The following is a 72,089-nucleotide window of genomic DNA, read 5'->3' on the forward strand; positions in this document are numbered from 1 at the left end:
CAAAGAAAGCCTGGTCAAGATCTTCACATAAACCCCGTTTTGTATGCCAATCCTAATTCGGGTGATACTTGATCTGCTACGCCGTCAAACCTTGATTGATCTCCTTCTCCAGAACAAGCTTGAGCATCCAAAAATGTCAACGCTTGGACCTAAGTTTCTCCCCTTTTCCTATCGGTGACCTGGTGTCAAGGGAGAGCCAAAAGGCAAAAATCGCAACGGAAGGGGAAGGTCTATTAAGAATTAGGGTTTTCCACTCAAACCAATGGCCGAGATTAATGTTTGAGGTTTCTAGAGCTCTGATGGAAAATCTAACAGTACAGATACAAATATCACGTTAAAACGAGTGGGCCATCAAAATTTTAGCCCAATCCGACGATTAGATCGCAAGATATTAGCATTTCAATCTGGTGTATTTCTGGCCATCGATCTGGTGGTCTTGGGCATTAATGGGTGGATTTTTCTCTTTCCTGGCCGCCCGCCAGATCACGCCACATCACTCTCTGGCATGCTCCAGATTTTTGCCACGTCACCTGGGTTGATAAATCACATACAAGGTAAGTTATAGGGTAATCTGCGGCGAATTAATGCGTCGCTTATAGGGTAATCTGCGGCGATATGTCTTGCGATCTGGTAACCCCTGCGCCAAAACCTTTAAGAATACTAATAGTGCACATGCCCTTATTGCGATAGACAAATAAACGCGTGCCATGTTGCATGTGTTGCTAGAAAACCTCACAAGATAATTAATTTTAAATGCCCGTGCAAATTTAAGATACGGAAAATTGCATTTTACCCCCTAGTAATAATAAAAACCTTAGAAACTTTAGAAAAATAGGAAATTATGCCCAAAGTTCACTCAAATAATGTCAAGTATTTATATTTATGTCCCTGGTGCAAATTTATATCTTGAAAATTCTTAAAATAATTGGAAAAATCCCTTTAGATCCTCTAAAACTCATTTAAATATTTTGCCTTAATAATTTTATTTCCTTCACATTTTTGGATCAAAATAATATGTAAAAATCACCTAAAAATAGAAAATATCATGAAATCCTAACAAAGGCAAAATTAGTCAATGTAAAACATTATAACATGCAAATGCAATCATTTGGAGCCAATTATATATGTAAAATGCATGATTTTATATCATAAATTTGCATGTTATCAGTACGTTCCATGTCCCTTGTCAAGCACCCCTTGAGTGGGAGGTATTTAGATTCTATTCTTGATATCCAAGTGATCCCTTTATGATGAGTCTCATCATAATAAAGGGATCACTTGGTATGAGTACAATCCTTTATCATGCAAGCTTTGTTACATTAATCTTCTTAAAATGAACCAATTAAACCTTATGCACAACTTCCTCAAAGAAAGATAGTTCTCTCTGACCTTAAGCTCCAATTCTTTAATCCTTTGCAATCTTCCTCACTAGAAATCTTTTTATCATGAATTTGGTTCCCAATCTCAATCAACCATCCTTGAAATTTTTCCAAAATTGAATAATAATCCTGGTTTTTATTTTCCCATGGACACAAATTCCTCTTCTTCCATAATTCCCACAACAAAAATATACAAGAGGCTCTTTTCAACATCTCTGCTTTACTTTCTTTGTCCTTAGTTGTCAAGGTGTTATTGCACCATCCTTGGAATGGACCATTATAATGGTTTAGTATATTCCATTTTTTCAACAACTCTCCCTCAGAATTTATTGCCCAATCACTTTCAAAGAATAGGTGATCTGTATCCTCTACTTGTGGTTTACTCAAACAACATACACATTTTGAAGCTAAACTTATTCCTACCTTTTGGCAATTAGTATCTAATGGTAAAATATCATTCATGAAGCGCCATAAAAAGAATATCATTTGTGTAGGAACACAAGAACTCCATATAGCTTTCACATGATTATTTTTCATTCTTTTTTCCCTAATATGTTCCCAAGCTAATTTTGTACTAAATTCACCGTTAGAAGATAATCCCCACAAAGTTTATCTTCTTCATCCGATAATACAAAATTCTTTTTTCTAATCTTCTCAACAACTTCTTGTTCTACCCCACAATTTAGGAGTTTTTCTTGCCAATTACTAATAAGTAATTGGTTGACTTTCATATTTTGGTTTATATTACGCAGATTAGGAAGTTTATCTAGTCTTCCTAATCCGGTCCAATTAGTCTGCCATGCCCCTATATCTCCTCTACCTAATTTCCACTCTATGTGATTTTCCATTTCCTTCCAGCGTTCCTCAACTTTCTGAATTCTAGTAGGAAGCCTTCTATTCGAAACCCTCACATCTGAGTTTCCAAACTTTACTCGAACTAGTTTGGCCCAAAGTGATGAATTTTTATGAAATCCCCATGCTCTTTTCATTCTCAATGCTTTCATGAATTCATCCAAGTATCTAATCCCTAAACCATATTCATCTTTGGGAAAGCATATGTTTCTCCAATATTTCCAATGTCTTTTCTTTCCCCCCCTCTATGCCTGACCACAGAAAATTGGCCATGACTGCATTTATTCTCATCAAAACTTTACATGGTAAGTCATAAACAGATAACGTATGAGTGGGGATACTATTCAACACATGATTAATAAGAATGACCTTACCACCAGGGTTCAATAGTTTCCTTTTCCACCCTTCTATTTTGTCATGTATTTTGTTAATAAGATCACCAAAATAGAAGGATTTAGTTTCACCAGTATATATCAGGGCTCCTAGATAAGTGAATGGGCAAGATGATGTTTCCCAATTCACGCGATTCACATTTGAAATCACATAGACATAACCAAGGTAAAAGTTCTTTAAGTTTGGAAAAACTAGGATGTCCCAATTGGCAATGCCACAAAAATGTTGTCTACGGAGAACATGAAGGTGCAGAGAGTGAGAAGAGAGCGCGGATTCAAGCAGAAGGAGAGCTTGCCACAAGCTCATAGATGTCGCGTCCATTCTCACGGCCCAGTCCAATCCTATGTGCCATTTTGAGATCCTGGAATATGCAGTGATAAGGATAGATGAATACTCCGTAATTAAGGGCTTTGGTTATAGCACTAAAGGAACGTGTGAGAAATGAGGAAATATGAATGTATTTCATTTAGGAAAGAGCTCCAATTATCTCTCATTGTCTCTTTGCATATGACACTATTGCCTTTATTAATGGTTCTAAGAAATCTGTTGGAAACATGATGCGATTTTTAGAACAGTATGAAAATGCATCTGGAAAAAGAATAAATAAAATTAAAAGTGCCTTATATTTACCAAAAAACATGAATAAGGAGAGAAAAGAGGATGTTAGGAGAATAACAGGATTCGATATTGGATCTTTTCCATTTACTTATCTAGGAGCCCTGATATATACTGGTGAAACTAAATCCTTCTATTTTGATGATCTTATTAACAAAATACATGACAAAATAGAAGGGTGGAAAAGGAAACTATTGAACCCTGGTGGTAAGGTCATTCTTATTAGTCATGTGGATGACTATACCAGAGTAAGCTGGACCTATATCATCAAGAGCTGAAAGGAAGTTCTTGCATGCATCCAATAGTTTGTTACGGAGGTTGCCACACAATATGATACTACTCTGAAGGTACTGCACACGGACAATGCTCTTGAGTTCACCCAAAACATTATAAAAGGACTTTGTGCATAAAAAGGGATTCTCCACCAGACCACATGTCCTTACAGCTCCCAACAGAATGGGGTCGCTGAACGGAAACATCGACATTCGTTAGATATGGTTCACACTCTATTGGTTGGGATGAATGTCCCCATATACTTGTGGTCCGATGTTGTCCTCACTGGCACTTTTCTTGTGAACTGTCTACCCTCAGTTGTGCTTAGTGGTGCCATTCCAATTCAGAGGCTCGCTCCCAATGCCGAATTATTTTCTCTACCTCCAAGAGTGTTTTGGTGCACGATCTTTGTCCAAGATCACATGCCAGGCCTGTCCAAGCTTGCCCCTCGAGCACTCCAGGGGGTATCTGTGGGCTACTCTCGGACTCAAAAAGGACACCACATCTATTTTCCCGCCATTACATCTGCAGACATCACCTTTCACGAGGATGTTCCCTTCTTCTCGCCATCTTCCCCAGTTCCTTCCCCTCATCCATCCACAGATTCCTCTACTTTCGAACCTCCCACCCTTGTTCCATCACCTCCACCTGAGTCGCTTCAACTGCTCTCATCATCTCCCACTACGACCGCCTCTCCATCCACTCAGCCTGAGTCCTCTCCACCTGAGATCCCTCTTCCCTCCATTCTTGAACCATCATCGACTGCTCCATCTCTCGTACCTGCATCTCCTACTCTAGCTCCGCCTCCTCCTCCCGCTGACCTCGACCTCCCCATTGCTCTTAGCAAGGGTACTCGCCAGTGCACACAACACCCGATCGGCAATCATGTATCATCTGCCCATCTCTCCTCACCCTATAGTGCCTTTGCCCTCTCCGTCTTATCTGGGTCAATCCCCAAGACATATCTTGAAGCTTTGTAGGTACCATAGTGGAAGGCTGCTATGGATGTTGAATATGCCGCATTCTTCAACGAGAGACGTGGGCATTGGTTCCTCGCCCCTTGGATGTTAATGTTGTCTCGTGTAAGTGGGTGTACTCCCTCAAGTACAATTCTGATGGATCCATAGCTCAGCCACGCCGCAGTAGCTCCCACCTAAGACTGCTTTACGCTCTGCTGACAAGCCCGCGCCGGCTACAGTTGCTGCACCAGACCGACCTCCTACCTTGCTCCCACTTTTTTCTTTGAGAAGGAATTCCACTTCTAGGAATACCACCCTCTTGGCAACAAACACAGTGTGCTCATGAGATCGGTAGAAATAATATTCGTAGGTTTCCCTCAAAATATCCCACAAGCATGCACTTTTTCAATGGGTGACTCTAGCTTAATTGGATCATGTTTCTTAACATGAGCCATGCATCCCCAAATCTTGATGTAATCAAAACTTTGTTTCTCTCCATAACATATCTCATATGGGGTTCAAGAGATGGATTTTCTAGATAACATGTTGACATATAATGCTATTGTCTATAACGCGTATCCCCGAAGAGACGTTGGTGCATAAAAAGTGCTCATCATGGATCAAACCATGTCCAACAAAGTTAAATTCTGATGTTCTAACTCTCCATTCATTTGTGGGTCATATGGAGGTGCAACTTAAGATATGATGTCATTTTCCTTGAGCAATTGAGTGAACTCTGTACTCAAGTATTCACCACTTCGATCAGATGAACATGTTTTGAGACTCTTTCCAGCTTGTTACTCTACTTCAAGTTTAAAATCTTTAAACTTCTCGAGTGCCTTGGATTTATCTTTCAACAAGAACACATATTCGTATCTCGAGAAATCGCTCATAAAGTTTATGAAGTTAGAGAGTCCACCTCAAGCTGGGGTGGATGTTGGAGCACATATATCAGTATGTATGAGTTCCAAAACCTCATTAGCACGTGTTCCCTGCCCTAAAAAGGCAGCCTTGGGTAATTTGCCCATGAGATGAGATTTAAGGTGCTATATGATTCAAAAGCAAAGCCACACAACTTGTTCTCTCGGTGCTACTTTTGCACTCTCTTTGCGCAAACATGTCCAAACCTACAATGTCATAGATAGGACTTGTCAACTTCCTATTTTCTCGTCTTGTGAGAAACATTAAAGACCAAATCCCAAAGATGCAATCCATTGACAAAAGGTGCAGTAGAGACTTATTCATTTCAAAATAAATAAAACAACATTTGTTCACAAAAGTCAACATAAAACTAGCTTGGTACAAAGGTGAAATTGGAATAATATTTTGTACGATGTCAGGGGATAAATAACAACTATCTAAAGAAAATGATTCACATGAGGGGAGATTGAGGTCAAATTCTCCCATGGACACAACAACAACTTTTGCACCATTCTCAAGTGTCAATGTCACCCTCTCGTTCCTCAAATCTTGTCCACTTTGCAGGACTTGCACATCATTACAAATGTGTGAGGTACATCCAGTCTCTTTCCAAGACGTGCAATTATGTGATGTGAGATAGAAATCTATCATATAGATACCTCCAGAAGAGTCTTACGTCTTTTTCTTGGTCTGGGCTCATTCCTCTGTTCTTTGGCACCGTAGGGGAAACACTCGCCCTTTGCATTTACCTCCTCCTTTTTCTTCGTTGAACCATTTCTCTTCTTGGAACTAGTCGTTGCCTTCCTCTTCTTCCCAGTCTTACCGATCAAAAGGACATGGGGCTTCTTCTCTTTGGTAGTACCCTCGGCAGTCTTGAGCATGGTGTGTCGCTCAGCTATAGAACATTCAATGTTATTTATGTCGTAGTTCACAACATAGTGTAATTAAAATTCTAGAAGTGATTGCAGGACTAGATCAATATGCATTCTTGTCGAAAGTTTAAATCCTAGTGTAGCCAAATTGTCTATCCTTTTGATCATATTCATATAGCTCAATCAAATGAGCTATCAAAGTGCAAGGGTCCATGTCCATATGTTGCTTCTACAACTCGTGTGACGTGCCTCGAATGTTGGCATCCTCCTTGTACTTCTTGAATTGTCCAATGCCTCATCCCTTGCACTTGATGCATGAAGTTTAGGTTCTTCCTTCTGAATGACATATTCAAGCCAATGAAATTTAAGGACAATCCTTGGGTTCCAAACCCCGACAGTAAAGTTTGGACCTATAATTATATTGGTATCCATTGACATTATATTTATTGGTGGATTCTTTTAGCACCGACAACGGAGAAGAGGGACCTAGATCTCCACTAGAAGAGAACTGAGAGAAGGGAGAGATTTTATTCACAAGAGGGAAAGGGAAAAGACTAGTGAATTTACTTGTTGCTTATAAAAAAAGCGGGACACATCGATCCCTATCTATAGACAAGAAAGCTAGTCTAGAGGTACCCCTTCTTGATAGGGAAAACAACATTAAAGGGGTTTTGTTTTGCGAGAAACATCCCGCTCTCTCTTAAAAGTTGTTTCTGAGAACTTGTGCGTAATAAATGGTAGGGGAGTAACGGCCAAGGTGGCGAAAACCTTTCCTAACTAACACCAACCTATATATCCCCAAATTGACATTCATCAAGAAGTTGACTATACTATTATCAAATATATCATTGTTGGTGTATTAAATTTTTGTATATTTTCCCGTACTAGACGGGTCAATAGTTAAGGTAACGACAACTGTGAGCATAAACAGGATTATCAAAACTACCAAATTTGGAACTCCTTCGAACTTCGCCACCAAAGCTGTCACCACGAGCAAATCATGCAAAGATAACACTAGCTAAAAGTGATCGAAAACAATCAAAGGCTTAGACTGATATAATTTGAATAAGGGTAGTATTATTTGTGTTCAAGTATAATCAAGTTGACAACTTGATTGAAGTTTAACACAAATAGCGATGACATTATTTCCTTTTTATTTATGCAAATCTTTGGTTGTTTTAGATCACTTTTGGCTAGCATTTTCTATGAGGAATTCGTTCATAGCGTGGACATTGGTGGACATGTTCGAGAAATCAACGAATTTGGTAGTGTTGATGAGGGTGTTTGTGTTTGAATTTATTGCAATTCTATCTCTCAACCAGTCTAGAGAGGGAAAGCAACTTCTAGACCCCAAGGAGCAATTTCTGCCCGCAATTCATTCATGGATAGTAGTTGATGTAGCATTGTAACTGTTAGTGTTTGTGCAAGCTATCTTTGTTTAACTATTCACTATCCTCGAGAAGAAACAAATAAAAAAAGTTTAAGACACCATGTATTCTCAGTCCCACCACACTACTGGCATAATTTTAGGCCATGTTGATTGGAAGGTTTGTAGTTTGTTCTCCCTCTATCTCATTTCCCCTTTTCTGTCACTATCTAGCAACAAGCCAATCTGACTATTCATGGATGCCTATCTATCTATCTATATCATCTATTTATCTACCTATCTATTGATCTATCTATCTGTCTGTCTATCTATCTATCTATCTATCTATCTATCTATCTATCTATCTATCTATCTATCTATCTATCTATCTATCTATCTATCTATCTATCTATCTATCTATCTATCTATCTATCTATCTATCTATTGATCTATCTATCTATCTATCTATCTATCTATCTATCTATCTATCTATCTATCTATCTATCTATCTATCTATCTATCTATCTATCTATCTATCTATCTATCTATCTATCTATCTATCTATCTATCTATCTATCTATCTATCTATCTATCTATCTATCTATCTATCTATCTATCTATCTATCTATCTATCTATCTATCTATCTATCTATCTATCTATCTATCTATCTATCTATCTATCTATCTATCTATCTATCTATCTATCTATCTATCTATCTATCTATCTATCTATCCATCTATCTATCTATCCATCTATCTATCTATCTATTCATCTATCTATCTATCTATCTATCTATCTATCTATCTATCTATCTATCTATCTATCTATCTATCTATCTATCTATCTATCTATCTATCTATCTATCTATCTATCTATCTATCTATCTATCTATCTATCTATCTATCTATCTATCTATCTATCTATCTATCTATCTATCTATCTATCTATCTATCTATCTATCTATCTATCTATCTATCTATCTATCTATCTATCTATCTATCTATCTATCTATCTATCTATCTATCTATCTATCTATCTATCTATCTATCTATCTATCTATCTATCTATCTATTTATATATGTATACATTAGAAAATATGCCTATCTGTCGTATCAGTTGCAGACACATAGTTCTAGCAATTACTCTATCTCTCATCATTTTCTTGTTCTACTGTACTCCATGTTCTTACTAATTTAGGGTTCAACAAATTATGCTATTCGATTATATCTCATATCCATAGGGTAGCAAAGCATTGAAGCTTGATCTATATAAATATAGAGAGAGAAAGATATGATTTTTCTCTTCGGGTTTCAAACACGATGATCAAAGTTTTAACGGAGGGTTAAGGACAAATACAGGCATTTGTTTTTAACTACGGTTCGCCAATGACAGTAAAAGTAGTGCCTTCCCATTCCCATATGTCATGTTAACCAGGGCAACGTCTCTTATTTATTAGCCTTTGTTCCACATTCATAAATTCCTCCAACCTTTGTTCTGATAATGCCCCATCAAAAGTCAGATTCCATGTGCCATGCCAACACTCCCTCATTGAGGCGATTGGGCTCCTTGCTGGTGCAAACAGGCATGGAAGTTCATTTCATAGAGTACTTTTTCCCAACCATTCATCCAGCCAAATTTTAAAGTTGTTGCCATCCCCAAGCTTGGTGACAAGGAAATTGCGAACAATTGGGAAAATCAATCTTATGCCTTGCCAAAATGGCGACGCCCTCTAACATGAGTCCCTCTGCTCTCTCCGATCATCTCCCTCCCATACCTGCTCTGTAGTATTTGGGTAGCTAAGTCTTCTAAGTGCCTCGTCATCCTGGCCACCCACTTTGTCAGTAAGGCCCTATTCATCGTTTGTAAGTCCAGCACACCTAGGCCCCCTGATTTTGATGGTCTGTAAATAATATCCCATGACACCCTCACCATCCCTCGGCTTTGTACCTTTCAAAAAGAATCGTCTCATCAAACTTTCTATTTTCTTCCTTACAACCACTAAGTAATTTGAAAACAACAAGATGGAAGATCAGGATTGCTATGAGTACTGAACTCAACAACACCAATCTGCTCCATTTTGAGAGTACCCTAGCTTGCCGCCCCTCAAGCCTTCTCTAAGTCCTCTCTATAACTGGTTGCCAGGTTGTATTTGACCTTCAACCCTAGTCAAGTGGAGATCCCAATATTTCATGGGGAGAGGCCACCAGTGTTCCCAGAGCCTCAGAACATTCTCTTTCCGTGTGTGAACCCAAATGTCACTAGCGCTCATTTGGCTCCATTAAGTTGAAATCTGATGGATAGTTATGCAAGAACAAATGATCTGCTCTTTCACAAATCTTCTTTAACTTCTACGATAAAATATATATCTTCATAAGAATTGAACTCTTATTAATGATGTATCTTTTGTGAACCAAACTTAACTTATATAGTTAGTACAGCTTCAAGACTCAGTACCCATTAATCATGTCATGGAAATTTCTAGAAATCGTACACATGATGAGGTGAAAAGACATGAATATACTCAAAACTATGAGTTAGTTGGTAGGGATGGCACTGATAATTTTTTTTTGACCTGGAAAGAAGATCACCCAGATTGGTGATCCTCTGTAAATAGGGGAAGGAGGATAAAGAGAGCAATAAAATGGCTCATAGTGTCCTCCATACCCTCCAACTCAGCCAGGACCAAACCAACAAATACAAATCTCACCACTTCATTTGTAGCTCCATCCACCGACACTGCATTCCCCTTGAATACAAACTCGTTGCAATGTGATCATATTGCCCATAACACCGCAAATCTCCTCCCCTGATCCTTCTCACACCCCCGTTGACGCCACCGCATTGTACTCGAAAAAATATCTGATAGTCCCCAGCTAGCCCAGATCGCACGGGCAATCCAACACTCGAAAAGAAGATGCGCGCAGTCCTCCTCCATACATAGAAGGCATAGTGATGATTTCACCGAGAAAAATCTTTGACGTCTCATGCGGGTCATTGAATACCTTCCTCAGCCCTCTCCAACAGATCAAGGCTTGGGTCATCGGATCCATACGACTCTCCCAGTCCAAATTAGTGTCGTATCTACCCCTCAAAACAGACTTAATCAGGACATCCTCTGGTACCACAATTGGTGTTACCCATTTTGTTAGTACAACCACATTCAGCATATACAGATGAGGTACTCTCAGTTTGCCCTGTCTTGTTGGTGCGCAAACGGCTTCCAATGAAACAAGTGTCATGCCACGTCCCTCTCTTGCATTGGATCCCTTCCAAAAAAATCCCCGCGTGAGCCTGCTTATGTGTTTTTCAATACCCACTGGAAGTTTAAACACTCATTGATAGAAGGTTGGCATCACTGATAGTATCGACCGAAATAGGACTCTTTCTTTCACCCTCCAATCATTGCTCCACCTTCTCCACCACGGGTTGCCAGTATGCATTTTAGAGTTTATTGGTGGATAGGGGTGATTCCAAGTATCACATAGGCAAGGATCCCAATGGTGGTGTTCCAATTGCAATAGAGCAGTGGGTCTCCTGCTGCGATAGACCCAAGCCCACAAATTTTGGTTTATCTCTATTGATGTGTATCCCCAAACAATCTACAAACACCCGTATGAGTGACGGCAAATTCTTGGCCTCTCCATTGATCCTTCGATGAAGGACAGTATATCATCGACATACTGTAACAATAGGATGCCCAAAGGTTGGCTCGGGGTCTGGAACCCTTTAAAACATCCTATCACACACACTAAGGATGTAATGAATAATACATCAGCTGCAAGAACAAAAAGCATCGGTGCTTAAGGACACTCTTGTCTGATCCCTCTTTGTGGTCCAATCCATCCCCCTTCCGGGGGTCCATTCACCAACACTGCAAGGGAATGAGAGGTAACGCATCCCTTCACCCATTTGATCCATTCCTCCGGGAAACCCCTCCTTTGTAAAGATGCCCATAGAAATCGCCAATCAAAGATAGCTCGCTAACTTAAAAGTCTATAGCTCGCTAACTTAAAAAATTAAGCATGCAAAAATAGGTCATGTTAAAATAGAGCATTACCTTTTCAATAAAGATGTTTTCTCTCAGGGCGCTTAGTGTTGTCACACCATAGGAAATAAGACCACCGACACAAGTAGGATCTACTTCTGCCATGATACGCAATGTCATGGAGGCCTCCACACATACCTAACAGAGATTTCCAAGCATGAAACAGAATTGTTCAATACATAAACTAAGTATCAAAAATTCAAAATTTGTCAGCAGCATTTTAAAAGGAGAACCCTCGAGTACGTCTAGAACCCAACAATCATGCATGAGAAAACACATAAGAACAACGAACTAGTGTTACCAAATACTAGGACGTAGCAAAGACAGGACTTCTGGTAAATGTCCTAATATGTTAAAATGACTAACAAAGGGACCTCTTTGGCTATTACCAAGATTTCCATTTCAAGGTTCATGGACTGGACAAATCCATTACCCACTAAGAAGTCGAGGCTCCAGCAGCTTATTCATTGATCAGACAACTAAAGACAAGCATAGTCTGCTATCATACAGCAAATAGGCCTCTTTGACAACTATAATATGAAATAAAAAGATAGGATAACTAATTCATAGAAAGTGTCACATTACACTCCATGTGAATATGGCTAAATTAAAATATTAAAATTAAATATCCTGATCATACAGCAGATTATTTTCTCCCAGCTTATTTTTTTAATTTAAAGATATTTCCTTGAAAGAATCCATCGCCACTTGTCCGATTGGGTTTGAAACAGGTTAGTGGATGAACCTCATGCTTAAATAGAAAATAGTCAGAAAAATGTCTAATGATTCTTGAAAAATCTAAAAGAGAGAAGTGACAATGGAATAATATTCTCACACTGCTTGTTAAAGAAAATATTCCGCAAATGAGCAATAATATTAATTCATAAATACTCATCAAAATACTCACATGGATTTAAGAATGGGATAAAGCAGCAACAACTGTGTCATCAAGGATTTCTTTGAATTCTTGAGGGACCTAGAAAAATATAATGCAAAAATAAAAGAAATGCTAAAATATCAAACAGGAAATTAAAATTGACTTTGCATAAGAAATCATAAATCAATCCATAAGAATTATGTATATCTTATTATCAGTTTCCATCATATATATCTTATTATCACGCCCTGATCATATGGCAGACTCATAAGGGTCATGGTCGTACCGCATATTTTAAAATGGACAAGTCTTAGGTGCGAGAAGGAGGGTTCAACGTTCTTAAAACTGGCCAAATAGCCTTGAAATTAACATGTTCTATAGCATTGTCAAAGGAATGCAAGGATTTGGGTGTCACAGGCCTAAAGTATCTCAATCCGAAGGCATAAACACTTGAGATAAGATTACAACGAGATTTTCAGAGATTAAAATGAAATCAAATCATTCTTTCCAATCGAATTGTATATGAAAACATATTGGATTTATTGAATAACTTTATTCTTTGCTGGAGAAATCCTTCCATTGATCGATTGATTGATGGAGTCATCCCTGTGTCTGACGTCTAGCAGTATGCACGCAGCTCTCTCGTTGGAGTAATCCCTCTCCCAACATCAAAGGGGTTTTGATCCTTTTAGGTCTCTGCAACCTTTTCCTACAAGCTCTCTCTCTCTCTCTCCATGGGTGGGAGGAAGAAGAATGAAAGGTGGGTCAAATGGGAGATGAGAGGAGGAAGTGTGGCATGTGTCCATGTACCCAAACCCTTTGGATAACTTTTATAGATTAAGGGTTTTACAGTAAAACCTTCCTTTTTACAAATATATTTTTCCTCCCCAAGAGTCATGTGTGTTACCCTCTAGCCCCACATTTCTCCACATGTAATGTCTTTAGTGACTGATAACACCTTGGTCAATCTAACCAACTAATTAAACCCATATCATATGCGACTTAATTAATCAGGGACAATTTAACTTAATTTAATAGTTAAGGCATCAACATGTTTTCATGCCAAGCTACACGACATAAACCAATGGATGAATGAGTTCATCCAAACTCAATCAATGGTACTTGTGTGTCAAATAATCCACATGGATATAGTCCTTTATTCACTCGATCAATTGTTAAGTTGTGTTTAGGGTAAGTTCTAAATGCCAATCCCTAAATATTCTAAATCAATTCGAGATTGATGCTAAGGAGATCACCTGAGAACTTCTTCTCTAATATCTCAATGGTACCATGACCATGGATTTTATACATCATCTCTAGAGTCAATCTCTTCCATACTGCACTGAGGGTGAATGATCTCCTATTAGCCATGCAATCGCCTTCATGGTTGTCACGAGATAAACAATACTTGTCATCATAAATTCCAATGGCGAAACTCATTTGACACAATCAAAGTAAAACAACCCAGCCATTAGATATCATTAGCGCTTTAGGTCAAATGAGCACCAACAATAAAATGACATCAATCTACCTAGTTGACATGGGTACTTTAACATCCATGGATTCATATGGATCTCCTCACCAAACTTCTGGGTCCTCCAAGTATTGCACCATACTCGTAACGTCAATCCCATCCCTACTATCCCATACTTATTACGAGTATGATACTACTCCTTGCCAAATTCAAAATGTTGGAAAGAATATTGTATACGCTTATCTTTGATAGTGGTGTTAGTTGCTGGGATTGCTGCCTAGAAGCCCATCGTTGCAAGAGACCTTGTTTAGTTTAATCCAAAATTATTTATTTCATTATTTCAACATATGAGAATGTGGAATTAGTGAAGTCCCAGATTGTATTCAATTGAACAAGTGCATTATGATGAGATTAATAATATAAGGATCACTTTGATATCATGAACACAATCTAAATATCTCCCACTCAATGGATGTTCGATACGGGACATCGAGCATACCATATTTGAGTGGTGACACTTGCTCATACTCACATGGTGATGAGCGTAGTTGATCCCATGGCTATTGGTGCATGTACACCAATGAGAAGTGTCAGGTGCTCCTTTAGAGAAAGGAGTTCACTGAGGTGATCTGTATGATTACCTGGATGGTTGAATTATCTAAGTCAGCTAGGTAGAATCGTGTCATCATAGTTTCAATGGTCCTTAGACCCGAGCACTAAGGACATCTTATGATGGGAGTGATATGCTTTGACTATGTCAAAAGGATCTTGATAGTGGATTCAATCGTGGAACATGTTGGGTATGTCATGAAGATTATGAAGATGATTGAGTGACCAATAAAGGATTATTCACTCTCTATAATTGAGGTGTTGTGGCTCAAGAGAAGAGATGCGAGAAATCCTTGGCCAGCGAATGTTAGAGTCATCAGAGAAAGAGTTCTCTGATGAACTCTTGTGCATCATCTTCAAAGAATTAAGTTGGATTTATTTAGGTTTTGACAATAACACTGAATCCTGAATACAACTTAAGAGTCACTATGTGAATGAGAGACTATATCAATATGGTATTGATGGACACACAGGTACCATGAAGAACACAGAGTTTGGATGAAACTCATGTGTCCTTTGGAACATGTGAGTGAAGTTTGGCACAAAAGCATATTGGCAACCTAACCTACCAATTGGGTTAAATTGGTCTAGATTGATTAAATCATATATTGATATGGATTTAATTAATTGGTATAATTGTTTAAAAAGTTTATCAATTATTTGATTATTAACTAAGGGGACTATATGGGCCTAGAAGGGTAACACGCATAAGACTCTTGAGGGAGAAGGGTGTTAACATAAATGTGCAAGCGTAAAAGGGTTAAAATAAAAGGGGAGCTAATTTTGTGGAAGAGGTGACTTAAGCTAATGTCACCAAGACACACACACACACGTGTTGAAGTCTTTTGGATCCATATGCCCAAGAGACTTCAATGAGAGATTAATCACTAACATGAGTGGAGTCCATGTGATGGGGACCATCGCGACAAGAACTAGTCAAAACGGCTTCAAGACGATTGACTTCATTTCCCTTTCTTTATACATTTTAATTTTTTTAGCGGCCTAGTGTTAGGAGGCCTAAAAGAATGTGTTAGGATGAGTTTTTCTTTATGAGGGACCATTAGGGCCCTCCTTAGTTTTTCTCTTTTTGGTTATTGGGCTTTGTCCAAGGTCATGTTTTGTAATAGGCCCACTTGGCCCACTTAGTCCTAATTCTACCTATAAAAAGGATAGGATGGGGGGCCATGTTCTTTAGACGATTTTGCAAAGATGTAACCTTGAAGGCTTGGTGCCTCCAAACCCTATCTATCCTCCTCCTTCAATCTCTTCCTTTCATGGCTTGTCTTGGAGCCCTCACTCATCTCCTTCCTCACCTCGACCTCCTCTTCTCATGGCCATCATACCTAGAGAAGCTTCATCTATGTCGCCTCTTCCTGCCGATAGATTGTTAACCTTCTCCCCTTCCATGGCCTCCCACTGGTCACCTATCCTACCATGGAGCCTCTAGCATGCTTTCTCTTCCATGGTCCCTCTCTTCTATGTATGTTTCCAAGCCTTCTTGAATACCACCAAGAGTGCGACTGCAGCCGCTGCCACCAAGACTACCTATGCCACCGTTAGCACCCTCTAGAGGAAACCTTAGGGTGACGTCACCACCTTTTGGCCCCAAGGAGAGCATTGATTCATCCAGTGCCTGCCAACTGCTTAACGGATGGCCACCGACGCCCACAGCCATCACCAGCCCCATCGACGCCCCCAAGAAGCCTACTAGCTGCCCTGCGCGCCAAGCTTGGCCTGCCGGAATGGCCCCTACATCAGCCGAACGCAGCCATCAACCGTCGGGTCGACTGCCACCTCACCCGTGTGCGGCATCCTTCATCGCTTGACCCATGCGCACGTGAGCTACCCTAGATGTCCCATCGACTTCCCAAATGCCTCCGGCAACCAGCAAGCATCCTGCATTGCCTAAGGGTAGGCCCAAGGTCTTCCGACCAACCCCAAGTCATTTCCCACCAGCTTCCATCACTGCTCCCCTATGCACGCCAACCTGCCCACTATTGTAATCACCCACCGCTTCTGCCCCTCTTCTTGCCATCTCGTCACCATTTGGAGCCACGCCTAGGGGCTAACCCTGCTCTAGACCCCCGCCAGCCTGTTGCCGCTCCATGTGCGCACAACCCTCTAATCCACTCTAGATGCGCACGCGTGCGCGACCCAAGCAACCTGAAGGTGCCCCCTAGGCTGGACACTTCTCTGAACCCACTTCAAGATTGTTCCATGCACCAATGCCCCGGCGCCATGTGCATGCGCACCAACAGAGCTGCTACCAGCGCGCCCACCCAACGCGCCAAGCATTCCCGCCAACTGATCAACCTTGATTCGTGCAATCCCCTCGTAATTCCTTACCTGGTCCTCACCCATGAGACCCATAGTCAATGCCCCTTTTCGCCACGTGCGAACCCACAGCCCGAGCCTCACCGATACAAGCCGTCGCCAGTCCTATCGATACAGACCAGCATCTTCACCTCCGGTTACCATCATCTGATGTCATGGGCTGAGCTGCGCTTCTTCTTGAGCCTCTCAGAACCCAGACTCGGAAGGAAGGACTAGCTCCTCCCGACTCCCTAGACCTTCAAATGGTCCCAACCGTGGCGCTCCAATCACTTTTGCTCGCCTAGGCTGAGCAATGCTCCCCTTCCTATCATTGCACGAGACCACCATAGAGTGCTATACAGTACTCACACTGGTAACGGACGTCAAGACCCTCCTCTCTGAACCGACTTGACATGGCTCAACAAGGCTTCTTCCCATTGGTCCAGAATGGTCACCGATCCCGACCCATTGTTCCAGATAGATCTAGGGTTTCCTGCTCCCGGATCCGGCCTCAAAAGGATCTTGGAACCTTCCCCTGCACCAACTCCATCTCCGGTCAGGACGTCACCCACAAAATGTTTGATGAAATGCCCACAAAGGGACCACTTTGGTCTATGTTTTCCTAGCTCGACCTGAAGCTCCCTCGGCCCTAGAGAAGGCATCAATTGCAGCCCAAACGTGCCAGCCTATGCACCAAGAGCTCGAAACCCGCTGGGTTGCCCCGCCGCTACCCCCGCGCACATCTCTTTGGCTCGGCCTGCCCGCACACGTATCCGCGGCCCAAACCCTCCGAGCATCTACCCGGCTGCTAAGAACTGTTCACCAGCCTCCACTAGTTGGCGTGCTTGCGCCGACAATAGTTGCTGCTCCAGACCGACATCCACAGGCCAACCCTACCCCGACTTGATATGATGATGCACGAGATGCCATACGAGAAGAGCATAGAGCCAGAATCCAAAAGAATGCCAAGATGGGTGCGAAGGTCTTCCACGGGTCTAGAAACCATGCAGAGTTCACAGAGTGGTTATCACAGTTAGAGTCTTTCTTCAAGTTGCAGAAGATGGATGATGATATGTGCATCGAGTTTGCCGAGACGATGTTGGGAGGATGAGTGAAGATTTTTTAGGGAAACAGCCTTGAGGCAGCAGAGCAAAAAGATGACCCACCCTATACTTGGGGTGAGATGCAAGAGACCCTATGGAAGAAGTATGTTCCGCGCCTTTACACCACACATATCACTATGGATTGGTTGGATGCCAAATAGGGCAAATGGACCGTTAGCAAGTACATCGAGGAGTTTGAAGACTACCGCATGTGATGCGAGAAGGTAGAAGACTGACAGATGCTCATTGCTATGTTTGCGAGCGGAAGTGCTCAAATCAAGGCTTCCATGGAGAATTAGGGTTCCAAACCTTTCCAAACTTTTGGGGCAAGTTTGGATTTCGACTTGGCATGATGAAATCTCTTGATTCAATCATTTCCAACCAAGAAAACTCTAGGTTTACATACCTTGGCCATTGAAGTGGAAAAAAGAGGTTGATCCTTGACCTTGGAGAAGAAGAATGGACTTTAGAGCCTCCCTTGTGACCAGCCTCTAGATGTATCCATGCAGTCCTATCACTGAGGTGATTCTTCTCCATTGTAGAAGATCTCTACTCCATGAATTCTCCAAGAATTCCCTCAAGAATTCGCCCACACCAAAGGAGAGAAGAGAAGAGAGGGGAGAGAGAATTTCTAACTTCTAGGAAGGACAAGAGTTAGGATTGCTTGTGCTCCTGCACCCAAATCTTTATTTGGACGTCTTAGGCCATTAGAATATTACTAATATATCCCCAAATGACATTTAGAATGCACTTCTAAAGAACTATATGCATGTGACCCTCTAGGCCCATTTATCCCACTAGTTAATGACTTGAATAGTTGATTCACATCTAATCAATCTTTACTCATCAATTGAATTCATTTCGAAAATTGTAATTCAATTGATCTTGACCAATTTAACCTAATTGGTAAGTTAAGTCGCCATCACGATTTTAGGACAAGCTACACTTGCGTTGATCAAAAGGATAAAGGAGTTTCATCCAGACCACCTTCTTCATGGAACCTTTCTGCTACCACTACCAAACTTATAGTCCTTCATCCACTAATGTTCTCATGAGTTCACATCTAGGGTATGGTGTTGATGTCAAACTCTAATTATGTGATTCATTTGAATATAGATGCTTGAGAGATTTCTAGTGAGTCACATCACTAAAATCTCATCACTTGCTTTGGCCAAAGACTCCTACATCTGTATTCTTGAGATCGTAACCTCAAATGCATCGAAGGGTAGATGATTCCATATTGGCCACCCAATTACCTCCATGGTCTTCATGATGCACCCAACCATGCCTATACCAGGTCTCTCTTAGACCGTCATCAACATGATCAAAGTGCACCAATCTTGCCACAAGATATCCTTGGTGCCTCAGGTCAAAGGACCACCAATTCTATGGTGACTTGAATCTTCCTGATTGACATAGATGTTCAACCATTCAGGAGATTCACTCGGATCACTTTAGTGAACTTCTTTCTCTAAACAAGCACCAGACCCTTTCTCATTAGTATCTCATACAGATGGCCATGGGGAACAACCATCATCATCATCCCAATGATCATGAGAAAGGTCGCCACTCTATCCGGAATATCTGATGTCCCTTATCAAATTTCCTATGAGTGGGAATATTTAGGACTTGTCCTATCAAGTCAAGTGATCCCTAAATTATGAACTCGTTATAATCCACTTGACATTGGACAAAGTCATGGGACTTCATCAATCACACATTCGCCGATGTCGATAATGAAATTATAACTTCAATAAAACTAACACAAACAAAGTTTGTTACTAGGATTGGCTCTTTAGGCCACCAACTCCTACACTACCTACATAAGGGATAGGAGGGGTGCCCCTTTCATTAGTGAAGATGATTTTCATGAAGTCATTCAAGGAGAGAGCCTCCAAGAACCTAACCCCCCTAACCTTTCTTTACTGCTTTAAGCATCACTTGCAGGTTAAGAGTTGCTCCATCGCCACCTCTATCTTGAAGGAAGGCCATAGGTTGCTTCTCTCCATAGGTGGCCGGTAGGTTGACCCCTTGTGGTCCTTGCTACCCCTCGAGCCCACAAGACATATCTAGGGTTTCCTGCCCCAGGATCTGTCCTCAACTCCATCTCCGGTAAATACATCGCCCACCAAATGTTTGATGAAATGCCCACAAAGGGACTGCTTTGGTATATGTTTTCCTAGCTTGACTTGACGCTCCTTTGGGCCCTAAAGAAGGCGTCGGTTGTAGCCCAGATGCGCCAGACCATAGAGCAAGAGCTTGGGACCCCCCAGGTTTCCCCGCCGCTAACCACGCACGAGAATCTTCTGTTCGGCTTGCCCGTGCGTGCGCCGGCGGCCCAAGCCCTTCGAGCACCTACCTGACTGCCCAAAACCATTTTCCAGCATCCACCAGTCTAGCTCCCAGCAAGATCCAGCATCCCCAGCGCCTGCGCATCGAACAGCCCGACACCCAACCGTTGTTGCATGTGCACGCGGCCCCTAATCTCCATCGCGCCGTGCGCGTACGAATGACCTGGCCACCCCATCTCTTCCTGGATGATCCCATCTTCAGCCTAAAACCTCCACCAGTGTCCTGCATCGGGAACGCCTCCATCAGAGTGCCCCCTCCCCTACATTCTAGTCGTGAGAGCCGCCCTCTAACCGCTGCTCGCCTACTGCCGCTCCACGCGTGTGCGGCCACTCGGCACGTTTGACTTGTGTGCGCGCGCAAGACCCGAGCTACCTAGAATGATCTCTCTGCGCCCCACCAAACGTGCCCACCCGTGTGCACCTAAGCATGGTCACCCCAGGCCTCCGCTATCTTTAGGGCCCCTTGGACTTCCGGTGCCCTATGGCCCTGTAGATTCATGCCCCTTTTTTTCCAGTTTCATTTAGGTCCCTCAGTGCTTCCCCAAAGTGTTTCATCCGCCTGAGCTAGTATAGCCAATGTCACTCTGGGATTGGGTAGGGTAGATAGGTTTCTTTTCAATATTGGTGCAAGGTCGGATGGGTTGAAGGTGGACGCACGGAACCAAGGAAACCCCAACGTTACAGTATCCGTTCCTCTGAGCCCCGGGTTATCGTGTGATCTAGCTTATTCCCGAGTCCCCCTCGCTGCGTTTGTCGGGCGTTCACGTCCGCCGTCGTGGTGTTTATTATTTCTCGTTGATTTTCTAAACTCCATTTCACACATTTCATACCCTAGTTAGGAATCCATCCCCTGTGATCCAGAATGATTGTCGATCCTGACCCATCATTTCGCATCACCATGGGGGCCCCGCGCCCAAAGGACTCACACGAGGATTCTCTTGGTCTTCCATAATCCAGGGGTAATGGTTCAATGACTTTAGGTATCCCCTCAATCTAAAGGCCATGATGGAAAGTCCTCTTGTCTTCCCCATTCAAGGGCTGAGATGTGATCTTCATATATGTGGATCTCCCCTTCGACCACTATATAAACCCCCCAAGGGTTGCACGGAAGGCATCCGAGCTAGCCTCCTTCTCTAGCTCTCCATAGGAAAAGTTTTTCCTCCGTCCTTGCCATACCTCTTCTTGTGAAGAAGATCAAGGGAATGATAAGGAGATCGAGGAGGCTTCAAGGTGAGTGACCTTCCCAAAGAGAGAGTCGCGTGGACATGACTAGAGATGAGGCGTTTGACTGATTAGTTCATCCTCAAGATCAAGAAGTCCTTGCTCAAGAACACCAAGAAAACCATGATCAAAGAGGAGGATCAAAGATTGAAATCACCTAGTCCAAGAAAGTAATCTCAAGCATGAGATCCAAGGTATGACCTAAACGGTATAGAAGAGTTGAAACTCGTTTATGAATCATGTTCTTTAATTAGAACTGATTTCGTAACTGATTCGGACCTCATTTGTCAATTAGGGTTTGATTTAAGTATTATGCTTTTATCTCAATTTTTTAGTGCTTAGAACATAGTAAATCCGGGCATTAGTGTCAATGCCACATCAAGAAATATTGCCACAGTCTCTGTATCATCGTGCTAGTTCATCCTCAACCATACAAAGTCATGCGGGTAAATGACGATTTTGTGCCAGTCACTCATCAAACTGATTCTTCTTATGTTTGGTGTCGTATGATGTAAATCTCTATCTTGATAACATTCCTGATGATGTCAGAGATATCATCATAGGAAGACCCTATCAGTATAACAGTGCGATGTTTGTCATACACGTGCCAGGGAGTTCATCTATCTTGTAGCATGATTTAATACACATCACAGAGACAATACTAGGCCAAAAGAACCTCTTAGAAAGATCATGCACATAGAGCAAGATCCAATTGTTGTAGAGAGGAAGGTATCATAGATAGATAGAGAATCATTACCAAGGTCAAGGCACACTACACAAAATCTATCGAATGAAATATCTATGGTCAATGGCGATGCCTAGACGAGCGAACCCTAATGCCAAATGTCATCAACACTTAAATATTCATGTCATTTCTTGCATAACTCTGCCACAAGGAAGATTAACCTCGATTGATGACCTGGCACCTAGGTAGCTGCTTGCCATAGGTCACCCATCAATGGATTATCGAAGCCATGTACGCTTAACTATGGAGTTCTTTTGAACTCAAGTATCCCTGAGGATATGAGGGATACTCTTTCCAAATGTCATCTAATTGAGAGTTTGAGATTTACACTTTTACCTATTTATATTTTTCATTGCTTCTTAAATAATAAAGAGTCTACATTTTTTACTTTTTCCTCAACAGAGTGAACATTTACAAAATTATGTTACCATCCTTTTTTCTTTATATAAAGACATTGAGAAGCTTCAATCCTTTAATTTAGAGCTCCAACCGTCTCAGAGTGTCTGCCTCAGAAGAAGACCAGGAATGAGAGCTATCCGCTCAGCTCTCAAATCTTGCCGACCTTCTCCATTGCTCTACAGAGGCAGATCTAGGGTTCTTCTACGCCCTCTGATGGTCGTCGCTCTCCCGCCGGTAAATCAAAACTACGACGCTCTGTTACTGGATGCTGGTGGCACCCTCCTTCAGCTCGCAACGCCCATCGAAGACACCTATGCATCAATCGGTCGCAAATATGGTCAGTGCCGGAGTATCTCTCTCTTCCGGATCGAATTTCTGTTGAAATTTTGTCTCCGATCTTATCTAGGGATCACCGTGACTCCTTGCAAAATTAAGCAAGGGTTTCAGAGAGCTTTTGCCCCGCCCTGGCCCAAGAGACTCTGGTATCAGGCATCTACTTCGATTCCCATAATCGGAAAAAGGATAAAAATTAAAAATAATTTTTTTCGTTAAAATATTCTTTTTTAATAGTTAATTATTGAAGAATTTCTCTTCCTCTCCTGATTAGGGTGACGGCAGGGATTTCTGGAAAGCTGTAGTTTCTGAAGCAACCGGTTGCCCTAGCATCGATTACTTTGAAGAAGTTTATCAGGTAATTTGGATAATTGGTGTGATTGGTGCAGGTTCGCCTATCAGCATTTGGTACGACATTCGTTATCAGTATAGTGATAGCGGACACCCTATATTCGGTTGTTGATATTCTCTATTGAGACCTATAAGGAATATCGAATACTGTAGTGAAGGCCAAATATTGATATCTATCCGAATATCGATTTTCGGGATCCAATGGTGATAAGGAACATTGCTATCGGTATAGAAATATTGATATAAATATAAAAAATTGAACATCGGATCCATTTAGATCCAATACTGATCATGATTTGATTGCAAAATAGCTGCTGGTATGACTTTTTATCATCAGTATACCGATAGTCAATACCCAATATTCGGATTTCAATATTCTTTACTGACATCTATGATGAATATTGGATGCCGAATGGGCTAAATACGGCTATCGATCTGAATATTGAGTTTTGGGATTCGATAGTATTAATGAATAGTATTATTGGTATTTGGTATTGAAATATTGATATAAATATCAATTATCGACTATCGGATCCATTACTGATCGTTATCCGATTTCGACATCCATAGCGAAACTCGACGTTTGGATCGATGTGGAGACCGAAACTAAAAAATCAACTACCAATTCTTATCTGTATTCGAAACTGGCATCACACCCAATATCGAGATCTGATATCAATTCCTGAACAAGCGAACCCTAGATTGGTGCCAGAATTTCACCTTGATCATTATTTTCTCTTCAGCATTTTGCAAAAGGGGATGCATGGAGGTTACCTCCTGGGGCCCATGAATCATTCCACCGATTGAGAGACGTTCAAGGTAGTGGTGACGAATAAATTCATTACCCAATAGATCTTCCATAAAGGGTAAATGAACATGGGAAAAAGGAAATGGGTAAGAGTAACGAATAATGAACTACCGGTGCATTACCGTTACCTGCTATCAGACGATCATATACAGATTAATATTGATATGTTATTCGATACCTGATAGCCAAGCAGATATCTCTGACATCTATACCAAAGCGGTCTGTTATCGCTATCGTCACCTGTGAGATAACGATATTCGACAATTGTTACCTACAAACGATTTTGATTATTGGATATTGAACACGGGGTAACAGTTAACATCAGGCAACCCTAGCCAAAGTTATTTAATCGATATCCTCATGATCTTGCATTAAAGACAATGATTACTGAATATCGACCATGGGGGGACCTATGACGATGTACCGGTAACAGGCAACGGCGTAAAAACCGTAGCTGAAGGTATTTAATCAATGTACCATGCAGTCAAGCTTGTTGTCCTTTGGTGAGACAACTCATACCATTGAAACTGATCACACAATATTACATTATTGTGTTAGTAGTGTTATGCTTCGGTGCATAAATAAATGATACATACCTGTCACAATATGTAGGGAAAATGCCAAAAATAACTCTCAAAACTTCCAAATCTTCAAGTACCACTCCCTACCATGAAAGAACGTGAGCAAGGAATATTGCCGAATCAGATTATGGAAGTATTTTTGCCATCTCAAAAAATATGATATCAAACCTAGATTTTTTTAGATGAATCTAAACAAGCGACTAAGGAAGCACTCCTGGTCCTTTATATGTTTAAGTAAAAAAATATTTAAAAAGCTAACTTTTATCTGACATGTGTGAACATCGGGGCTATGTTACAAACCGTCAGAAATAATCTAGATCTAAATAAACAATCTCAATCAAGATAAAATTAATAGAATTACTTTCAAGAGTCTTACAGTTACACAACCTCTCTTTATCTAAAGAGAGAATTATCCAGTCAGAATAACTAACTGTCCCTCCCCTAGGACCCTTCCCAGTGGCCTTATCCTTCCCTTGCGTCTATTTCTCACGTGAAGAAGAATGCCTTTTCAGTGAACAGAAGACCCCAATTTATACAGTTTTATAAACGGTTAACTGCTGTAACTGTCATGGAAGAAACACTCTTTCGTTAACTACATCAATTGTCATGTTTTGTCTCTTCTCGTGGCTTCCTATATACAACAATAACTTCTACTCATGCTGCCTTTCTTGAACAGAAGCGTCCCTTCAAGAGCTGCATCTTGAAGTATTTTCTCCGGAACCTTCAGAGGCTACTTCTTCTTGATCTTCTAAGGAGGAATCATCAAAGATGCTTTCCATCGTTACATCTCCAAGAGTTGCTTCCACTAGATTAGTTATAATTATATGACCGCCTCCTTATTATTGAATAATGAAGTTTTATCTATACCTTGGGTTGGATTAAGTAGTCAAGCATTAACCCTTCTTTTGTATGTTTTAGGTATACTTGCGTCAGGCTACTGCCCACCTTTTGTGGTGGCAAAAATATCATCTGCTGAAATGCCAAAGTGGTCATTAATAGGAAGTCAACAGGTTGATCTGACTGTCTGTTCAACCCAAACCATACAGCAATCTTCTCTTCTCCGTCCCTGAAATCTAACCTTATCAACATCCTTTACAGAAAAATAAAGAAAATTTCCAGCTTTCCATGCTGGAACACGTGATGGCTAGAGAGTCGCATAGAGTTTGCCCGTCCAGATATCGGCATCGAATATCGATATCAAATGCAATACCTATATCAGCTATCAAGGATCGGTTGTCAAACTTTCTGTTTTTTATCTGATATCAAGCCGAATATTTGATGCTGAAACATGGGTCCAGATATCAAGTATCGAAACAGACATTCGGATAAAGGAAATATCAGATCTGAATAGAGATGATATTCGTTATCCGATATCTTTATTGATATTTCAAATATCCATAGATATCTGTTATCGTTATGGGACTTAGATACTTCTGATATGGATATGGATATCGTCCTACGTTGAAAGTCGATATTCTACATCGGATGTCGACATCGAAGATCAAATATTGATATAATGGTGTCATCTGTCAATATGCCGATAACAGATATCTTACCGGATATTGATACGTGAACCCTAGAGTCACAACTGAACAAAGTGGTGGGTAGATGAAAATTTCTATCAGTTTAGCACAGTGTCACCATCAATATTTGTACAGACCTTTTTTGCCATAAGTTGTCATCTTAATCAAATAAACATTGAAACTAGAGATATTGAAAATATTAGATAACAAATTTGAGGACCAGTGACCTGCTAATATGCGTAGTGGATGGGTTCATTACTGTTGGGAAAGTGTGTGCCCAGGTAGGAGAGAGGCATCATAAAAGAAGAAAACATAGGGACTTGAACACATCAAGCATCAGGGAGATTCTAAAGTTTAGAAGTCTGAAAATTGATGAATCCTGACAGAGTTTCACATATACTATTTTAGTTATTTACCAATAAAAGCAAAGAAAATTGGCTAGAATCAGGTTTCTTTCAACACAACCACATGTTGAAAGTGGCCAGCGAGATCATTAAGGTTGATGGTGGATGCTTGGACAAGGACATCGACTGAGGATAGAAGGATAGATAGATAGATAGATAGATAGATAGATAGATAGATAGATAGATAGATAGATAGATAGATAGATAGATAGATAGATCGATAGATAGATAGATAGATAGATAGATAGATAGATAGATAGATAGATAGATAGATAGATAGATAGATAGATAGATAGATAGATAGGGATTGAGGTCGTGGGGGTTGAGGAGAGACGAGAGAGTGTGCTGGGGAGGACGTGGGAGGTTTAGGATGTCGGGGAGGGGTGGGGAGGGCGAGGGAGGTTGTGGGGGTTGAGGAGAGACGGGAGATGGTGCTGGGGAGGGCGTGGGAGGTTTAGGACGTCGGGGAGGGCTGGGGAGAGCGAGGGAGAGCGAGGAGGTCAACGAAGGGCAAGAGGGTGAGAGAGGTCGAGTGGACTGGGGAGAGGTTGGAAGAGGGTGCTGGAAATGTCAACCTATGGGTAGGGCAAGGGAGGGCGAGATCGAGGTCTGAGGGAGATCCAGGGCATAGATGGGAGAGGAAAGGGCGAGGGCAAGGTTTGAGGAAGGTCCAGGAAGAAATTGGGATAGGGAAGGGCAAGGGAAGGTGAGGGGAAGGGTAAGGTAGGGTCAGGTTGGAAGAAGGTTAGGGGTGAGGAAGAGAGGCCTAGTGTGAGGAGGCCACGGGGTAAGGGTGGGGGAGAAGGCAAGAGAAAGGGCAAGAGAGGTTGAGTGGGAGGAAAGGCCGGGATGAAGGGAGGGTTGTGATAAGCAAGGGTGAGGGGAGGGAGGTTGAAGGCAGGGAAGGGAGGGAGAGGACAAAGGTGAAGATCGAGCAGAGGGAAGTACGAATCAGTGGAGTTCGGCTAGGAGGACAGAGATCCGGAAAGGACGACAACAGTCAGACATAGTTCTAGTCTCCAATTTCAGGTACTCTCCCAGGTATGACCAAACTTAACAAGATTAAGTTATCAAGGTTCTTTTAAGAAAACATAATTAGTAATTATCATATTTACACCGAATCTAAATGGTTGTTAGATTAAGATTACATAGAATATCTGTCTTGTTTTGAAGTTCTCTTGGAATTTATTTGATTGTTTTTGGGTTTGCTAATTGTTCTTCTTAAGTCTAAACTAGACAAGACCAAACAACACATAGCACTCTTTATAGAAAATAAACCAGACACAAAATCTATACAGGAATTTATCTAGTTAAATACCTTTATGTAACACCAAAGGGAGAGAGTGAATTACTACGAAGGAATAATCTGACTTTTAGGATTTAAGGATGAATTAAATCAAAACACAAAAGTGTTTTTCTCCGTGCATTATGATGACTCTCAATATGTCATCAAATATTAAGAGTTTCTTGAGCACGAAAGCATCAATTGCATCCGCTTAATCCATATTGGTTAATAAGTTCAGATATGGATTAAGCATTCAAAGAGAAATGAAGTTGATCAAGAGGAGCTGGCGAAAATCAAGAAGAAGAAAAGCCCTAATTTCTCCATTAAGCATGCTTAAGAGACACCTATAAATAGCCTCTTAAGGGCTCATTGTAGGTTGTCCAGAATTTCTCTCTAAGGAGGCTAGGGCTTGGAGAAGAAGAATTTCTGCAGACCCTCCAAGAGCTGCTGAGCATTGGAGCTGGGAGAGAGACAAGCTGAGGCATAGCCAGGCCAAGAAGATCATCTCTTTGCCGGAAGGGCGTGACACAAGGTGGTGTGATTGGTCTGGTTTCAGTGTTTTTTTTCTCTTCTCCCTTCTAAGACAATCAGGGGTTGGGCTGGAGCTCATAATCTGTGTTTTCAGCATTCTCCAACGACTGTTGTTCATCTATCTACTCTTGATTTTGAGTTTTACAGTAGATTGAATTGTTCTTCCTTTTGCCTTCCAAAAAAAACCTGTTGTTCTTCATTGTCTAGGAGAAGTCACCTCTGGTAGCAGCTTCCAGGCAACAAGCAACCAAGGGAACCGCCTAGGTTGACAGCAGCCCTAGTCGTAGCTACCTAAGGGGTGGGCGGCCTAGCCTGCTAGCAGCCAAGACAGCTAGCGACCAAGGCTACAGCCTCGGTCGCCAGCAGTCTAGGCAGCCAGCAGCATGCGCTGCCAACAGCCCAAGCTGCAGGCCGCCAACAGCCCAAGCTGCAGGCCGCCAGCAACTTACGCTGCCAGCAACCCAAGCTGCCGGCAACCAAAGCTGCCGGCAGCGTGAGCTGCGGGCAGCCAAGGTCGCCAGCAGCTCGCGCCGCGGGCAACCAAGGCCGCCAATAGCGCGAGCTGCAGGCAACCACGGCCACCAGCTGCTCAGCCGCCAATAGCGCACGCTATTGGCAGCCAAGGCCGCCAGCAACTCACGCTGCTAGCAGCCCACGCCCCTAGCAGCTAGGGCCACCGGTCGCCCAGGCTGCCAAGGTGACTGATTGGCACCCCTGCGCGCAAACAGCGGTCCGCGCGCAGGGTGTTTGCTCAATTGCACCACAGAGCACAAGCAAACCGTCAGCAAATATATTCTCTGCTAACGGTTCTGCTCAGTTGAGTTTTACCAAGACGACTCTGTAGAACCTAACTGAAGATAATCTAACTGAAGATTTGACTGAACCAATACTTTTAAAGAAATCTCTGTAGCTTTTACTGAATAATTTTTAACAGAGTTTGATCTTTGGAAATAGAAAACTGAACATACAGATTGAACTGAAAAGAACTACTACCATTTTACCTGCTCCCTGTGGATCGACACCCCACTTGCCCTAAGGCTGTGAGGTTCTAATTTTTGTTGCATAAGCTCTATCCTCACATGATTTAACTGATAACTAACCAGTAAAAACACCCCAAAACTGAGCTTATCACATTAGACGTAGGAACATGTCCCAAGAACAAGAGCAAATATGTAACACTTGGGCATCTATTATGGAAAATCAACTTGATATTATTAGCATTCCATTTTTTGGTGAGACTGACCTGAGGAAATATGAAAAAATACTAAAAGAAGCTGGGCTGTGGAAGTTGACAGAGATTGATTATGAGGAACCGATTTGCAGAGAAATGATTATCCAAATATTTTCAAATTATGAACCGCAAGCAAGGAGAACTTGGATATATGGAGCTAGAATCTCAATGAGTAGAACCGATTTAGCTCGTGTGCTTGGGATTGATTGGAAACAGGAAAAATATCACAACTCTCTCATGATTCAAGCAGATATGCTATATGGGGATTGGGAAGAAAAAAATACCATGTTTAGTCTTCTTCTCCAAAATTGGTGCAATTTGTTTGGTGTTGCTGATCCAAAATCCAATTTTGAGATATCAAATGCACATAAATTTTTAGACGAGAAACGAGAGCATAGATAGAGTGGAGTACAATCATCTGGTCTTTAATGGAAAAGGAGATTATTGCAAAAGAGTGTCCCAACATATGTAGGTTCGCTCACCTATGGCAAAACTGGTAAATTTCCAAAAACCAAAAGTCTTCCTAAATCTATCCATGGCAAGCAGATGTATTAAAGGTTTGTACGTTGAGGAGGAGTTAGTGGAAAAAAGGGATCAGATTGTTCAACATTATAAAAAAAGGAGTTTACTCTATCCAAGGAAAAAATTGAGGAAGTTGACCCTACATTAGAGGAAAGTAGAAAAGATCTGGATCAGTGGCCAAGCAAAAAGGAAAATCTAGTGATAATTCAGAAGGCCAAAGGTCCTACGATGGTGCATATAAAGGACGCAAGCTGCCAAAAAATATCTACTATGATAACCACACCTAGAGGTTGTCAAAAAAAGAAAAAATGTGTACAGAAAACAGGAAAGAGATGCATTAAAACACAAAAACTAGGGTAGAACCAAGAGCATAAAAATTTTGCCTTTTAAGTTCAAAACTTTATCCCATCAATGGTTGATGAAGGGCAAAATTAAAAATGTTCATTGAAGCCTTAAATGCAAAGCTCAGTCCCTTCTAGCAAGTACAGAGATAACAAGTATGATACCATCATCTGTACAATCTCTTGAAAATAGGAAAAACTATAGCAATGCAGTACAAGACATCGATTCAGCAAATAACACAGTAGTAGACAATATAGAGCGGATACATAGTCCTAGTTCTGATAAAGAAACTTTGATTATCCCCCAATTTCAGAATGACATCCCAAGTAGAGACTATACCATGCACAATGGATTTAAAATGATTAGCTTCACAGATGAGGAAATAAGGTCAATGGCAAAGCCCTTTGAGGATAGCATTGTTGGAAAATTTACCTATGGGAGACCTGATATAAAGATTTTATTTGAGGCATTAGAAAAATTGAATATTTTTTTTGATAAATTTTCAATCGCAGCCCTAGATGAAAGACATGTGATTTTAAGGTTCAAGAATAAATTAGATTTTCAAAGGGCTTGGAGTCAAAATCTGTGGCACCTTGATAACATTACTATGAGAACTTTTCGTTGGACCCCACACTTTTCCTCTGAGAAAGAATCCACATTGGTCCCAATATGGGTTGGCTTTCCTAGCCTCCGATCACAATTTTTCAACCCAGCACCTTTCCAATCCATAGTATCTACGTTGGGAAAATTTATTATTATGGACGAAGGAGTCAAAAAATTTACTAGGCCAGGTTATGCCCGAGCTTGTGTCGAAATTGATATATCCAAACCGATTCCGGAATTCATCTTGATCCAAAATGGCTCAACAGAAATTATCAACCAAAAGATAGTTTTAGAGAACTACCCAATGTTTTGTACACATTGTCAAAGGATTGGACATAACCAGGCTGGTTGCAGAAAGAGAGAGCACAAAAATTTCAACACAAAAAATCAGGTGTCTCAATACAAACCTAAGCTATTTAGAGATACCAATGACGTACAAGGGAAAGAATTACCTTCCAACTATGGCTTTGCCCCCAAGAAGGATATCAATATGAAATGGCGGCTAAAGATTAGTAGAGAAAATGATACGACAAGTACAGAAACCGCCACTGCATTAAATCCACCACAAAAACTTACAACACCCATCCAACAGGTATATGCTGAAGTTCAAAATAGGTTTCACCTACCTAGTAAATCCCAAGAGGTAATACATGCCACAAAAGAACATGAGAGAAATCTAGAATATCTACCTATTATGAGGCAAACGAGGTTGAAAAAAGGTAAAACCCTCGGTATAGATGGAAGGAAACAACTACTTAAGCGAAATAGATCTCTTGACAATTTCTCTCATATGCGTATACAGCCATTTGAAAATATGAGAATAACATCACTATCAGATGAAGAATCTAGCATATCCGTTAGAAAATCAGAATTCAGCCCCTTAGAGAATAATAGGCAATATTGGATGGAGGATAATGATTAACACTTCATTTTGGAATTGTAGGGGTATAGCAAAGTCCGAAACATGTGTTAGAATAAAGAGATTGATTAAGGAAAATCACTTAGAAACTATAGGTATTATCGAACCAATAGCTAACCAGAATAAAATACGTAGTTATACGACTAGAAATGGTATGCATAATTGTTGGACGCATCCTGAAGGGAAAATCTGGTTGTTTTGGAAAAAGGATTCATGTATTCAGATTATAGACTACTGCGCACAAAGTATTACTATACAAGCTCAAAAAGGGGTGGACAGTGTAATGATTACTTTCATTTATGCATCTTATCATAGTCAAATTCGAACAACATTGTGGAGGCATTTAATATGTAAATTCAGTGATACAACATTACCATGGATCATAGGAGGAGACTTCAATATGATACGAAATGTGTCCGGAAAAAAAGGAGGAAATGCTCTGAATCAAAGAGACATGGAGGAATTCAATTATGCCATCATGCAGTTGGAGCTTGTTGAACCTCATCATGCCGGAAATCATATGTCATGGTGTAATAGGAGACATGCATGTCATCAAATTTATGAACGACTTGACCGCATCCTTATGAATATACATGCTAGTTCACTTCCCCCATACAAAATAGAATACCTTCCAAAGAGACTTTCGGACCATGCACCCATGCTATTAACATTTCAACACTTCCAACAAAGGAATAGAAGACCTCCCTTCAGATTTCAGGCTATGTGGACTAAACATAGAAACTTTTATGAGTTTGTGGAAAAACATTGGAACAAGGTGAGTGAAGTAGAGCCTATGGCCAATCTGAGTACCAGACTTAGAGCACTTAAACAAGCTCTAAAATATTGGAATAGAAACTGCTTTGGTAACATTTATACTGAGAAAGAAAAAAAAAAGAACCAAATAGATAGCCTTGAAATTGAACTCCAAAATAATTGGGATAAAAACAAAGAAGATACATGGAAAGAATTAGGGCGAGAACTGTCTCTACGAGAGGAGCAATATGAAATGTTCCTTAAACAAAAAGCAAACAAAAGATGGTTAGCAGAGGGAGACCACAACACCAAATATTTTCATATGCTTGTGAATGCTAGAGAAAAATGAGACTACTACTCCAACATAAGAGAAAATTATGACCATGATCAAAAACAACTAGAAAATGCAGCTATGAATTTCTACCAAAATCTTCTCACTTCACAACCTAGACAAATAGATCAGAGTTTATTGGAGGCCATACCAAGTACATTATCAGATGAGGACAATATCATGTTATGTAAACCACCTGATATGACAGAAATTTTTGAGACATTAGCCTCAATGAATCCAGATAGTGCGCCAGGTCCAGATGGCTTTACTCCACGTTTTTTCACCTTTTGCTGGCATATTATTCAAAATGATGTTTTTGCTGTAATTTCTTCTTTTTTCTGTGGAATACCTTTGCCGAGGGCATGGAAGGCAACATTTATAGCCTTGATACCTAAAACCCAAACTCCAAATTCATTTGTTGATTGAAGACCGATTAGTTTATGTAATGTCGCCTATCGAATAATCACAAAGATTCTAAATCAAAGATTGAGGACCGTACTTCCAAAGCTCATCTCGGATGAACAATTTGGATTTGCTAAGTCTAAATCAATTCATGAGTGTGTTGGACTCGTACAGGAAATTTCCCAATCAATACATCACAAAATACGGGGGCAAAATGTGATTATGAAACTAGATATGGAAAAAGCATATGACAGACTTGAATGGAATTTCCTGTTTTCAGTTTTGTACAAATTTGGATTCAATGAGGAATGGATGAATATGATTAAATCTTGTGTAGAGCATAATCATTTCTCAGTGCTTGTGGATGGGAATTCAACCCCTTTTTTTCAAGCATCAAGAGGGCTTCGTCAAGGTGATCCAATCTCACCTAGTTTGTTCATACTTGCAGAAGAAATTCTTAGTCGAAATATTAAAAAGAGCATGGCTACTAATCATATTGGTCATTATTATATAAAACATGGAGCACCACTCATATCGCATTGCTTATTTGCAGATGACACCATTATATTCCTTAATGGAAAAAAGAATTCATTGAGAAATATGGTGTTTCTATTAGACAGATATGAGAGGACTTCAGGACAGAGGATTAATAGAACTAAAAGTGCATTCTATGTGGCTGATGAAACATCTTTACATAGGAAAAATGAAATTAAAGAACTTACTTCTTTTTCTGCTGGTTGTTTTCCTTTTTTCTATTTAGGTTGTCCAATATTTACTGGTCAAGTTAAAAGTATATATTTTGATGGCATACTAACAAATATCAGACGAAGATTAGAAGGGTGGAAAGGAAAATGGCTATCTCCAGGAGGGCGACTTACTTTGATAAAGCATGTATTAAACATCATTCCTATTCATACACTCTCTATTTATGATGTTCCCCAAAAGTTTACTGAAAGGATAAACAAAATTCTGGCACAATTCTTATGGTCAAGCAATGAGGGAGGCAAGAAGAGACATTGGGTGGCTTGGCCAAAACTGTGTTTTACAACCGAAGAGAATGGACTTGGCATACGGTCCTTAGAGGACACAATGAAGATTCTTCGAATGAAACGGGCATGGTTATTTCATAAAAATACCTCTCTTTGGGCCAGACTTATTAGAGCAAAATTTGGAAGTTGGGACATCATACAATCTAACCGACCAATGCCCCAACGAATACAAAACCTCAAGGTCATATGGCAAGAGATGGAGAATGTCTTAAAATGGAATTTGGGTCATGGAAACATCGATATGTGGACTAAAAACTGGAGCGGAATGGGTATACTTGAACATATTCCAGGCTGTAGCAGGCAAGCATCAACACTAACAGTCAAAGATCTACTCACCCAAGATTGGGAAACCTATCTTCGACATCACGGGGTTCCTGAACAGATTATCACGCGAATGAGAAATAAGGAATATAAATTATCAAATGTTTCAGATTCAGCAATTTGGACTCTTACTACACATGGAGAATTCACTACAAAGTCAGCATGGCAGCATTTTCGCAGCAAAAAACCCCAAAACATCCTAAACACAATAGTATGGAAAACTAGGATACCTACTAAGATCAAGTTTTTTATGTAGAGATTTTTCAATGATGTATTGCCAGTGGATACAAAAATACAAAAAATTGGTGTGCATCTTGTATCGAAATGTTCTTGTTGCCCAAGAAATCCTCACATTGAGGATCGAGACCATCTATTTTTTCAAGGGGATTGGGCGAGACACCTTTGGAAGTGGCTAATGCAGAAGTGGAATGTGACGCAAACCTTCCATTTGTTACCGAAGGAATGGTTAATGAGCATAATGAGGCCTGCATCCAAAGAGAGTAAAGCCTCTATCTTAAGGAAATGTTCATGCCTTCTACTCCTATGGGAAATATGGAAGAAAAGAAATCTAAGGAAATGGGAAAATGGAGATAAAGGATATTGGTCTATCACGCATAAGATACAAGCGTGGATAAAAAATATTGAACACATCAGTACACCCACAAAGATCACAGAAAAAAAAAGATGTTCAAAGCCTGCTAAACTGGAACATAGACCCGCGACCATTGGAATACAAACATAATATTGTACTCATTTCCTGGAGGCCACCTCAGGGATCAATATATAAACATAATGTAGATGGCGCATCAAAAGGAAATACTGGGAAAGCAGCACGAGGAATAGTAAGAAATGCGCAACATGTGATGATTTTTGCCTTCTCCAATGGATACCCTGAAGGCTCTAATATGGAGGCAGAAGGCTGGGCACTACTAGACGGATTAAAACTGTGTGAAAGTAAAGGGATCAACAGAATAATCGTAGAATCGGATTCTACAGCACTCTGTCAAATAATACAAAACCGTATCTGCTCTATGTGGAAATTTAGAGAATGGTGGGAACAGCTCATGAGACACATAAATCAAATAGAGGAAATCATGCATATTTATCGAGCAGGGAATAGTGTTGCAGATGCATTAGCTAACTATGCTATTGACAAAAATGAGAATTTTTTGTTTTGCAGGGTAGAAGACTTACCAATTGAAGAAAAAGGCAGATACCGAATGGACAAATTAGGTATGCCACATCCCAAGTACTTCAAATCAATGAGCACAAATTAAAAGCAATCCAACGATATGGAAGCTAGACGCAAGCCAAGAGGTATGTTTTTCGCTTCCAAATTTTAAATTATTAAACAAGTTAAAATTTCAATGCAAGAAATTGACTACTAATATACCATGTTCATCATGTTTTTATGTGGTCATTAGACACGATATATTTTATTTTAGATTCATTGAAAAATACGAATATATTTTCCAACTGTCATACATGATAGAATGGGAACTCCTAAAGATGAGATAGTGGGATAGGAGTGGAATATTCAAGGTCAATCATGAAGCTATAGATACAAGATCATCAATCCAGTAATACAGACTCTGTAGCAGGAACAGCTAGAGTGTGCGTCTTAGTCTGGGGGCTTGCTATTTGAGGTACGTGAAAATTACCGGGGGAACCACGACTAGAAGGGGGAAAGAGGCTAATACAAAATAGTGAAGACCTTTGAAATGGAAAATGCCCATCTACATGAACGCAATAAACGCAATCAACATGGTGAATGCCCCAGAAAAGAAGTCTCTTGAATAAGCAAGAACAAGCACAATATTGGAAGGGCAACATATCAATCATGGGAGAACTCAAAACTTCGGAAAAAAAAAAAGAGAAAAAAAGGAAAAACCAAAGCTCAAAATGAAGTTTATGCAGAAAAGTGGAATTCGCAAAGCAACTGATTATGGTGATTAAGCTCATGTCAAAGCTGAAAATACGCCCCCCCCAAAAGTCAATGCTAACCCTCATCAAATGCACATCCTTAGATACCAAGTCAATGGACTGAGGAACAGATTCCTGCTGTAAACTACTACAGTTTCTGTGTTGCCGTTTTTTAGAGTCAACTTCTATTACTTCTTGGTTAGCCTTGTGTATGTCCCCATGTCACATGCCAATTCCTAATGAGGATATAAGCGTCATAATTGAAGGTGTTCTCATAGAGTACTGTGAAAAGAAAAGAAAATATAAAAATATTTTGCATGACCTCAATTTGATTTGAATGATTTTTATTTCACTTGAACCAGGAGCTCTAATACAAATCCTAACCCATATCCAAGTTTTTACTTGAAATGCATTTGTGCGTGCCATGGTGTTTTTTTTTTTTCAGGTGCAGGTCAGTTATTCAGCAGAAACAATGGAGCTTCGTCCTAGAGAAGAGCACTAGTCACCATGATTTGAAAATGCATATCTGAAGCAAACTGAAATACGAAGAAAACACATGGCATACTTCTGAAAATGCCTCCGAATACAGAGGATGAAAGCAAAAGTAAATCAAGGTATAGAATTCTACATGCCAACATACATGATGAAGTGAAGACTCTAGATCCACAAGAGGAAAAAGAATTACTATGTTCATCATCGCCGATGACATTCATACGAGGACATTTTGTCAATTTCAACCTTATGTACCTCCTCCACCGGATGAATAACACCCATATCAAAGGTGGTGGCCGAAAGGCCAAAGAAATTTTTTAAAGTCACGTTTTATATCAATGAAATGTCAATATTGAAAAAATAAAATAAAAAAGATAGATAGATAGATAGATAGATAGATAGTTACACAGGTGGATGGAGGAGATCAAATAAAGGGAACAGATAGAGATGAAGATATCATGGAGCTGATGGTAGTATGGTGAGAGTGAATAGAAGAAGATGTGCGGAAAGGTAAGATTAGTAGGGATAGCAGAGATAGTAGTGTTAGGAGAGAAAGATGGAAGGATAATGATCAGAGAGGAAGATGGGCGGTGGGTAAGACACCCACCACCCTTGGGACCGATTAGGGCATCCAAGCATATCTTTCACATAACACATACGCCCTTAAATAGGGCTACATCAGAGAGGCTACCGTTATAACGGTAACTTACACACATTACTAGGTTATACGATAAGGTCACTGCAGTAACAGTAACTTATACATTGAAATTTTAGACTAGGAAAACTCTGGAAGTTAACGACATTGTCTTCCTTTATTAATCCGCTGGATTTTAAATCTTGACACTAAAAAATATTTCTAGTTAGATAAGATTCTGAATATGTTCAAGAGTAACCTGATATTCTGGCATAAGAGTCCAGTAGTCTTCCAACAAATCCTCAAGTTTCGGACATCCTTGCTCAGGATCAATGTAAATGAACATATAAGTTGTTCGATCAGTAGGACCAGATCCAGCTGGAAAAGCCTGATTAATCATGCAGGTGTTAAAAAAACTTACAGATATTTGTAAGGAAAACATAAAGGAAGAATACTTCATAGAATAATGCTAAAAAACAACCTTTTTCTAAAACATTAGAGATATTAACAAATGACACTCATGGGTGCGTCAAGGAATGAAATGCATAAATATGTACCCCTAAAAGTGCAGTTTAAAATCAAAGAGATGAATGCAGTCAAGTCAGAAGTAAATAAGAAAAGGAAATTTAAATTCCCAAGACTTAAGGAATGACTGGCTGACCTCCCAAAAGTATTGCACTGCTGAGTTTCCGACAGTTCTCACAGATGAACTACTGAATATTACATCACTTTTTGGGTTCTCTTTGAATCCTCGAGCACAGGAACCAACGAGAAGGCAAACACCGTCTGGCTTCTTCCCAGATCGAATCTACAAATGAAATAAAAATGTTAAGAGCCAATTTAAATGATTTTAAAAATGATATTTCACTTTCGAGGAACTAAGCAGGTTATAGAAATCCAAATGTAAAATCACACGAAAAGCAAACAATACATACAACCAGCCTTTCAACAATACAAGCATTTGTTTTATACAGTCTGAAATAACATTTTCTGAGTAAATCCATTTTTTCTTTTTTTTTCCCAAAATGATAAAGCATCACTCATGTTGCCACATTGAACAAACGCATGGATGTCAAACTTTTTCTGCGTTGGCTAAGCCTATTTCCCTAGAAATTAGGGCAGAAGCCCTGTTTTATTCAACAAATGTATGCCATAAATAAGAATGGAAGAACCTAAACAAGTTATAAAAATCCCTTCTATTTTCTCTAGACTCTATCAAGTTAGTGAATTAGTGTTCCACCATCCATTCATGCCCCTATAAACCAGTACGAGACAAAATTCTCCCATCATGAATCATGTTGCCAATAAAACTGCATTCCCGTTGAAGATGACCTCATTGTGATGCATCCATATTGCCCATAGTATCACTACCAGCCTTCCTCACTCTGCCTCCAGGAAATTATCGTCTCTTAAAGAGATGTAGAATGAATCGGTCAATGTGACATATGCTTGGGGAATCCTGTCGACAGTCCATAATACATGAGCAAATAGTTTTCCTGGAATTTTCTTGTTTTTTTGTCAAACAAATAGATGGTTATGAATATGCATCAATCTTTTACTTCACAAAAGATCTGCAAGGGAAGCTTACGATAGCTGGGAGCAGAATGGATCCTTATTTTCTGTTATAGAGATTAATGCGAGGATATGAGGGTAATTTGAAGAAGACGAATCAACCGACTCGGCCAAGTAGTTTCATATGGGTGGGGGGGGGGGAAGGAGTTCTCCTAAATGTGTCGATCTTTGGGTTGCTGCTATTGGGACAAAGACTAGAGATTCCCATTCTGAAACAAATTTTATCTGGGTGAATCAGTAGAATGCAGGTAATGCATAGGGGAAGAAGAAGCTGTAGTAAACTTTTCTTCAGGTGTCCCTTTGCTCAAATGATTTGGGTCTAGCCAAGCAATATCAATGACAGGCACTGCTTCTGAGACGTCCTTTTGGAACTCTACTGAGAGAGATGTTTCCATGCTGACGGAGGGTTGGGGACGTCTCTGAGCAATGTTATGGGCTATATGGTAACATGGCTGGTTATTAGAGAAAGAGAAGCTTCAACGCAGATGATTTTGTTGCATCCTGGTTCCAAAGGACTTGAGATGAAGGACTAAGTTATAATGTCACTCAAAAATGGATGTACAGTAGTGAATAGTTTCGGCGGATCATCGACTGTATGGAATTCAACAAGTCTTCTCCTATTCAGAAAATTGTTTATTTCCCTTCTCGTGTTTCTAACATCAATTTCCCCATTTTTTTAGCATTGACGGAAGATCACCAGAGACCAATGATCTCCCAGTACAAGTACCTCCTCTAGAAATTACCCGTCGCTAGACTGCCCAAGACCGTGCAGTCTTCTCTCAGCCATAGTGTCCCTTGTTGCCAGAAGTCAGCAACCCTGCAATGCCCATGCTTGAGCACACTTAGCTCTAGGGTTTACATATAGATATTTGGCGAGGTATTCATTATCAGTATTTCAATAGTTGATGTCCTATAATTGGTTCTCGGCATTCATTATCGACACCAGATAACGAACATCAAATATGGCATACGATATCTATTAGAACAAAATTGATTTTTCAGATCAAATATCAATAACAATATCGATGTCCGCATCAAAATATCAATATAAATATTGAATACAGAATATTGGATCCATTCAGTTCCGATACTGATAGTTAATGCGATTACGATGTGAATATTGAAACTTGATCTATGATATTCGAACCCACAGTTCACTATCCGATATTCGGAAAGATACCGGATAATGAAATTCAAAGTATTGAATACCGATAAGATATCGGGATACCGATATTGATAATTTGATAACAATACCTGGATGAGTAAATCTGCTTAACTAAAAAATTGTTCTTCATTTCGGTCCCTCTTCCCCAGAGGTCACCATACCTGCACTGCCCATGTCTGTGCGTGCTAAACTCAGTTCTTTTACATCCCGGATTTATCACACAGCTCTTGTCATAAAAATGCTGTGTTTAGGGATGTGCTTGTTGGGGTTTGTGTGTGTATGAATTTAATCTTAAGCTTAAAATGCTAGAAGTGAAGCTCATCATACAGACTTGAGTAAAAGTGCCCATAAATTAACATCCAGTTTATGCGGGTATGATATCCACGAGGCTTAGGCTCGAAGCCTGCAATCTTTTAATGAAAAGATTACGAATCTTTTAATGAAAAGAATACGAATCTTTTAATGAAAAGAATACGAGTCGGATACTGAAACGCTAACCTGTTTTACGATGGGAGAAAAGTTAGCCATGGCGTCGATGACAAGTTGCGAGGACAAAACCTGTCCACTGGAAAGATATACAATCTGGAGGCATAAAATTAAAAAAATAATTATTATTTTTAATAAAACCTAAAATATCCAAAACTAGATATTCAGAAAAGATGATCAGCAATGAAAAAACTATGCTCACATATTGGATCAATTCTTCAGTATTTGGTTAGGGTATGTAATTTGAACTTGTGTGTCTATAATTGTTTTCTGTTCAATTTTCCGGAATGTGATTTCCCATAATGTTTTTTCCTTGAAACGAAGGCTAATTCCATTACTATGAACTAGGGTTTGCCTATTGGTAAACAGTACAACAATTGTTATTGGAATATCGATAGCCAATATCTAAACTTATCCTTCCTATCACTGCTTTTGCTGGCAATGAAAACAATACCTAAATTAATACACTTATCCATAAGGGAGGGTTTGTCCGTTCAAGTACCGATATTTGATCTCAATATCAAGTGAGATACCCATATCAACTACGGATAAGAATCGGTAGTATATGCTTTTCTGCTTCAGTATTTGACATCTATTTCAAAACATTAGATATGGTGGAATAGATATCGAGTATCGAAAGAGTGATTCAGATATCAATATTCCAATCAAGTAATGATCAATATTGGATTTGAATAGATCCTGTATTCATTATCCAATATCTATATCGATATTTTAATCCCAAAAGCCATATTCGTTATCGTTATTGGATGGGAAAAATCAATTATTCGGACCAATATTGGTATCTAGACTGTATTCAATATTTGATGTTCATAATCTGGTGTCGATTACAAACATCTAACACCGAGTATAGAGTATCGACTATTAGTAATACCAATAATGAATGTCGTACCAGATACCGATTGGCTGACCCTAGACAAAGCATTTAAGAATAAGGCCATACAGCTTTGTCTTCATTGATGCATATTTTGGTTATGCCACTGCCTTCAATTATCAACCCACTATGTGACAAAAAACGTCTATTTGCAATTTCCACAAGTTTTTCTGGTCTGCACGGAGAAGATATATTATTTCACGGGCCATCGGCCTTCAAGACAAACTCAAAGGTTTAATTTTAACACGCAAAGACAAGACAGTAGTAAGATTCGCCCATTCAGTTATCCATATCGTATCTCGATATGGGGTGCAACACTGATCGACAACCGATAACAATTGGTAGTCAATACTCTCAGATTCACTGTCCAATATCAAACCAAATATTGGATACTGAAACATGAGTCCAAATGTCAAGTATCGAAACGACTACCAGTATCCACCCCACATTTGATATTCGCTATCTATTGTCGATAACATTGAATATCAATTGTAGGGCAACTGTTGATATATCTAGAACGGACTGATTTTTTTTAAGTGGAGGGCTCACGGTGTCCGTTGACCAACCCAATTTCAGGAGGACATCTATCTATTGATGAATATCGTTCCTCTCATGGATACAACAAACAATACGCCACCAGGCCCTCCACGTCGCGAGTAGCTCCCTCGGTGGATGGCGCTCTTCCCTTAAAAAAAACTTCATTTCGCTGCAGCCATACGGTTCATAATACCGCCATGAAGCATCTCTCTACTTCCATTTTCAGTCGGCCCTTCCTGATTGAATCCCAAAAGGCTGGTTCTGAGGAGGCATCCACAAATTGAGAGCTTGGTGATTCCAAACAATTCGGGCAAACAGGCACTCGAAAAATAGATGCTTGATCTTCATTATGACTTGAGCACATGCCACATGTCGTCAAGGTGTCTGGGTATAGTCACTTATGATAAACCCATGTCATTGGTCGCCCTAGGAGCAAGAACCAACCAAATATTTGTACTTTCAAAGGCACCTTTAGCCTCCATATTAACTTGCATGCCTGAACCATTAACGGGTCCACTTCGTATTGTTCCTCTCTGATTTTTTTGCACACACTCTTGACCTTGAATACCACGTCTTCTCATTCCCATCCATCATGCGAACCAAGGTGACTCCTCTTATTTAATAATCCTTCCTGCATAGTCATAAAATCCTCCAACCTTTGATCTGATAACGCCCCATTAAACATCGAACTCCATGCATGGGAATTCGTCAAGACGTTTGGGTTCCTTGCAAGCGCAAATAGGCATGGGAATTCATCTCGCCGGACTTCATGTCACAGAACGAGCAGACATAGATAGGTCTATTGTTCGACAGCCGGGTATAATTGAGTATGCCCTCTTTTTAGGGGCATTTATGTAAAGGCAGGCGACGAGAGTTTAATGTGAGCTGTCTATTAGAGTTTCCAGGGTTTTATTCCCCGGTTGATCCAGTTACCATGCATCTCTCACTATCTCTATCTCTCTCTGTATTTATAAGAGTATTAAATTTTTTTAGAATCTAAAATGTGGATTTGGGAGACAGCCCGAGGCTTGCCTCTCTCTCACTCTCTCTCCCTTTCTCCCTTTCTCCCTTTCTCACTCTCCCTTTCTCCCTTTCTCTCTCTAACTCTCTCTCTCTCTCTATCTCTCTACAAGAGTTAATTTTTTTAAGAGGTTAGGGAGCCCAGCCAAAATCTGTGACCCCCCATGTCATTGCTAAAATGAATGATTATAAGATTAAACAGATGGAGTACATTAGGGGTTCCTCGGGTCGCTCAGCAACCCCCCAATCCCAGATGCTTCCTAGGACCCTAGACTCGTGCTCAACCAAATCATTTGATGGGACGCATCCCCCTAATATAACATCATTCTTGCTGCTCCACAGAGCCCAGAGAACAGCAAAAGACATAACAGAATGTAAAGCATGGATTTGGGAGAAAACTCTCTCTCTCTCTCTCTCTCTCTCTCTCTCTCTCTCTCTCTCTCTCTCTCTCTCTCTCTCTCTCTCTCTCTCTCTCTCTCTCTCTCTCTCTCTCTCTCTCTCTCTCTCTCTCTCTCTCTCTCTCTCTCTCTCTCTCTCTCTCTCTCTCTCTCTCTCTCTCTCTCTCTCTCTCTCTCCAATCAGTTCTATCAAAAGTCTAACATGACATCACAGCCTCATCCGGGGAGGAAGGTGAAGAGAAGCAAGGTAAGGTTGAAGTTTGTGCTGATGCAAGTATGGAGTACATTCAATCAAAGATTGAATGCAATCAAAGTTTGCACTAAAGGCAGTGCAAGTATGAAGAAAGCTAGATATGCGCATCATACATTCAATCAAAGCTGACCATTGAAAAGAAGTCAGTAAGCATGCCGTGTTGGAAGTAAGGTTGCTGCTTAAGAACTGTTGCCATGGCGGTTGCCAGGGTGATTGTTGGGAGAACTGTTGCCACGGAGATTGTTGGAAGTTATGATGGTAGTTACAGCCATGTCGGGCTAAAGATGCATATAAACAGGCATGTGATCCCCGTGTAATCCTTGTACCAAATATCAATATCATAATCATTTTTCTTAATCTCTTGTGTCCCTAGGGCCGGCGGGCTCCTCCCGTCGCCCTCCCCTCTCTCCTTTCTACCTTCTGATTTTCTAAGTTAAGTATTCAAGATGAGCACCCAGCGTGCAAGGGGGGTGGCAGCCGCCGCATTCAAGGCGGGTGGCGCCCCCACATTCAAGCTGTGTATGCATTTATGGCACAGTGCATCTTGGTGGACTGTCCATCCTGCTGGCAGTTCATTCCTGGCAGCAGGGCGCAGCGGATTCAGGGCCACAAAGCATTCAGTGGCAGCACCCAGCATTGATGGCGGGCGCCAGCATTCAAGGAGGGTGGTTGCATCCAAGAGAAAAACCTGTGCGTCGCATTACGGCGGGGCGGCATTCTAGCCCCAGCCCAGGCGGGCATTACATTCCAGGCAGCCAGGGAATTCTAGGCAAGAAGAAGTCAAAAATCTTCTCCCAATGTGAATGCTGCAGATGAGTTGGCCTCGGGATGATAAGGAAAAGGAGAGCTAATATAGGAGGCCTTGGAAGAGGATTTGATCAAGGGAAGTCTAGATCAAGACACAGAGAGAGAGAGAGAGCAGGGAAGAGAAGACCCTGGGTGACCGGGTCGGAGAAGAAAATGATCTGTCGGTTTTTGGATCCAACACTGAAAATGACTTTCGTTATCTGTATCAAAGTATTGATGTAGATAGTGGATAACGATTGTCGGATCTATTCAGATGCAATACTAATTAATTATTCGATCGCGATATCCGGACCCATGTTTTGATATCTCATATCGGGTAGCTCACCCAGGTATTAATACTTGATCTCAACATTTGGTGCAATATCGAAGAATAAGAATAAGTAGCCGGTACTTTCTATTTCGGTATCAGGTATCCAATATCGATCCAGATATCGGATACCGAAACACTGCACCGGATATTGAGTATCTAAACAGCTGTTTCGATTTATTGCAATTGGATAACGATGAAGATCGGTTCTGAATAGATCCGTTATTTGTTTTCTGGTATCTATATGGATATTTTGATAATGAGTGACATTCATCATCAATATTGGATCTTAAAAATTGATATTCGTATCAATATCAATATCTAGCCCATGTTCGATATTTGCTTTTTTTTTTGGAAATAAGGATAGGGGAGATCACGCGATATTTGTTATCTGGTGTCAATAATGAACATCAAATACCAGATATAGGATGTGGAATATCAGTATATCAATAAAAGTACAGGATACTGATAGGCAAACCCTACTTAGCACAGAGGTGACAATTTGACGGCCATGTTCATATCCTACAGGAGACCTCACTGAACCATTACTCGTCTAATCAACAAGTTGAAAAACCCAAAAACTTGAAAAAGGAAAAAAATAACAAAAACTTACCAGACACCAAGGTTTAGAATGTTTTCCTTCAAAACCACATCTGTTCTGCAATGTTCACGCACGTGAAATCTTTTCTTATGGAACATATTGTTGAAATGGAGCTGTGCGAGAGAGGAAGAAGAGAGGGAAGCAAAGGATTTGAGAAGGAACAAGAGAGAAAACAAAAGAGAGTCGATGTATTCAGTGTTATCTCAAACTATTACATTGTCTGGTTATTTATCGAGGACGCCTTGCTGGTTTGTGTTTCTTGTGATGAGACATTTGTGTGAATGGTGGGATCCGTGAGTTGTGTTTCTTTGGCTTCTGGAAGCTTCTGCTTTGCCCGTTGAGTGTCGCCACACGTGGCATCGATGCCACGTGTGTCTTTGTCCTTAACACATATCTCTGTTCAGTGACCATAACTAAAATACACAAATTCGGAAAGCATACTGGATTGAACTTTGCAGATGTAACATAGTCAATTTCCTCTTCTGAAAGAACACCAACATTGACTAGTTCCATGAGCTCTTTTCTTGATATGTTCCATTCCTGTTCCCTCTGTTCAAAAATAAAAAAATATTCAGATTTATGAACTTCAATTACAAAGAAAGGCTGATATCGATATAGGATCTCGATACAAGTTGCAATGCCGATATTGACTGCCCATAAGAATCGGTGGTCAATACTTTCTCTTTCGGTATCCAATATCGATCCAAATATCGGATGCTGAAACATGGGTCCAGACATCAAGTATCGAAACAGTCATTTCGGCATGGTTTATCAAACTGATAATGACCAATATTGGATCTGAATAGGTCTAGTGTTCATGATCCGATAGCTGTATCCAATATCCGATATTTGACTCGATATTGGTATCTAGCCCGTATTCGAAACTCGATATTTTGTTATTGGTGTTGATAATGAATGTCGAATACCGAATATTGGATGTCGAATATCTTTATACCGACAACGAGTGTCGTAAGGGATACCAATAGGAAAACCCTAATAGCAAGGGTTATAAGAATAATTACCCCTTTTAGTATGTTCTTTTCCACAACTCCAACTTTTAGACCCGTAGAAGCCACAGCCGTGGCAAAAAAAATTCCCAGAGTGCCCCCACATATCAGTACATCAAAATTTTGGATTTCACTATCATCTAAATTCAAATTCTTGGAGGAATTTGGAAAGGAGAAAACCACTTCGTACGTATCTTTTGGATCTGCGAGAGCAAATTTCAGTTAAAGTATATTTCGATTTATCCTATAGGAAGTGATTTTTCTTAAAATGGAAAGAAATTCGTCATGGGTGAAGATTTTTATAGCTATTTCAAGTGTCCAGTTAGTCTCGGAGATAAAATTCCAATCACAATCAGTGAGAAGATCTCTTTTCAAAAAAAAAAAACAATCAGTGATAAGATCAACCCAGTGGAGTTGTTTCGATGACGATATTGCAATCAGATAATAACCAGTATTGGTTCTGAACAGATCTGATAACCATTATCCAATATCTCCATCGATACTTTGATGCTGACAGAAATATTGTTGCTGCTATCGGATATGAAAAGACGCTATCGGATAACGAGTATCCAATATTCCTTATCTACCCCATATCCAATATTCAATATTTGTTATGTGGTGTCGATAACGAATATAGAATAACAAATTTAGGTTATAGACTGTCAATATACCAATACCCTACTGGATATCGATAAGTAAACTCTGATTTGACTAGTGCTTGCCCAGACATTACTAGATATCAGAGTACTGTATCGGTGCGGATGCTGCAGCCATTACAGATATCCAATTACTTGATGCGGCGACATGTGGTACTTTCTTTTCTTTTTGAAAAAGTAAGGTTGGTCACCCGAAATCGGTGACCCCCGATGTCATTCCTGAAATGACACATTACAAGATTCCACAGATCGGTGACCCCACCATGTGGTACTTTACATCGGATCTCCAATCTACAAGATCTGTTCCATGTAAGAGATCTGACTATGTACCAAGATCTCAGTACCTCATCACCTAGATTCAATTATCAGAGGCTCAGATACATTGAAGCGAAGATTTTATGCTACCTTTCTATCTCTCTTCTGCCAACACCTCCCCCCCCCCCCCAAAAAAAAAACGTCTCTATCCTGTCGGTGGATTTTTGGGTTTGGCATTCCAGGTTTTGTTTTTTGAAAAGAGGAGAGAGAGTCACCAGGAACGGTGGCTCCCCTTTGTCATTGAATTAATGACAAAAAAGAACAAATCATTCATTACAAGGGTGCAGCGCCCGGGAGGCCGTGGCCCCCACGGTGCCAAAAGTTGGCAACCCCCCTCAATTGGCATTCCAGGTATTGATATGGAATCTTAATGTCAGGTGCAACAGTGATATTGAATACCTTCTGTTTCCGTGTCCAATTTCGATCCGAATATGGGATATGGTAACATAGGTTAAATATCGAATGTTGACTATCTATTTTTGATCTCAATGTCACAATCCGATAACAATCAATATCAGATCTGAATAGATCCGATAGTATTCAATACTTGTATCGATATTTCAATGCCGATACTTGTATTCAATACAGGTATCAATATTAGTCAATACTTTTATCGATATTTTGATACCGATAGTGATATCCATTATTACTATTGAATACTAAAATAAAGGGCAGATACCCTATATTCAGTGTTCGATATTCATTATTTGTTGTCGATAACGAATACGAAATACCAAATGTAGGGTATCAACTGTCGATACACTGGTAACAAAGACAGTACTGGTAACGAAGATATAATGACTATCAATATACCGATAACGAAGACCATACCAGATATAGATAGGCAAACCCTAATTCCTCTGTTTCGCTAAGATTTAGCTATCTCGATAAGCAGAGTCTTATCAATCTGAATAAGTATATGCATAATACAATGTCAACATAAATGAGCATGTGTCTTTACAGAAACTCACTTTCTGTTTTATTGAAAATATTATAAAGAACATTGTCCAGCCTCTTCAGTGATTCATAAGAGTAACCACCTCCCGCACCTCCGACTTCACTTCTGGAAGAAATGCTCTCCATTATCCTCTGCGCAAGTAAAAGGAACAACTCAGTTAACACAGTCATCTCTCTCTCTCTCTCTCTCTCTCTCTCTCTCTCTCTCTCTCTCTCTCTCTCTCTCTCTCTCTCTCTCTCTCTCTCTCTCTACTTCTTGTATTTGCCCGATTCAGCAATAGACATTCCTTTTCTCTGTCCGATCAGGTACCATCCCTATGGGGATCGTACCAAGTTGTATCAGAGCCGTTCCGATCCTGGTATGACAAAACAAGCGTTGGATGCTCGTGTTGGCACCATCGAAGAATTGAAGCAGAAGCAGATTCGCATCAACGAGATGATCGACCAGAAGTTCAATCGAATCCTCACCTTACTTGGTGGAAAAGATGCCAGTAAGCAACCGCCGACTACAGACAGCCCTACGGAAGCCGCAGCTGAAGAAGTGACAGTGAAACAAGTTCGTCTCAGAAATCAGCTCGGCGGGCGATTCGATCAGCTCGCAGCCCTAATTTTGGCACAGAAAATAGGAACTCCACTGCCAAAACCAGCGGAAGCCTCAGGCGAACAGGACCAGCAGCCGGATAACATTTCTGTGACGGAAAAGCGGAAACCTGAGAAGGATCCCACTCAGACCGAATCTACAATGCCGCAAGTGCTCCGCAAAGGCGAGATGCCCATGTTTCGTGGAGAATATTTTGAAACCTGGTTGCAGCAGGCCGAGCGCTACTTCAAGCTGAACCAGATCAATGAAGGGAAACAGAGAGTATGATGAAGCTACATGTGATAGGGAAGAAATTGTTGGCATTCCGAGCTGCTTGGGCATTAGCAGGGGAGAGGGACTAACGATTCCCTGAAGTCTACCTTGAGGACAAGGTACTAATGTTGGTAGGGAGTAATGGAACGACCCCAGTGATAACCTATGTCCGACGTCACAAGACCAAGTCCAAGAAGCCACTTATGGACTCCTCAGAGGCCCAGAGTGACCTAACACGTCAGCAGGGGATGCGTGGGAAACCTAAATAAAGGAGGGAGCGACCAGATCAATCACCGAAGAGTTGAGGAGATCATGGGAGGTAGCTCTCGAATCAGTGCTTCCCAAGAAAGTTCGTTGGAGGAGAGAGAGAGCGAGCTCTTCCGTCTCAGCTTACCCTTTCCTTTCAGGTCTACGTCAAGATCAAGGTCCTGAAAAAAGATCAACAAGGAGTCGTTGAAGATCTCTGAGCGGAATCCCTGATCTGTTCTAGAGAGAGAGGAGAGTTTGTTCCCTGCTGTAATCCCTCTCTTCGGCAATGAAATTGATCTTTCCTCTGTGCGATTAAGTACGATCTCTTTGGGATTGTACCAAAATCCGATACTGATCATCATTCAATTTCCATATCGAGATCAGAATGACTCTTTCGATACTCTATATACCGATTCTTATTGTCAGTCAATATTGGTATTACTCTCAATATAGATATTTGATATCGACATCTGGACTGGCGAACCCTTTTTTACTTCTGACTTCATTACCGTTCTTTCAGATTTCCAGATTTTACACTGGATTTCATTAAAAAAAACATTTCTATGCTGGAGTTTAATGGTAATACAATTTGATGCATCTTCTTCAAATAAAAAAATACAATTTGATTCATATCAGGAGATTATCTTGCAACGGATTATTCAACTCAAATATCCAGATATTAGGGGTAGTGTTCGCCTATCGGTATCCAGTACCGATATTCATTATCAGCATACAGATAGTCCATATCTTATATCGAGTATTCGATATTCATTATCGTCAACAATAACTAGTATCGAATATCAAATGGGCTACATATGGATATCAATCTGAATATTGATTTTTTGGATCCAATAATAATAAAGAATATCGACATGGATATTGGAAGGATATTGGATCTATTCAAATCCAATCCGATCCTGATCATTATCTGATTGTGATATCAATATTGAAATGACTCTTTTGATAATCAATATCCGGAACCATGTATTAGTATCCGACATTCAAATCGATATCAGATAACGAAACGGAAAGATCGGCGACCGATTCTTATTGGCCGTCGATATCGGTATGACGCTCGATATCAACATTCGATTTCGATACATGGAGACCAGGAGATCAACATTTTTTTCTTGATTTGATGTATCCACTATTTCATAACGCAAGTCAGATCTCGCTTACTTCTGAACACAGCACTCCTCAAGGTTTTGATCAACATTCCTACACTAGAGTTCAACGATAATACAAATTGATCAATTCACGAATCAGGAGATTATTTTCCATGCAGAGAATTATTATTTATTTATCTTTTAATAAAGCACTGGGATCATCCTCTTAAACTTCTAGATATCAGGATATTGACCTCTTTCTCTTAATTTAATGCATCCACTTGGGTATGCATATCGATATTTGATTCGATGCTCAATATTGGTATATCGATGCTTGATGCCAGGTCGTCGATTTTGATATTTGACATCATCACCGGATATCAAGCATTGAAGATTGGTAGGACACCAGGACCTGAAGTAATCTTCTTCATATCCCTAATGTTCCACCTTGAATATATGGCGTTAAGTGTGAGAAGCAAAAGGTGGGGACCGTTGAAGTTGTTGGAAAGAGACTACCACGTCATCAGGAGAGGGGCCTCCTTAAATAAGCTCTCAAACTGCTCTTCCCAACCAGCGACTGGAGGAGAGGAGCTTCTCTTCCTATTTCTTTCTCCACGTCCACCCTTCTCACCATCCCATCTCTCTCTATCTCTCTCTCATCTCTCAATTGTATGGTACTGGATCGATTCTAGTGGATTCTTGATTGTCATCTTGGTGGAATTCTTCCAAATATCAATTGTTTTGGGATGATACCGACATCGATATCAAATTTCGGAGATACGATATTGATACTGCAAATATAACAGATATTGTCAGCCGCCTATGATTATACCTTGTATTTGGACTTCTTGTATTTTGGTTTGGGCTGTAATAACCTGGCCCACTAGTCGTTTTCTGTATACTTATGTCCTTATCGGACATAAGTGAAGCGATCCAGGCTATCAGGTCCACGATAGCTTGGATGCCTGCAGCGCCCAGGATACTTATACAGAAACCCTAGGGCGCTGCCATATGTGAGAGTTCTACGTTCTCTTTCGAAGAAGAAGATTTTCCTCTTTGTTTTTCCCTTCTCTACCTCTAAATCGGGATTAGGGTTAGGGTTTGACAGATATCGAAAACATCGAACACAGTTCCATCTCCATAATGGATTTTGCTGAAAGAGTCACAACGGAATTAGTGGTGTTAACAGTGGATGCTGACAGAACTAATAGATCGGTTAGGACAGAGCTTTTTTTTTTTTGAAAAAGTCCACGGGTGAACATCCGGAAGCCCGGTGCCCCCCCATTGATTGGGATACAAAATTATCTTTCGATAGCTATGCCCTCCCCCTCAACTCACGGCCTAGATGACCAGTATGCCACGAGACCCTCAACACTTTGGATAACTCCCTCGATAGAGACCGGTCTTTCTCTTAAGATTACATCATTCCTATGCAGCCATATGGCCCATAGTACTGCTAGTATGCGTCTCCCTTCCTCCTTTCTTATGCGCCGTCTTTGCCTGAAAGCTCCCTGGAAGGTTGTCTCAGATGAAGTATTTATGGTGGGGATTGTTTGACTACTCCAAACTGCCTTGGACACTAGGCACTCAAAGAATAAGTGCCTACAATCTTCATCCCCCGTTGAACACATGATGCACGTAGGTGAGGTATATTGGTAGAGTCGCTTGTGGAAGACCCGTGTGGGAAGCCGTCCGTAAACTACTTGCCATCTATGGATACCCACTTTCAGTGAAACTTTTTGCTTCCATACAGCTCATATTGTTCTCCTGTAATTTTCTCGTAAGCACCGCGGACCGTGAAAATGGCCCCTTCCCAAACCCAACCTTTGTATGAGTCATCTTGAGGCCTTTTGCTCATCAATGCTTGTTGCATATTCATAAAGTCTTCCACCCTTTGATCCAATAATACAGTCTCAAAGATTGGGTTCCATGTTTCGTCCCAACACTCCTTTACTGAGGGAATGGGCCTCTCCTTGTAAGCGCGAAGATGCGGGGGAACTCATCTCACAAAATGCCTGTACTCGACCATTAATCAAACCAGAATTTAAACATGGTTCCATTCCCTAATTTGTCTGTAACATATTTGCGAACCACGAAGAAGATATGTCTAAGGCCTTGCCAAAAAAGCGATGCCCCTCTAACTGGGTCCACTCTTCTCTCCCAATTTAGAGAGAGATAAACAGCAGAAGCATGAGAGATAGGCAGCGGTTAACATAGGTAGAGTGATAGGACAGTGGAAGTATGAGAGACAAGAGATAGGATAGAGAGATAGATAGACTGCTAGGTAGCAGGTGAGTAGTGGATAGGCATAGTGATGATGATAGTAAATAGTGGGTTAAGGAAGGATAGACAAATAGATAGGTGGACTCCGGATGAATACATGGTGGAGAGATAGATGATGGAGAGATAGAGCGAGAGAGATAGATAGGTGGTGGGTAAGTGCCTTGGGACCAATCCTTAGGATTGTAGAACTTCAAACATACATTAACATGAGAGCATACGCCCTTTAAATAGGGCTTACAACATGGATAAGTTACCGTTACAACGGTAACTTTTACATTCTATCAAGGTTACACGATAAGGTTACTGCACTAACAGTAACATGATAAGGTTGAAATTCAAACCTAAACTGTCTAGATAATGACACTGCCTTCCTTTAACTAATCCACTGAAGTTTAACTTTTAAACCACTGGACCTCGAATCTTGACAGATTTCAATATCGAACTTCAATGTTCGATATTCGTTCTAATTTCCGATATCCATTCTCGTTTCCAAATCGGATGAAGAACCTACAGATATCGAGTACCTAATCTTATCGGTACTCAATATCGATATCGCAATTGATATTGATATCGACATTTGATATCATCACCTGACCGTGCAAACCTTAGCATACACTAGGAATCAGGACATTGCTTACTTCTGAAATTATAACTCTTGCTCAAGGTTTTCTCGTCAACATTTCTACTCTAGAATTTAATGATAATACGACATTATGTAGAGAGAGGATTACACTAAATAAAAATCTAAGAAACATGAGCGAAGCAATTGTGATATCGATATGGAACTTCGATATTCGATATTTGTTCTAATTTTCAAGTCCCATTCTTGTTTCAATACCAGATAATGAATCTAGAGATATAACGATAATACAGCCTCAAAAAATGAGGATTACGCTAAATAGAAATCGAAAAAACACTTTAGAAGCAGAGAATGAAACCCCGTACTTGACTCTGAGACACGGAAGCAGCATCGCCGCCATCTGAACTTGCAGCCCTAGGTCAAAGAAACAGATATCGAAAGGATCGATATCTGTCCGATAGCAATATCGATATCGAACATTGATATTCGATATCAGATACTCGTTTTAATTTTCAATATCCCTTCTCGTTTCAACATCTGATGACAAAAACTAGAGATACCGAACACCAAATCTTATTGGTACACCATAACAATATCGCAGTCGATATTGACATTCGATATCGTCGTCTGAATGACGAACCCCAGAATCCACTAGATATCAGGACATCGCTAACTCATGAACTCGTCACTCTTTCAGATTTTCGTCAACATTCCTACACTAGAGTTTAACGATAATACAAGCTTAAAAATAGAGGATACACTAAATATACATCGAAAAAACCCACGAGAAGCAATCGCGATATCCATATCTAAATTCGGTATTTTTTCTAATTTTCGATATCGAATAGTAGATGACGAACCTAGAGATATGATAAGACAGCCTTAAAAAGAGAGGATTACACTAAACAGAGATAATAATAATAATAATAACAATAATAATAATAATAATAATAATAAAAGCTCGTAAGTCAGAGAATGAAATCCTTTACTTGAGTCCGAGACACGGAAACAGCTCCGCCGCCATCTGAACTTGCAGCCCTACGTCCGCGAAGCAGAGATTTCCTCCCTCTTCTTCCCCCCAAGCGAGGAGACGGCGTTGGAATGGAGCAACGGCAGTCATTGAGGGAGAAGCCGCAGGTGGAGATGCGCAACATTTGGAAGACTGACTGAGAGCGTGATCTCCGCTGGAGCTTTTCTCCCGGAAATCTCTCTTCGTCTCCTACACGGAGACCTTTCGTTCATCTTCCCTCGTGTGCGCCTAACATTGGGACACGTGTCCCTGATCTGTTAATCTCCAGCCCAAAAACTCTTGTCGGGGACAAGTTGTCCCTTTGGGCCAACGTTCGATATTCGATACCCATATGTCGGTACTCGATATCGTCATCGGATATCTAACATCGTGTATATGGAGAAGACGACACCAATATCATAATCGAATATCAGGGTCAGATAGAATAAACAAATATCACTATTGGTATTCCATTAGATATTCATTTCGGTATATCGATATTCGGTGCCCAGTTTTCGATATTTGATATCGTCGTCGAATATCGAACATTGAATATAATGGAGAGGACGATGCCAATATCAACAGCGAATATACAACGAGATCGAATATCGCTATTGGTATTGAAATATCGATATGAATATCAGATATCGAATATCGGATCCTTTGAGATATGACACTTTGCAAGGTATGATGGCGATATCTAAACATTGCGTTATCACCGCTCTCGCTTAAAATGGGAATACGCACCAAAGCTTACTTGTCCTTTGCAGCGAAATCCAACGGCGAGTCGATCTGAAAAGGGAGTGAGTCCGAGACTTGACCCAGACCACCAGATAGTACTGGCGGTCGCACTGCCTCACGCACCATTGTGGGGAGTGATCTCGACCCAATCAGCTGCGGCGACCAAGCGATCCGACTCAATCGACTCCCCACTTGGCGAGGGAGGAGATCCACTCACTATAGACTATACCCGATACAGTATGCCGGAGCACATGGTACAGCTGTGGAGATGACGGCCGTGCTAAAGGCGATGGCGGCTGAATCCGCTGGCGAGGCGTGCCTGCGAGCACTCCGACAAGCTTTCAACGGTGATGGGCGGCTCCGGGATACTTTTTGGTGGTTGTGCGGGCTTCAGCGGGCCTCAGAGAGGGGTTATGGGCTCTGGCGAGTTCCACAATGGCGGATCAAAGCGCCGGCAAGCTTTTCGACGAGTTTGCTTGAATTCGCCGAGCTCCAAAGGTTGTTACACCAACGAGAGCTCCAAATCGTGCAAGAATAGGTCAAGAAGATGCGCCAAGGATGGAGGAGTCTTCCTATGAAACGATCTAGGCAGAGATGGCCGGAGATGGCCGCACTTCTCATTTTCCCAGTTGTCTTCTCCGGCGCCGACGAGAACTCCGGTGAAATGAAGAAGTTTGATTTTCGGCTTGTTCTTGGAGTGGACCAAGCGATTCTTGATGGAAGAATTCTAGGAAGAGCTTTTTGTATCTTCCTGAAAAGTTTCACCGCTTTTGGTTGCGTGGAACGACAGGAAGAAGGAAATCACAATTTTCCAGTCATCTTCTCTAACGACGGCGACGACGATTTCTGGCAACCGTAAAATCAAGATTTCTGGCGATTTACTGCACCAGTTATTGATGATTCTTAAGCCCAAATTGATCAACATCGAACTCGTGAGCTTTGGGAAGTAGTTTGAGCACATTTTGTTGCGTAAAACGTTCGTACGAGCTGGAGCATGATTTTTAGACGACCTTTTCTGGCGACGGTGACTGTGAATGCCGGCAGATCTAGAATATCAGATGGTAGAATTCTAGAGAGAGAGAAATGGGGATAAAGGAGCCATGGTAGGACGATAGAGAGAGAGTCCATGGAGGTAGAGGTGAGTTTAGGTCAAGGGAGATCTAGATGAAATTCACCATGGAAATCTCCATGGATTTGGGGTAGAGGTGACGGAGAGGAAGGTTGAGGAGAGAGAATCAGTAACTCTAACTGAAAATCAATAACCAAAATTATCATCATTAAGCCTCGTAATTACATCATATTTGCCCCTATTTATAGGTGGGACTAATAAACGGCCCAAATGGGCTCTAAATGGGCCCAATAAGGGAAAAACCATGAAAATAACCCCAAAGGGCTCTAAAAAAGGCAAATAAGGAGGAAATCAACAGACAAGGGTTCCCCCTAATTTATATCAAATCCACGCTCATTCCTAGGCCATCCACTCTAGCCCAAAATTTATTTTAGTGGAAAGAAAACATACTTTTCCCCTGATCAGGTCATATACTTGAAGCTCGGGTCCGCAATGTTAGCTCGTGCTTGGTGCGGAGGCTGGACCTAGGTCTTCTGTCGTTGATGGTCCCCATCAGACCATATTTTCATGTTATCACGAATAAAATTAACTAATTTTTCCGTTATTATGATTTTATGATATCTCTTCATTTTAGGCAATATTTGCACATTTTTTTGGACATTAAATTCGTAAGCAAATGAATTTTTAACTCAAAACATATTTTTTTGGATTTTTAGAGAAGATTTTTGTGGTTTTTTCAAATTTTTATAAGGGTTTTAAGGTTTCTAATTGTGTCAAGGGCTTAAATGTTATTTTCCATCTTTAAATATCGCGGGGTTATAACTACTACTATCTACGTTTTGAAGTTTATCGTTATGATTTCCACGTGTCGCGCATGGATTTTTTCTTTTGCAAAAGGGATATACGCACAATATAAAATGTATAAGGGTTGGTGCGCTTACCTTTTAGGGCTCAGGAGATTACAACAACTGGCGTCTTTTTATTCGCGGTCACATGAGAACCTTCACCACATTTATTGTGCTGCAGAAACCCTTATTATTTAACTTTTTCTTACCTACGCAAATGATGTGGTGAGAAATGACAAGTTCAAGAGGGGACCCCGCCAAAAGAAATTCCCCTTCTTAGCATTTAAATGGAATCACGTGGCATTTTCTTATTGGTCGAGATGAAAGGTTACAAACTAGTTGTTTCAATGGCTAGGGCATCGTTTCATGCGCCAATCATGGTGCATGGTCTGAAACGCCACTGAAAACCATAAATCCAACATTGCGAGAGAGAGAGAGAGAGAGAGAGAGAGAGAGAATATGTAAGCGGTTAGGATTTTCCAATTTAAAGCGTTAAGATCTTTTGATCCTCACGTCAGATTAAGCTGAAAATTTAATGGTGGGTTCATCTAACGATGTTGTTTCAATCCATCTGGTTTCTTTTCCTTTTTTTACCTAAAAATGTTTATATATATATTCTCTTATTTGCACTTAACCCAAACTACCCCTATAAAAGCCCCTCTGTTCTCTTTTGGAAATTGTCTTTTGACTCTCTCTTGATGTCAGGTCACCAGAAGGAAAAGGGGAGAAGCTTAGGCCCAATCTTGGCATTGGTCGACATTCAAGGTTGATCTAGAGGAGGAGATCAGGCAGAGACTCGACATCATTGCGGATCAATCATCACCCGGTCTAGGATTGGCACAAAAAAAGGGGTATGTGTGAGGATCCTGATCAGAGTGTTCCTTGTAATCCCCTCCAAGGATATTATGATTAGGTTTCCTCTTCATAGATCTTAGAGTTGGTTTGGTTTTCTTACAACATTACCATAAAATCCTCCATTTCCATCGTTTTCTCACATCCACCCACTCCATCCTTCTCATCTTTCCATGTCATCATCATTTTCCTAGCATCACATCATATTTATAAATACATCTATATATTAATTTCTTTCCATATCAACCTACTCATCACTCCAATTTTTCTCCATCTTTCGATCCACCCTTATTTTCCCTATATTAGTATCTCTTCTCCCTTTAATCTTAACCTTGTTACCTAGGCTCTCTGTGGTTCAACCCTCTCTTGTCGCTTTACTATAGAGGAAAACATAAATTTGTTGCTATGAATTCAAAAGCACAACAACGATATAAAACCCCATCAAATTTGAGTTCATCCTAGTCTCTAGATTTAGCACATTTCTTAACTTAGAACACTTCTATTCTAAGCATCCTTTAACATCCTCCCCCAAGATGAGACTAGGGAGTACTCCCACCTTGTTCCAAATCTAGTGAAAGCAAGATATGAGTAGTGGCTTTGCAAGTATTTCTACTAGTTGACGAGAGGTTGGTCTGAAACGAACAATGAGCCATTTGAGCGCAACCCTCTCTCAAAAAAAAATGAAAATTGATTTTAATATGCCTAATCCGTGCATGAAAGATAGGATTTGCAGTAAAATAAGTAGATCCAATATTGTCACAGAAGAGAACAGACATTCCATGAGTAAAAATTTGAATTTCCCGATGAAGGGATTGCCAATAATTTCAACAACATAATTCACAATGACCTTGTACTCGGCTTCAGTGCTTGATCTTGGAACAATAAATTGTTTCTTCGATGTCCAAGAAGTGAGATTTTGTATTAAGAAGATGAGATATCCTCTTTGGACTGACGTTCAACTCTTGATCCGATCCAATAAGCATCATTATAGGAGGTAATTTAAGTTGAATAATAGACTGCCTCTTCATTTTTCTTTCATGTCGTTGATCTGTCGTAGTGCCTCTATAAATTCTACATGGCATATCTAAGATCATCTTCCACTTTATAGCATCTATTGTTTGTCAATCACCGTGCATTGTTTGTTCTTCCACAATTTTCTCTTAGAGACCAACTACCCATAGGTAGCTCCATCCATCTCTTCAGATTTTGGGAAGATTTTTTATGTACTACTTCAATCAAAATGCTCATGCCATCAAACCCACTTATGAATATAGATTCATAGTCTAGGCTTGCCCCTCTCTAAAGACAGTGAAAATTACCATAAAATGGGCACATAACTTTTGTCTCTTTCTAAGAACTCAATTGAAAATATATTACAAATCTCCTTCCCACAATACGTGATCCTCACTCAGCCAATCGTCTCTCAAAGATTATATTTTTCAATCCTAGGTTATCATTACGGTCGCTCCACTAATTGTAGGTACCATCAAATATCTTGGTACTTCTAAAGATGTAGGACAAGTTTTGTCTGCCGCTTAATGCCACAAGGAGCATTTGACATACGATGGGTATTCGTAGTCGCTTGATTATGCGAGGCACATTGTCTCCCTTGAAATGTACCTATCTTTCATTCATGAAGCTTTGGAATCACTTGAAAAAATATCACCCAATCTCATTTGACTCAAAAACAAGCCAACACTACCATCATGAACCTCTTCTTATGTGCAAACTTGATTACATTGATCCAAGTTTGGCCAATCAAGTCAAAGGCTCAAATCTCAATGGTGTTACTACTTCCACCTTGGAGGATAAATTTAATCCAGTTCAACTACTGATGAAATTTTCTTCCATGTGATGATCATTGTTGGCTGACATCACATGGAAGCATAATGCTTAGATAGATTTTGTTATGAGCACGATTATCCTTAATTGGTTTCCTGCTGGTGGGTTTTATGCTGATGGAGCCATGAAAACTAAGACTTTTGCGCCCGAATAGTATTTTTTCGCACCTTGGGTTCCATGAATTGTGACTATGATGACTTTGGATGATCAAGAACAATGTGTACATTTTAAGGATCTCGCTTCATCATCCAACAGATCACACCTATGCATTATCTTCTAGAATCCATGCATGCATATAAGACACGGGTCATTGATTCACAGACGTCACCCCTACACTATTACCAACCAGGCTACTGTACCGCATGTGTGTGTTCGTCTCCCTATTAGTGTCACTTAGTTTTCTCAATACCTTTGATCACGCTCTAGTGTCAGGTTCATAGACTAAGTAGTAGGAATTAGTAGCCTGAAGAGTCGGTCCTTGTAACAAACTTTGTTTATGTTAGTTTTATCAAAGTTATACTTTCATCATATCAAAATCAGGGAATGTGTGATTGATGAAGTCCCAAGACTCTATCCAATAGTCAAGTGGATTATGTTGAGTTCATAATATAGGTATCACTTGACTTAAAAAGACAAGTCTTAAGTCTTCCCATTCATAAGAAATCTGATTAGGGACATTGGATAGTCCTGATAGTGTGATGACTTTTCTCATGATCACTCTGATGATGATGATGATAGTTGTTCCCCATGGCCATTTGTATGCAGATACTAATGAGAAGTTGTTAGGTGCTTCTTTAGAAAAAGAAGTTCATTGAAACGATCTGCAAGAATCACCTGAATGGTTGAACATCTATGTCAATCAGGAGGATTCATGTCGCCATAGCATTGGTGTTCCTTTGACCTGAGGCACTAAGGATATCTTGTGGTAAGATTGGTACACTTGGATAATGTCAACGAGGGTCTTGGTTAGACGTGGTATAGGCATGGCTGGCTGCATCATGAAGACCATGGAGGTAATTGTGTAGTCGACATGGAGTCATTCACCCTCAATGTATTAGAGGTATGAGTTCAAGAATAGAGATGCCAAAGTTTTTGGCCAAAGCAAGTGATGAGACTTTAGTGATCTGACTCACTAGAAATCTCTCAAGCATCTATATCAAAATGAGTCACATAATTAGGGGTTGACTTCAACACCATACCCTAGATGTGAAATCAATAGATCATTAGTGGATGAAGGACTACACCAATATGGTAGTGGTGAGAGAAAGGTTCCACGAAGAAGATAGTATGGATGAAACTCATTTATCCTCTGAATCATGCAATTGCAGCTTGTACTAAAAGCATGATGGAGACATGACTTACCAATTAGGTTAAATTGATCAAAGTTAATTGAATTATATGTCAGATATTGGTAAAGTTTATTATGTGATTATCAACTATTAAAGTCATCAACTGGTGGGACTATATAGGCATAGGGGGTCACATGCAAAATGGTTCTTGAGAGGTGGTTCTAATTGACATTACAAGGGGTATTACTGCAATACGCCATGTGCCTATAAGTCACCCAAATGGTTTGGGCACAAGAAGACAAGTCATTAATAACCCTTGTCCTTCCAAGGAAGTTACAATTTTGCTTTCTCTCTCTTCTTCCCTTGGTGTGGGAGAAATCTTGAGGAAATTCTTGGAGAATTCCATGGCGAAGAAACTTTCTGCAATGGAGAGGACCGTGTGGATATAACTAGAGGCTTATAATTTTTAAGGCTAGAAAGTCCATCCTCTTTCTTCAAGGTCAAGAATCACATCCCTCTTCAAGGAATTGACCACTTCAATGGCTATGTAAAATCGTAGGTTTCTTGATTAGAAAAGTTCTAATAGATGGTTTTAATTATCTTTGGTCAAAATCCATGATTGGTTGCACAAGTTTTGAACCCTAGTTCTCATTGGAACAGTAATTACTATTGTTTCCGCTTCACGTGAATTTTAAGGCGTCTTAGAAATCTCAAATCCCAACATAGGCATATTTTTTACTTTTGGATCACTAAGAATAAAGGCGTACTCTCTAGTATTGGTCTTCAATTGGATACAATAAAGGCGTGAACTAGAATGGATTGATTTGTTCTCATATTTTGTTAGCTTTCAATCTAGACTTTTGGATCACTGAGAGCCTAGTGACATCTCTAGAATTCACTTCGAGTGATTTGCCATTTGAGTTGGTTCAAGTTTGCAAAGTTTCACATTTCTCGTTGATTTGTAAAAAAGAGAAGATATAGATGAGGATGTCGTCAAAGTAGACGACGATGAACCTCTCGATAAAGGCGCGCAGTACCTCATTCATGAGGCGCTGAAAGGTACTCGGCGCGTTGGAGAGGCCAAAAGGCATGACTCTCCACTCCTGTTGATATTTTGTTGCAACCTCCCTTATTCAATTGAGGGTGGACTGCAATTCAGTTCCTTCGACGTTCCCCATCACGATTTATAGATGACACTTTGTGAAAGTTTTGTTGAGTTGTCAAGAATAAAATGAACAAAATATCAACTATCTATAAGATATATTTCTTGATTTCCTATCATTTCAGAGAATATTCTTTGACTCAATGTAGTAAATATTTTTACAAGCATGCACATGTATTTATATCATACATATCTTATAAAATTATAATCAAAACATGTGCAATTTAATAACGAGACATTGAGGAGAGAGCATGTGAGAAAGGAGATGGCATATTCTAGTTATTTTATTTATAATTTATAGAGAGAGAGAGAGAGAGAGAAAAGAGAGAAGATCATCAACAGGAGATAATAAAATAAGGTGGAGGGAAAAAACTTTGATGTGGCCGCAATCAGATAAAAAACCGGGTAAGGGAGATCATTGATTGATCATTTATCCGTTTACATGGCAATCTGATTACGACCATGTGATCTCGAATCCATCGTATCGCTGACAATTGTACAGTGATCAGATCGACTCACGACCTGACGTGATCCAATCTGATCACGGTGATCTGGTTTGGAACCGAGATGCCCAGATTGATGGTGGTTCAGCGAAAATTAATCAATGAGAAAATGCCACAAATGAATGTCATCAATGTGTGTTAAAATCAGTGTGAAATGCAAAACCCAAGCAAATTTCCACAATCGACGATAAAAGACCCAAAGGAAGACTAGAATACGGTCCCACTAACTCCCAGTGATATGACAAATAGGATATAATGTTGGGGGAAGAAGATGTTGAGTGAAAACTATTCACTCAAACACCTTCAGTGTATCCGATCAGTATCCAATACCAACAAGTAAGCCTACTATCAGCCTACAATTGATATACAATGTCGGTATCGTAGTAAACCAGGCGGTACCGAGTAATATGAGGTATTGACCAAAGTAAAATAAAACCAAAAGCGTGGGTTCGAACACGCACTGGTCGGATGTGATGTATGGCGTCAATTGAAATCCAGAAGGTCGACAAATCCCTCGATGCAAATGGATCTAATAGTGGGGATCCGAGTCCGTTATAGTAACAATGGGTTGTTTCAACCATCGACGTGTCAATGGTGACATGGCCACGCTGTGACGTCGAGAATATCAGCTGGCAGAAATTGGGCCCAGCATTGGCTCAATGGACAAGTCAGGTGAGCCCGATCATTTAACGCACATGGATAGATGAGAAGCAGCTATCTGTGCACGTGGGTTGCCATCACGTACAAGGAGAAACCTGAGCATGACCTGGTTTGCACATGGGTCAAACGCGCCAACAAGCACGTGCACAGATTGTCAGGGCAAGAAGTCATGCCGGTGTGTCCATTGCACGGACATGTGCACGCTGAAAAGTTTTCAAGCACACTACACACATTAGGTTAGTAAAGATGGCACCAACCAACCATGGTCTGACGGTGTCTAACGGCGGCGATGGCTGCTCAAGTGGTGACAACTCTTGAAGGCCTGGGGCTTCAAAAAAATTGTGGAGCGGCATTTTATTAAGCCATTGGAGATGATAGATGCAGTCAACCATAGGAAATGTTGCGTACATGTGCGTCCAGTGATTTCTTGCACCGACGACAAGCAGTTGTGGGTTATGACATTCCCACCAAAAAAATTCAATTGCGCTTGGATGGATTGATGACTTGAGGTCTCTTGAGGTGTCTTCTAGGTGTTTCTTAAAAATTGGCAACATGAGTTGAAGTTAACGACCGTTGAGTTTAATAACTTGTTGAAGGCCACTCTTAGCTTCTCTATGGCGACCAAGATTTCTTTGTTTGAGCTGCTTGCCTCTCCTATCCACTTCTTGGATGTCTCCATCCTTCTCCAATGATCACACACATTGGAGAGGGTGAAGGGTGAAGGGGATCTTATGGACATGGTTCTCTCACTCATAAATCAAGATTAGAGAATTCTACAAGGGCACTCCATTCAAAACAAGGAACCGTGTACATTCAAGATCACACGCATACAAGATTGATGAAAGAAACAACTCACCAAAGGAAAGAACTCAAAATAACTTAGAGGAAATAACTCTTTTTCATATTCTCGCTGCCTCAACAATTGGGTGCCACTTCTCTTATATAGTGTGACAGTGGTCCTAACAAACAAGCACAATTCAAAGTAATTTCAATTTAGACCACCAAACAAAGGTCCATTAAATCACAAATCAAATGCAAGAGTAAATAAAAAAGTGAACCTTAGCTTGTGGTTGACTTGTGGTTAACTTTTTTTATATAAGCCCTTGCTCCTTGGGCTGGTTGGATCCGGTTCAGTATTGATCGAGGGTCTCCATCACGATTGAATCTTTGATCGCCAATCTCTAGGCCCAATTATGTTTCTCTTAGTCCTCCACATCTATTCCTATATAAAACCATGTTCCTCTTTGACGCAATCTGTGTTTTCATCAATTATTCTACTTTAAATGTTATCATTGCTCTATTGCTAAGATCTTTTCTTTGTGAATAAATTGGATGCGATTATCCAACTTATCATTTTTTAACTTTTGATGGAAAAAAGCATTCCTCTTGTTGAGAACTTTCCAAGGAGTACCGATTCATCCTAATCGGAGTTCATTTGGCACTTCATCCGGTGATTATGGCTTTACACAACATCTTTGATTTTTCTTGTGCAAAAATCTACGTCGGAAGCAACAATATTCGATTACTCTTGTATCAAATCATTCGAATCCAAGAAGACCTCATTGTTTTAAGAAAAGTTATAGTGCCATCCTATCATCCCATCATTGGCAGTATTTCTTGTGCCTTGATCGTGGTGGATGAGATATAGGCCCTAGTCTAGTTAATCTTTATCTTTTTCATGGCCTTGATGTCACATCTACTTGCCATCCATGTCGGTAGCAACGTCCAATCAGGGAATATTATTTTATAATGGCTCACTTTATATCTATAATTATTTCTTATATAGCTATTATATTATTCATAATGACAAGAATTATATGTTCAACCCTTCATACATGTGTTTAGAGTTAGAATTCACTTAAATAGTAATATTTGGCCATTTTGCGCCTAAACGAATAATATTTTACCCTATCTATTTTAACACAATTAGGTTTTATTCCTTGAAAATACGTTTTTAGTGATATATTTTAAGCTCACAAAATTTCATGATTTTTGGATAACCATAGCATTTTCTACGAATTATCCATTACATAAACCCAATAAGGGCTATGAGCTAGAGAAGTAAATGCCTGGTCAACGCCCAAATCAAAGTCAATTCTCGGTTAAATACTATTGGTAAACCCTTCTACATTCTTACCATACATGAGGGACAAACGGATGCAAGGAGCAGACCATATTATAAGAGGATTGACCCACCCATTAGAAAAAGTGTTTTTGAACGAGTCCAAAAGCATACTCTTTCCTTAATGGGCCACATTTATCATAGATATCAGAAGCACGACCTTTGCAGCAGCAATATCAAATGGAAGGATATTATTAGAAGCTTCCAAAGCATAGAAAAACAGTGTTAAAAAGGGAAAACTCCCTTAGTTACTCCACCAATAGGAAAAGTGCATCTAAAACAATATTGCTTCTAGCGCCTACCAATGGAGGCTATAAAAAGGCCCCGGAAGAGAATCTCTACCTCATCCTCATTCTTCCATTAATTTCCCCTTCCTTGTCATGTATCCAAAAGTTTAATTCAATGGAGTTCTTTCTTTTTTAGCAAACTCTCTCTTCCTTATCTCTATAGCTCCTCTCTCTTCTCTATAACTCTCTTACTTTTGAGTGCGGATCGAGCAAGAAGGGAGCTCGACCATGGGAGTGACAACCAGGTAGGAATCCTCTTCCTTTACTCCTTTTTGTGTTTTATTCCATTTAGAGTAGTTGTTTCCCCCCCTAGTAGAGTTCGTTTCTCTCTCTAAGTGTGAGCAACACACACCATTGAGGAGATTTGCAGTCTTGGGTGGTTTTCTATTTCTACTTCTGTTGAGATTAATATAATGGCTTATAGACAATCAATATTTCCCTCTTAAGTCCTACCACAATAAGAATTTATCCCCTTCATCTTTTATCTATCTATATCTATCTATCTCTTTCTATTCCTTAACTAGTTTTCTCTCTAGCTCTTCTAAATCACCAAGAAATAAAAGTATTACTCTAAATATTTATTCCCTCTCTGTAGATCGACCTGACTACCACTATACTAATCTTCAAAGTTTTAATCCTAGAAGTTTTATTTAGCATATAAATATTATCTTTGATTTGTACTTTATCCCACAATGATATTGTAAGAACTGGTGGCCTAAAGAGCCAATCAATGTAACATACTTATGTTTAATGTTAATTCTATCAAAGTTCTTATTTCATTATGTCAATATTTATACTTATGTGATTAAGAAGTTCTAGATCATGTCCATATGGTTAAGAGAATTATGAAGAGTTCATAATATAGGGATCACTAGACCTAAAGGACATTGACCTAAATAATCCCATTCGTAGGAAGTCTAGTAAGGGACACTAGACTTTCCGGAAAGAGTGGTGACATCTTTCATGACCACTTGGATGATGGTAATGGTCGTTCCCAATAGCCATTTGTGTGGTGATGCTAATGAAAGATTGTCAGGTGCTTATTGGGAAGAAGAAGTTCACTGGACTGATCCGTATGAGTCACCTAGATGGTTGAACATCTAAGTCAACCAGGATGATTCATGTTATCATAGTACTAATGTTCCTTTGACCTGAGGTATCGAAGATACCTTGTGGTATGAAGGTTGCACTTTGATCATGTTGGCGAAGGCTTCAATATAGGGGCCTGGAATAGACATGGTTGGGTACTTCAAGAGTATCATGGAGGTAATTGCATAGCCAATAGGGAATCATTCGACCCCGATGATTGGAGGTTATGATCTCATTAATGGATTGCAAGGAATCTCTGGCCAGAGTAATTAAGGGAGATTCCAATGATGTGATTCATTGGAGATCTCTTATGCAATTCTATTGAATTGAATCATATAATTGGGATTTGACTGAACCACCATATCCTAGATGTGATTCATGAGATCAATCTTGAATGAAGGACTATATTGGCTATGGAATTGATAACAGAAAGGTTCCATGAAGAAAGATGTATGGTTGAAATTCGTTTGTCCTCTATGCCAATGCAGGTGTAGCTTGTCCTTATGGCATGGCAGGAGACTCAACTAACCAATTAGGTCAAATTGGTCAAGGTCAATTAAATTATAAGTGTGTTATGAATTTAATTGACTAGTAAAGTTGATTGGATGAGTATCAACTATTAGAGTCATTAAACTAGAGAGATAAATGAACCTATAGGGTCACACACATAAGGCTTTTTAGAGGTGGGGTTATGTGACAATTAATAATGGCATAATTGTAAATTATTTCCAAGTGTCACATGGAGACTCCCATATATGTAATGGGCGCTTAGGCACAAGCAACCTACAATTCGATTCTCTCTCCTCTCTCTTTCATTCCTCCACTACTTTCTCTCTCTTGAAAATTGGAGAATTTCCAAGAGCATGCAAAGGAGATCTAGGCGGCTTGAGGGAGAAGATCCATTGAGGAGACCAGAGAATTCACCTCGAGGAGAAGGCCGTGTGGATACCGGTAGAGGCCAATCACAAGGGAGGCTTAAAAGTCCAACATCTTCTTCAAAAGGAAAGTTTCTTGGATCATCATCAAGGATTTCATCATCATCAATGGCAACGGTATGTAGTCCAATAGGTTTCTGGTAGAAAATGGTTTAAACCAGTCATGCTCATGGTCCATGTTCGAAATCCAAGTTAACCCTAGAGTTTGGAACAGTTTCAAACCCTAGAAGTTAATGAAATCCTACTTTGGACACTTCCACCTCTAGTCCAATTTAGGCGTGGTTAGATGTCTCAGATATTTTGTGCATATCAGCTTGGCAGTTGATCTAACCAACAGTCGGAATTATTATCTCCTATTATTGGATTCTATTATTGGGGCACTATGGACCCAATGCTATGATGCGACTGGTAGGATTTTGATTCCTCTCTCCCAAATCTTGCCTTGAATAATATGGCTATAGATTCTATTAAGGTCAGATTATAGGCTATTTGTTTCGTGACTTGGCTATCACATAAATAAATTTGTGGGTGGATCACATGGAATTTCCAAATCATTCAACTATTGATGTAGTCAATGAATGTTATAATAATTGTCAACTGGCTCTGTAACTATTTGATGATTACGAAACTATTTGATGCTTCCTTTATTTGAACAACATTGTAAAGTTGGTAAGAAAAATGATAAACCCCATCAACCACCTACAAAAGTGAGGACATGCTGCCCGAGCCTCAAGAATGTTTAGAGTATATCTTCTATGTATTGATATTAAAAGTTTATACCTATAAGGATAGACAAGAAAACCGATGGGATAAGACAATTGTGAGTGACCTGATGTCGTCCATCAGTAGAAATCTATATGTAATATTTAATATAGGGTTTAATTAAATATAAGCCCTATGTTTAATTAAATCGCCATCTAAACAATTTTCATTGATCTTTGGAGATCGTGGTCTGATTGATAATTCGATCTCCAATGATATGATCACTTTCTAGTGATCATTCTTGATGGATTGTCAATCTGATCAACTCGATCTGATCCTATCGCTATGATCCGATTACTGATTGACGTTCCCTATTGGCATCTGAATTTCTGATGAGCCAATCTATAAATCCAATATGTTCCTTTGTTCCACCTAGCTAATAACTAATGTGATGATTTCTTGATTTTTCTGAAGAATTGCTGGGCAATGCTATCATTCATTCATCAATCGTCATTGTTTTCCAAACGGAGATTGGGAGAAGAACAGAAAATGGTAACTGACGAAGACCAAAGATTTGAAATATTGAAGTTTGAAGGAACATTCAATCAAAGATGAAGCCATGAAGATTTTATGAAGACTAGAAGAGATTTGAACATTTCGCGTTTGAATTTATATTTAAGTTTAATTGGTTTAAGTTTGAATTCTTAGATCAGATTAATGGGTGATTAATGTTTTTGGGGATTTGAAATATTTTTATTAATTCACTTTTTATTGACTTTTTCAAAGATATCCACGATGCAAAAAACTATCCACGGAAATCCCAATGGTTTCCAGAATACATATGCTGTCAATCTCCGCCATATTCCAGCGAGATCTGGACCACACACAGATGCAAGCCATCTGCATCGTATCCGCAATGAAGTACAGTACGCCATGCACAGTGTCCTCAAGCCTAGGACATTCGGAAGCTTGCGGTGCAGAACGCAAAATGCCAAATGACGACCAGATATCGGGATACAAGGCATCGATTCATGGGATGAAGAACAGATCGCCATTCTCGTCTCTAACAGCCACTCGGCACACGAGTAGCGCGCCTGACTCCAGATCTTCCGCCGGAACTATGGTCAACAATATGCTCTGATCTTCAGAGCCCGAGACTGGTATCGTCCATGCTCCTCGAGGTGCACGATCGCCCTCCGCAAGTTGAGTTTGCGCGCCAACGAACGATGCCGATGGAGGCGCATCGTCATCTCCCAGGGGCACTAGGCCACATGCCGCGAGGGGAGGTTCATTTGAATTCTCTAGGGCAGCTTCCGGTTCCTCCCTTGTAATCAGCTCCATGGGAAGCTCCAAGCCCTCCGGTGGGTTCAACCACGTGCCCTCAGGAATAAAATCTGTGATTACCGCCCCCAGGTTGTAGCGCGCACAGTCTCCGCACCTTGGCACGGAATACACTCTGTAGTCGCTGAGAACTCGCACCGCGATGCAGGCGATGGGAACTTCTCCCACCCCGTAGATAGTAATCGCCGCGTGGTGCTCGCCGCATCTCGTGATTCCTCGGGAACTAGCGTGGGGCTGTGCGCCTCGGAGGGACAGTGGGTCTACGTCGACCACAAATCTTCCGTTGGCTTGTATCCATGGCCTGGGCACAGTGGGTCTACGTAAATTAGGAGGGGCGGCGTCGGGATTAACAACCTTTATGGACTGCCATCTGATCATCTCCTCGTGCATCTGCGCGCTGTGTGCCCGGATAGCCCGCGCCTGAGCCTCCTGATACGCCGCGTGCGCCTCGCGTCCCATCTGTCTACGCGCCCTCAAGGATACGCCGGAAGACACGCTACGTTCACTTCCCAGAACAGAGCTGAATACCGGCGGTGGTTGTTCCGGTATCCCCACGACGTACGCGATTCCAAACTGGGTCTCGACGAACCCTTGTGCGCTGAGTCGCGACGAAGATTCTTCAGCGGCACGCTCGCCGGACAAGTACCTTATGAGCCTTACGGCCTCCTGCGCTCCCCTCTCCAGGTGCCTCAGTGTTTCGTCGGCGTTCCTCTCGGGAAAACTCCTTCGCAGATGATTGGCCACGCGCTGTAGAAGCGCTCGATTGACGTCGGAGACGCTAACTCGGGGGACGCCTGAAGTCCCCGATGAACCAGGCAGGCCGTGCTCCCCGCTCGATTCCACGGACATCGAGCGCGGGCGGGACGCGCGAGGAGTTGGAGCGTTCGCCGAGTCCACGGAAGCCCTACGCTCCCTTTCTCTTATTTGTTTGACAAGCTTGTCAAAATTCGCAGTGTGGGTATACCTTGGCGGTGGTGGCGGAATCTCTGGGTTCTCGCTCCCTTCTCGCCGTCGAATAGTGACAGGGGGCAAGCCGGGAACCCTGATTGTGGCCGAGTCCGAGCCACGCGCAACTTCCTCTGGCGCGTCCACCCGCAGCCCGCGCCTTCTGGTGTTCAAATCCGTCAGGTCTCTGAAAATCTGCTGAAGATCGTCTCCGTTTCCGGCGCTCTCTTGATTCCTCTGACCCCTTTCGGCTTCCCTTAGGAGAGCAATCATAGCTGCGCCTGCGGCATCTGCAGCACACTTATTGGCGATATCCAGAGGAATCTTCTTCATGCTCGTCGTCCTCCGATGACACGCGCGCAGAAATCCTCCACTCCCTTCTTCCTCCTGCCGGGAATCTGCCCTTCTTTCTCCCTCCCTTCTTCCTCCACTGTCTTCTTCCTCCCGCTGAAAATCCTACAGCCAATAGTTACTCGTCCACAATTCAGAGAGAAAAGAAAGCTTCGAACCTGAGGTATAAGTGGGGACCGCTAAACCTGTAAATAA

At 40.6% G+C, this 72,089-nt stretch overlaps 2 protein-coding genes and 1 long non-coding RNA gene across 18 annotated transcripts; 2 read left to right on the forward strand and 1 right to left on the reverse strand.

Moving 5' to 3' along the window:
• The first annotated feature begins 22,858 nt into the window (after positions 1-22,858).
• On the forward strand, positions 22,859-26,429 carry LOC144713289 (uncharacterized). 7 transcript variants are annotated; one of them, XR_013583995.1, is made up of 7 exons: positions 22,859-23,105; positions 23,175-23,257; positions 23,376-23,459; positions 24,196-24,271; positions 25,518-25,654; positions 25,760-25,851; positions 25,940-26,429. XR_013583995.1 is itself a non-coding variant. In XM_078587858.1 (5 exons), the coding sequence occupies exons 1-4, from the start codon at positions 22,895-22,897 to the stop codon at positions 25,835-25,837; spliced, it is 456 nt and encodes a 151-aa protein (XP_078443984.1). In that variant the 5' UTR covers positions 22,859-22,894; the 3' UTR covers positions 25,838-25,851; positions 25,940-26,075. The 7 variants fall into 7 exon arrangements, 5 of the variants coding, with proteins under 5 accessions (XP_078443984.1, XP_078443982.1, XP_078443979.1 ...); XR_013583994.1 differs by having other exon boundaries at positions 25,760-25,962; XM_078587858.1 differs by lacking the exons at positions 24,196-24,271; positions 25,518-25,654 and having other exon boundaries at positions 25,940-26,075.
• A 6,654-nt stretch (positions 26,430-33,083) lies between these two features.
• LOC144712846 (uncharacterized) lies at positions 33,084-56,446 on the reverse strand. 10 transcript variants are annotated; one of them, XM_078587201.1, is made up of 7 exons: positions 55,140-55,281; positions 46,157-46,693; positions 42,240-42,396; positions 41,342-41,425; positions 38,768-38,914; positions 38,366-38,494; positions 35,195-35,542 (listed from the first exon to the last, which is right to left on the reverse strand). In XM_078587201.1, the coding sequence occupies exons 3-7, from the start codon at positions 42,270-42,272 to the stop codon at positions 35,321-35,323; spliced, it is 615 nt and encodes a 204-aa protein (XP_078443327.1). In that variant the 5' UTR covers positions 42,273-42,396; positions 46,157-46,693; positions 55,140-55,281; the 3' UTR covers positions 35,195-35,320. The 10 variants fall into 10 exon arrangements, with proteins under 10 accessions (XP_078443331.1, XP_078443326.1, XP_078443332.1 ...); XM_078587200.1 differs by lacking the exons at positions 35,195-35,542; positions 42,240-42,396; positions 46,157-46,693 and adding exons at positions 33,221-33,676; positions 36,252-36,309 and having other exon boundaries at positions 55,140-55,565; XM_078587205.1 differs by lacking the exons at positions 35,195-35,542; positions 42,240-42,396; positions 46,157-46,693 and adding an exon at positions 33,084-33,213 and having other exon boundaries at positions 55,140-55,514.
• On the forward strand, positions 49,179-50,497 carry LOC144712848 (uncharacterized). Its single transcript, XR_013583884.1, has 2 exons — positions 49,179-50,251; positions 50,340-50,497. It is a non-coding gene; the product is annotated as an uncharacterized LOC144712848 (long non-coding RNA).
• Positions 56,447-72,089: the final 15,643 nt, after the last annotated feature.

Source organism: Wolffia australiana, chromosome 15 (genome assembly GCF_029677425.1).
Source record: "Wolffia australiana isolate 7733 chromosome 15, ASM2967742v1".
In the NCBI taxonomy this organism is placed as follows: Eukaryota; Viridiplantae; Streptophyta; class Magnoliopsida; order Alismatales; family Araceae; genus Wolffia; species Wolffia australiana.

Bases quoted from the DNA above. Each gene is read 5' to 3' on its own strand.
- LOC144713289 (XM_078587853.1), top strand. From the start codon at position 22,895: ATGAGAGCTATCCGCTCAGCTCTCAAATCTTGCCGACCTTCTCCATTG. The intron at 23,258-23,375 runs GCATCTACTTCG...TCTCCTGATTAG, and splicing joins CCAAGAGACTCTGGTATCAG to GGTGACGGCAGGGATTTCTG. The intron at 23,460-24,195 runs GTAATTTGGATA...TTTTCTCTTCAG, and splicing joins ACTTTGAAGAAGTTTATCAG to CATTTTGCAAAAGGGGATGC.
- LOC144712846 (XM_078587197.1), bottom strand. From the start codon at position 55,304: ATGTTGCGCATCTCCACCTGCGGCTTCTCCCTCAATGACTGCCGTTGC. The intron at 47,355-49,093 runs GTGAGTTTCTGT...TTGCTCTCGCAG, and splicing joins TATTTTCAATAAAACAGAAA to ATCCAAAAGATACGTACGAA. The intron at 46,694-47,166 runs GTAATTATTCTT...ATTTTTGAACAG, and splicing joins AAAAGAACATACTAAAAGGG to AGGGAACAGGAATGGAACAT.